We start from the raw sequence: 60,948 nt of genomic DNA on the forward strand, positions 1-60,948 counted from the left end.
TATAAACGACAGGCCTGTCTCTCTTCTCCCTTCCTGTCTAAAACACTGGAACGTGCTGTCTTTAAACAACTCTCCTGTTATCTCCATCAGAACAACCTTCTGGATCCGCCCCAGTATGATTTCAAGGCACTACGCGGCTCCTCCGCTCCCTCCACTGGCTTCCGGTAACTGCTAGAATCCACTTCAAGACACTGGTGCTTGCGTACCATGCTGCGAATGGATCTGGCCCTTCCTACATCCAGGACATGGTTAAACCGTACACCCCAGCACGTGCACTACGCTCTGCATCAGCCAAACGACTCGCTGCACCCTCGCTGCGAGGGGGACCCAAGTTCCCATCAGCAGAAACACGTGGGTTTGCTGTCCTGGCTCCAAGATGGTGGAATGAGCTCCCCATTGACATCAGGACAGCAGAAAGCTCACACACCTTCCGGACTGAAGACTCATCTCTTTCGACTCCACTTCGAGCGATAGAATTACTAACAAAGCACTGCTAACAGAGCACTTATATACTAATAAAGGACTGGCTTATCTAAAGCCAGTTGAGTAGCACTTGAAAATGTTTTTGCTCTATGAAGCCTGATGTACTTTATGATTCTGTTTTCTTCAAGGTTGTGTCTTCCTGGTCGAACGCACTTATTGTAAGTCGCTTTGGATAAAAGCGTCAGCTAAACGTTAGGCAAGGCAAGGCCAGTTTATTTATATAGCACCTTCAACACAAGGCAATTCAAAGTAACATGAAGAAAATGGCATTTAAAATCAGTCATTATAAAGAAAAGCTAATAAAATAAACATTAAAAGAAAAAATACATGGATAAAAGTTACAGTGCAGTTTAAGATGTGAATAGTTCAATTAAAAGCAGCGACACAAAGAAAAGTCTTCAGCCTGGATTTAAAAAGTCAGATTTCCAACGGACCTGCAGGTTTCTGGGAGTTTGTTCCAGATACTTGGAGCATAATACATGAACGCTGCTTCTCCATGTTTAGTTCTGACTCTGGGGACAGAAAGCTGACCATCCCTGAAGACCAGAGAGATCTGGATGGTTCATGTAATGTAATGTAACCTAAGTGAGAACCGGTGGTAAAAACAACGACTAAAAAGACAAACTGTCTATATTTCTTTAGTTTTAACCAACACTGATTGTATTGAGGCCGTAGTGTAGATTGTTGACAGAAATAGAAAAGACCCTCTCATAAATCATGTGTCGTGTTAGCTTGTGGCCCCACCTTAAGTCATTTTATTCACAGCCTATAATGTGAATAACAAATCCAGTGAGTTTCCACATTCCTCCCATTACAAATCTCCTGGTTGGTCATAAGCTTTATACGCCCTGGATGGAAAAACATAGGTGGGATTAAAGCTGCATGTCAGAAGGAACTGCAACATGGCTTTTAGAATAAAACATTACGCAATACCACAACCACTCTTTAGGGTTTCAAAGCTTAACACATAACTCCAATTCATTGAGCAAAAACATCAGCATGCAATGGATACTTATTTATCAAAACAATTAACCCACACATGTTTAATTGAGCATTTGTGAAACAGGTCTAAGTGGGAAACTCTCCATAGGAAAGCATTTCATCAAATTAAAAAGCCGAGGAAAATGAAGTCACAGCTTTAAAACATGAGCAAAATCCAGAGACTGAAGTCTTCCTCAGAAAGCGGGTCGATCGCCCTTTGATTGATCCGTTTGTTATTTAATCGATCTAAGAGGCATTACTGCTCACCACGCTGCTTTGCTAGCACTGTAGCATTGTTAGCATGTTGCTTTTGCCTACCAGCCAGGGGCGGATCTACAGGGGGCAAGGGGGGCAGCTGCCCCCCCACTGTAGAGCCTTGCCCCCCCAGCTGCCCCCCTAACTTTTGTTTCACTAAAACTGTACTAAAACAAACCTACACTATTTCCACAAGCTTCTCAAGCAACGAAACAAGCATTACATTAGTTAAAAGTGAATCATTATAAATATCATTTTAGGCCCGTTAAAAACGCAGCTACGGCCCTGCATTAAACTGCGGAGCGGCGTTCACACAGACCGCGGCTCACAGAGCTGCAGAGAGGGAGCGAGCTGTCCCAGCACCTATCAGCTTCCCCTGGGAGCATTTCCCCTTCCACTAGTTTTGTTTTTACTAAGGACGAGAGCTTGAAACTAAATATTAATAAAACGCTGCCGTTTGAATCGATAGCGTTTGACAGATGGGCGCTGTTTGGGGCGTTACGTTACAAAATACTACGCAGACAGCGTTAGCTGGGAGATCCATCACTTTGCTAAACTACGCGGTATCCTACTGTTAAATCCACGTAAACTACACATCACAGCAATGAGGCCAGATCAATGAAACCAGGATACATCCTTTGCCGTAAAAACTGGATCTAAACACAGAGCCTGTGTGCGCTTGATAAATACTTTCTGATGTTATATTTATGATATGCTACATATTAGCTAGGCTACATGGCCCTAACGTGTAAAGTTATACAAGCATTTGTACCAGTGCTTTTCACAAGTAGACTCTTGCAGGCCAGAGTAGCTGGAGTGATTCAACAACAACAAAAATACATATGAGAAGTGATCAGGACGAACAGAAAGAGGAAAAGGAAAAGAGAGATGAAGAGACCAGGAGGGTCAGAGCAGGAGGAAGAGGAGGAGATGAAGACATTAGTGAAGAAGAAGAAATGTATGTGAGGAATAAAGATGAAGTGTCAGAAAGAGGGCCAGAGGCAGGGATCAGGAGGCAGAGGAGACTCCAGCTGGACCACATGGTATGTTCTTATTCTCCTTACATGTTCCATCACAGCAGCTCAATCTAGCAGCTCTTAGTATTGACAAATATTGATTGAAATGTCTTGCTGCACAGCTCACCTGTAGCTCTCTGAAGAGATGGGTGATGCCATTTGTGTACTTAATTATAACTAAGTACTTACGGTATGCAGAATTAGAGTATTCTCTGAATCGGGTGCCTTTTGGGTCTTTACATCTTTGAAAAATGAAACCAAAATGTTTGGTCATAACATCTGGTAGTGGACTACTTACATGTTTCCACTTCAGGCACAAAATATAAATAATTACTAGGAATTTCCTTGAAAAAATTTAACAGGGTTGAAGTTTTTGACAAAAAGTAGGCATGAGACCTTGTTTAGCTAAGATATGGCACCACATGGAAATCAAGGACATTACAAAATTGTAATATTTTGCAAAATTATTGTTTATTTTGTAATAAACAATTATTTACTATTATTAATTCATATAACAGAGTTTAAATGTTGAGTTTGTCAATCTTAATCTGACAATACAAAAACTGAAATATAGGTAAGAGAAGAAACTGACTCTTGTGTGATGTAATGCCCTCCCTGCAGATCACACACGGACTGATTCACTATTTTAATAGGAGGGTAAATGGTATGGCGTGACGGGGCTGAAACAAACTGGGGGACAATATTGCAATTTCATAGATAATTCAAGTATTTTTTCAGAATTGATTTTTGATCAGTTAAAGTTGACAAGCATATGATTATATTAGCAGCAACATTTTGGATAATTGGCCATTTTGATTTGTTTAATATTAAATTAATATGTAATAATGCTTAGTGAGGACATGCAAATATGTCTGTCTAATACTAAGACAACCACTTTTTTTAAAACAACATATATATATTTAGTTTTACATTGTAATGCAAAACAACCTGTTCCATTAATTCATTGCTTTCAAATACATTTTGTAGTTTTCTTTCATTTAAAATTATTGAGGTAAGCTTGGGGAACTCACAGGGCACCCGATCGTTTGTCCGAACACCTTGTTTCTCTTGTGCATTAAGAACACTTGTGTTAGGGCATGAATTAACAATAAATAGTTTATATACAGTATAAAATACCACGTACTGTCCGCCATCCCATGCCACCCTGGCATGACCTCTTGCCCCCCCTTTGCCCCCCCATGTAAAATGTCTAGAACCGCCACTGCTACCAGCAAGCTGAGGTTATTCATATTGAGTATTACAATACATGTTGTGTTGAGACAGTTGATTTATTTCTTGTAAACTATATATTTTTTTAGTTCTGTTGGTCGACAAAGTAAGGCATTTGAAGACTTGGGTTCTGGTTTATAAATCCCAATATTCATCAGTTTTCCAGCCCGTATCTCCTGGACATTTCAGTTAAGTATTCATTAAAAATAATCATGTGAAAAATGTAAAAAATATGAATTCATAGGGTATTGAAACATCTTCTAAATCAGCTGAGCGTGAACCAGTGGGAAAACAACGCGAGGCGGCTAAAAAGACAAAATAAACACTTCTAGATTTTTTTTTTACTTTAAATTTGAAATCAACAAGAGGAGTCCATCCTCACTCACCAATTGCTGATAGAACTACAAAAGACCCTTTCTATCAGAATAAACTGTGTTTCGTGAAAAAAAAAACTTGGTCTTGGCATTTCTGAAACAGTGGAAGTGGGAAACTATCCAGAGCAACCATTTCATATCACAGGAAAATCAAGTCACAGCTTTGTAGTCACATTTAAATCACAAATAAATCAAGAGAGCGAGTCGACCACCATTTGTTTGTATCAGTTTTGTTTAAATCACTCTGTGAGGCACTACAGTATATGTGGTATCCCAATATTCATCCATGTCGAGCCCTAATCTCCTCCACATGTCAGTTACATAATAAAACACATATGGACTCACAGTGATCCATTGGGAAAAACATGTTTATGTATTCAAACAATTAACCATGCATGCATAATTTGGCAGGTCTGAAGGCAAGCGGGAAACTCTCCAAAGCAACCATGTCATATCAAATTAAAAAGCTGCTTGAGGGGAAATACACTGACTGCACATCACAACCCTGCATGGCACGGTCTCCAGAGATCTATTTACCTCAGCAACAAACAGCACCAAATAACCTTGTTTTCTTACACACTATTTCCTGTTTATTCAAAACAAAGTCCCACCCACTTTTAATCATGGTCTGAAGCCACAACATCATTCCGGTACAGAGCTCCTAAAGGGATCCACATTACGCAATACGCGTGTCAAGCGTGCGCAGCGCGTGTGTGTGTGTGTGAGAGTGACATATAATCCCTGACAATGTGGAAATGACATGGATGATTACAAAACGCATCCGTGACAAAGTGGCAAAGTAGTGCGCGTTTGGTTGGGTTGTTCCACCTCCACCTGACGCAGATGGCACACACACAGATCTGGGAATGTGGGATCAAATGCCCAAGAACAACTTACTTTTCCTGCATGGTGGCATTCTCCTTGATGGCTCCCAGGCTGGAAGAGTTGTTCCCCGGCTGTATTCTGCAGGTGGCCAGGTGCCTCTGGTGCTGCTCCTTCAGACTCACGTTCTCCGTACACAGATCCGTCATATGGAGCTCCAGCTCGTCAATCCGGACCCTCTGCTTCTCCAAAAGCCCCTGCTGCGTCTCGATGATTTTATTCAGCTCCTGTAGATACTCCGCCGCCTTGCTGGGGTTCTCCGTCGGGTTCTCCATCTCGTAAAAGCCGTCCATGGAGGCGATATCCAATACGCAACTAAAAAAGAAGGAAAAGCAAGCCCCTCACAGCTCAGTAGGAGTAAGAAATCCAGAGGTCCCCATCTTCAGCTCCGACGTGGCTGCTGTGTTGTGGTGGAAGTTGTCCGGGTTTTGGTGCGCGTCCACGGGCTCTCTGCGCCGCAACTCACCTCCTGCCAGCCGGGGAGAAACAGCGTTTAACTCTTTCAGGGCTGGAGCTTCTGCTATGCGCGCTACGTTTGTGTTTTATATAATAATCCAGAGAGAGACACCGTGCATCCACTCAACAGGTATTCCGTGTCGCCAGATCACACATCATGCACCCGTACCTCGACGCACGACGGCCATTAGTGTGTATCTGCTGTCAGCTGTGGGGTAGTAGGCTACTACACCCTCCCTCCACCAGCATGGAAACAGCAGGTCGATCTGCTGCTAGCCTGGGAGAAAGAGATGGGTGGATTTTTACATAGTTCTAAATAATCCACGTTGTCACTTCAAGAACCATAGTCATATATGTTTGTTTTTTCTATTTAAGTGGCTATATAGGGAGAAATGTCAATTATTTTTGGTATTTTTCTAAATAAGAAACCACTATACTATTACTTGGAAAAACACACAAATCATAATAAAATAATCCTTATTTATTAATTAGGGTAGCAATTCTTAAACAGGTTAAAAAAAAAAAACTTGACGAATTCAGAGAATCTGGAAAATTAAATATATGGAATAGAAAAAATTGACCATGAGAAAAAGGAATCAGTTCATAATTTAGATATAAGGATGGGACTATAGATGGAAAAGTGGGTGATTTAAAGAACACAACACATTACTAATGACCCTATATTTGACAGTTAATGATTAATGAGTGTTACTGATGTATCCGTTTTTAAGACATTAATCTTTTTTGTTCTCTTTTTCTGATTTGTGGATTGTTAATTAGTTGTTTAATGTATTTTAGTTTGAACTGTATCTAATTTCTCTAACTGTCCACGTCTATCCACATTATTTACCATGAACCAGTTTTAAAAACACTGCCAGTCCCTTTGTCGTTAATGCAACAGTCTGCTTTCCTTAGCAACGGTTAGTTCTCCTTAGCAACGGTCTGCTAGCAAAACATAGCAGACTTCTGGAATGTCTGAATTGACCAATCAGAATTGAGTATTCAATTAAGCCGTGTAACAGAGCATGATTTTAATATCCCGGGTACACTCACGAAAATGCGGGTTTCTTAACATTTGCTTCATTATGGAATCAATTACATAAAATATAAATAAAAATATCATTAAAATAGCAACACTTTTATGGGAAGTTAACGTAAGGATGTGCATGAACTTTTTTTATTAAAATACAATTAATATATTTACCTTAACAAAGTGAAATGTCTGATCAAAGATAAAATAAAATACAAACATTCATAAAAACAGGAGAAATTAAAGTAAGTGTTAAGTCAAATAAAATAGAATACAAATATTTATTTCAACATAAACGTTATGGTGCCCATTATCCTACAAATAAATGACATTTACTTATATTACAATGTCTGCAGTAGTGTATTTGTCATTAATACCGTAAAATGCTGAAAGTGCACAGTTTAAAAGGCTGCTGATGGTGACGTTCGTTCCACAATATCGAGACAAATCACAAAAGCTTAGGAGCAAGATAACACTTCAGTTTCAGAGACAGGGGGGGGGGGGGTTCTGTCCTCCTCACTGTTTGAGTTGCTCTTAATGCTTTCAAACTAAACCCAGGTTCCTCTGCTCTCGTTTCCAACACTGAAATTAACTCAGATATTTAACAAAGCCAGCTGAAAGAAAGACCACATGCTACCTGTCACTATCCCTCACACTACATGCTGTCTGTGGCTGCTTCCTTTTTACACAGTGATCGCCCTCTAGTGGTTTTCTGTGTTCAGGACACAGCCAGCAGTGATGGGGCCGGTGACATTTGACTCATTTTAGATTACAGTTACATTTCTAAACATTGGGGATAGCAGGATTAAAGTGTTGTAAAGGGATCAGCTGTTATCTCTTCTCTGTGAGCTGTTCTGTGCTGTAGGAAAATACTTTAAGTGTGAATCTATACTTCTACTGCCTGAATCTGCTTCATGGTTTCCACTTTCTTTGCTTCATTTGTTCTGTTTCTAATTCAGCAGGTGAACCTGTATGTTCATAAAATAGTGTGTGTGAGCTTAACTGTGTGTATTAAACTAAAACGGCTCAGATTTTATTTCTGCTTTTTTAAACTTCAGTATGTGCTCATGTGTGTCATCGTTGGTGTCTGGGCTACTGACTGAATATGCTTCATGAAAGGCAGAATTTCGCATCAATAAAATCTCCAAGCAGAGCAGAGTTTTCCTCTCTTTGATGAAGTTATTCTTAGACGCTTTTTGTTTGTACCTCCAGATGGATAGCACGGCCAGAACAGAGTGCACGTGTAGTTTTCAGGTGTTCAGCTGACTTCAAAGCACCTGAGCAAGGGCGAGAATAAAGCAGGCACAAACTGTTTTGTAAGCACATCATCAGCATTGACCTCTCGCTCTGATTCTGTCAGCTCCGCCAACTATGCAAAGTTTTCGCTTGTCAACAACATCATTAGTGAAATTGTCACCATAATGAAAACCTAAGGAAGAAAAAGTGTTTTTGCGAAAGTGAAATCCTGCATTTTTGTTAATATGTGATTTCACTGATTTAAGAATGGTTGTATGTCCGCTTAGATAAAACTAGTCTATTTCTCTGAAGTCCAGCTCTCCGTCTTTTAACCTTGTTCTTTCTCTTTCGCCCTTTTTTATTTCTTCACTGGGAACAGTTAAGCCATCATGAATCCAAAGTTTCCTGCTTTCCTCAAATATCATACAAATATATTCACAAAGTACTCCATTTTGATTTCTGATGGATGAAAACTCTTGTTTGTTTTCCACAGCTGACGTTACATTGACCGGACTTCTTTCTGTGGATTGATATGACTGCATAGTCCCTTGATCTTCCTTAGCAACGGTATGTTCTCCTTAGCAACGGTCTGTTAGCAAAAAATACTAGAACTCTGTATTGTCCAAATGGACCAATCAGAATTGAGAATGAATCTAAGCCGTGTAATAAACTGGTTTATGTTTGGGTTTCCTGTTCTATATGTTCTTTCACTTCTGAACATAGCCACTGAGGACACTTTTTGTGTCACAAATAAACATGTTCACCTGGTTTATCCATTTCCAGCTGAACCAGGAAGTATTTTCTACAGCTTTGGCTCATATTACATCTCTATCTGAGAATTCAGGTTTCATCTCACAAAAGGCCAAGGTCCCATGTGTCCCCTAAGATGACTGCTCTGAAATGGCTGAAGTGTTTACCTCGTACACTACAACAGATGTCGATAAATCAAAAATCCAAGCTGAGTGGAGAACTGAAAACCGTCCTGGGAGTGTGTTATTCTTCAGCTCACAGCTTGTGATTCAATTTGACTTTACACAAAATCTCAGCTCATCCCTCACTACGAACACGAGTTGCTGCCGAAGAGGAGGCCTTTTTTTTTTTTTAAATGTACTTAAAAAATGTGAAGTACACCATACCCCCCCCCCCCCCCCAGAGGCTAGTTAACATTTCATATCCAGCCCATCTGCTGTTGTTTGAAGCAGTGTACAACATGGAGTTATATACCTTGTTTTAGAAGATGTCTCTAAATAAAATATATGGGAGAACATATTTCTCGTGACATAAAGTACTATTATCATGTTCCTGCCTGTAGTGAGTGAAGATGTACTGTAACACCACATACAACTATACACAGCTTTGTCCATTGTGTAGATATATATTCATATATTAGGTGAAAGCAGCCTAATTTGGACTACATTAGTATTGAAAGCGTTAGAGAGGACTTGGGCATATATTCAGGTTCACATTTGCATTTAGTTCCTCCACTGCAGGGATATTCAACTTCATTAGCAAGTGGGCCAAATAGGAAAATCACAGGGGGTTTGTGGGCCACACAATACTTTGTCAAGGAATCACTACAAATAACTCTTGCTTCCAGTAGTGTTAATAGATACTACTACATTAAATGAACTAGTCAAGTGCATCCCTTTTTTTTTTACTTTAATTGTATCAACATAAATCATACAGAAAGCAACCAGTCCATAAAAAAGTAGGAAAGCTTTGGTTACAAGAGTGCAAAATGTTGCATCTTTAAAACTAAGGAGACATGAGGTGTTTCCCCCAAGAGTTCCATGTCCACTGATGTACAAAACAAGATGGATATAATAAAACAGTATTCATCACATTAACAGTAAGTAGCCCTGTGAATAATATCCTCAACACTTCCAAGCATACATAAGGTGCTTTGAAGACAACACAAGTCCATAAAAATGTAATACTAAATGCAAATAGAACATAGTAAAACAATAGCCATCAGACTCACAATAACATTCATATCTTGGAAACATTTTTACAATTTTCGAAACAGTAAGTCGGCTTGTTTGAATGACCATAAAAACAGATCCTTTCCCCGCTCAGAGACCCAGGTCGTCGCACGCATCTCTGCTTGTCTAGCTGACATCTCTCAGTGGATGTCCGCTCATCACCTCAAGCTCAACCTTGACAAAACTGAACTGCTTTTCCTTCCGGGAAAAGATTGTCCCTCTCTTGACCTGACTATCAACATCGGCACCTCTGTTGTTTCCCCGACCCAGACTGCAAGGAATCTGGGTGTGACCCTAGATAACAACCTGTCCTTCACTGCAAACATCGCTGCTACAACCCGCTGCTGCAGATACACGCTCTACAACATCAGGAGGACGCGTCCCCAGCTGACCCAGAGAGCCACGCAGGTTCTGGTCCAGGCTCTCGTCACCTCACGCCTAGACTACTGCAACTCCCTCCTGGCTGGTCTACCTGCATGTGCCATCCGACCTCTGCAGCTCATCCAGAATGCAGCGGCTCGTCTGGTCTTCAACCTTCCTGAATGTTCCCACACCACGCCGCTCCTCCGCTCCCTCCACTGGCTTCCGGTAACTGCTAGAATCCACTTCAAGACCCTGGTGCTTGCGTACCATGCTGCGAATGGATCTGGCCCTTCCTACATCCAGGACATGGTTAAACCGTACACCCCAGCACGTGCTCTACGCTCTGCATCAGCCAAACGACTCACTGCACCCTCGCTGCGAGGGGGACCCAAGTTCCCATCAGCAAAAACACGTGGGTTTGCTATCCTGGCTCCAAGATGGTGGAATGAGCTCCCATTGACATCAGGACAGCAGAAAGCTTACACACCTTCCGGCGCAGACTGAAAACTCATCTCTTTCGACTCCACTTCGAGCGATATAACTATTAACAAAGCACTTATATACTAATAAAGGACTTGCGTATCTACAGTATAGCCAGTTGAGTAGCACTTGAAATGCTTGGCTCTATGAAACCTGATGTCCTTATATGATTCTGTTTTCTTCAAGGTTGTGTCTTCCTGGTCGAATGTACTTATTGTAAGTCGCTTTGGATAAAAGCGTCAGCTAAATGTAATGTAATGTAATGTAATGTAATCTGCATACATACCATGAATCAGACTTCTGTCATGTTTAGCCTGTTTGAGTCAGTGAGAGAAATTACACTGCCTTGATTTAGCTATTTCTGCATAGTTTGGCTCATAAGTGGTCAGAGCAATCCTGAGACACTCATGCAACTTCTCATTGGTCATGGTCATTGATGTGTTATATCAGTCTATGCTGTCATTTGTTTTTTTATTGATCAAGTATGATCAAAAGGGGAGAATGTAGTGGAAATGTTTATTATATCCTTATAATTATATTCTCAAACCATTGTAAAACACCTATATCATTTCCTGAGATGTGCTGTTTTCTTCTCATACTCTACTGTGGGTTTATTCCCAAGCGCTTCAAGGCCACAGAGCTGCTTTGGCTACTGGGGTGAGACTCACACACAGTCACACAAGAACTTCCCTACTCTGGGAACCGTTATGCTATCTACCGCTCAAGGACAGGTGTCTAATAACAATGTGACCGTGTGAAGACAGATGTCTAACCTTCTCACTCTTTCCTGTATATAAGCTTTGCTACCATATTGTACTGCGCACACTCACGCAGACTGTTCTATGCTCTGTGAGACCTGTGTCTATTTTTATTGTATCTTATGTATTTGAAGCTTCAAATAAATAACCAGAAAAACAACTCTGTCTGATTCACCATTTATTCGTTTTGATCACTTTGACTTGTACTCTCCACAGAGTTGGGTCTCAGATTTCCATAACACAACGTGCCCTTGTTTGGATGGCATTCATATGAGAAAAGCTAGACTCACAAGTATAGATAGATCCAAACATTGTCAGTAGAAGCAAGGCCACTGTGAGGAAGCGCACACACTCCCTCACTAACATGTTGATCTTAACTATTCGTTTGTTAAGAAAGGTAGTACATGTTTTTTCTGAGTTGCCTTTATTTCAGTTAAAGTTATAAAAACAGTTTACATAGACAAACTAATAAAATGCATCTAAATTCGTTTGTCAGTCTGTAAAACACACAAGCACCAAGTAATCACCATTTCCTTTGTGCAGACCTGGAGGCCATCTTGTCCCAGTGCTCAAAGAGGGAGCACGCCTCCAAAGTACTTATATGTGCCGTATGAGTAGGCGGAGTCTTGGACGCGATTGGTCAGGAAATGTGTGATTTTATGAGTGTCAATTAAGTTAAAAACTATCCGTTTTAAGCAGACCTTGTTGTTCTTGAAGATATCATATTTATGGCGATGCAATAATGAATTTACTTAAGCCTTTAGGGTTTTATTAAAGGTAGACAACAGTGTTTAATTTTGTATTTAAGCCTTCACTCTGCTTTCAGAACCATGACCTGATTGGCCAGGTTGGAGTGGGAAGGCGGGCCGTCTCCTATGAATGTGGTTGGGAAGAGAGGGAAGGGGATTCGTTTTTGTTCCTTGCTGGTGAATGCAGCACCAGGCATGCAGTTTGTGTTTCTGTGGAATAATGTGGAAGGCTAAGAATAAAACGCCTGTTTATTTTTGCAAGAAAACCCTCTCTCCACGTATCGTTCTTTCACCTGCACCTCACATCGTAACAGCCACCTTCCGCATTGTTGGCCACTTGACTCCGTTCAAATGATGCGAGCAGTCCCCGTACTTCCCTTCTCCGTTCCTCTGAGCCCACGGGAACACTGGCAGAAAACGAGCCGTGATTTCAGTTGTAGTGTCGCTTTACGTTGTATTCTTTCATCACGGATATACTTTCGTTGCACAATAAACACACAGGTTTATTACTTGTTGCGGCTGGCAAAGTAAATACAAATAAAAACTTTGTGATTTTAGCCTTTGCAGACCATTTACATGCACTAAAACCTATAGAACACACTACATGTTGTAAACCCCAACAGCATAATAGGGCTTCTTTAATACAGTTGACTAAATGAAACTCGAGAAGATTGATAAACATATTCCAAATTATTGAAAGTAACTGCTAGAAGTTTGACACTTTAGCGAGTAATCTAGTATCTGCAATCAGAAGTAAGGACAATATATTTAACACTTATGTTCACGTACTGGACAAACTGTTACAATCAGCAGAGGGAGGCGAGTAAAAACCGCAGCATTACTGATGTTTTTGGTCATATCTTTTTGACATTTGAACTTGCTATAAAACATGCAGCCCCCTCTTGCTCTGCCTTAGTTAGAGTCAACGCAGTGAGTTGTTCTTTTGGACAGTAACACGTTGTTCTTTATGGTCGTTTAAACAGATATAATGTTAGCCTTCCCTCTTCTCAGCCTCATCCTGCTGCATATGGTGCTGCTCTCTTTGTGCTCTGTTTAAATGCAGCTTTTAACAGAAGAGGAGGGAGCTGATGCAAAGTGTTTCATCAGTCAGGCTTTGTCAGAGCTCTTTGAAGTCAGCCCGATGCAGAGGCCCTTATGTGTTTTTAAAAGCAGCTCCACATGCACGGCAGTACACACGCACGTAACTTGGTCTATAAAATGTTGTCTACTGCACATTATAACCAACAAAATATCATTCAAAATCAGAGATAGCAAAAGTACACACATATCCTTTCCTCAAGTAGAAGTACACACACCCTTTACTCAAGTAGAAGTACAGATACTCGTGTTTAAAAATACTCTTGTAAAAGTAGAAGTACTGACTAAACTTCTTGACTCTAGTCAAAGTAAAGAGGCTTTGAAATGTACTTCAGTAGAAAGTACCCATAGCTACCAGCTGTTTTAAAGAGTACCTGACCTCCCTTTATATCAATAGAACAATAAAGTCATTGTTAGCTAATGAATGTTTCCATGCTGAACAACGGCAACATGACAACGTTTCCATTGGTCCCTCTTCTTTAGAGAAGACCAGGAAGTGATGGATACACGGATCGTGTTCCAAACAATAGGCACGCAGTGACTCTAAAGACTAATGATCACGCCCCAAACACACATTCAGACTAAAGGAACCAGCTGTTTGGGAAATGAGAGAAGTAGAAAGTACAGGTATTTGAGTTAAACATGAGAGAAGTAGAAAGTACAGGTATTTGTGTTCAACATGTAAGAAGTAGAAAGTACAGGTATTTGTGTTCAAAATGTAAGAAGTAGAAAGTACAGGTATTTGTGTTCAACATGTGAGAAGTAGAAAGTACAGGTATTTGGGTTCAACATGTAAGAAGTAGAAAGTACAGGTATTTGAGTTCAACATGTGAGAAGTAGAAAGTACAGGTATTTGAGTTCAACATGTAAGAAGTAGAAAGTACAGGTATTTGTGTTCAACATGTAAGAAGTAGAAAGTACAGGTATTTGAGTTCAACATGTGAGAAGTAGAAAGTACAGGTATTTGTGTTCAACATGTAAGAAGTAGAAAGTACAGGTATTTGAGTTCAACATGTAAGAAGTAGAAAGTACAGGTATTTGTGTTCAACATGTAAGAAGTAGAAAGTACAGGTATTTGTGTTCAAAATGTAAGAAGTAGAAAGTACAGGTATTTGAGTTCAACATGTAAGAAGTAGAAAGTACAGGTATTTGAGTTCAACATGTAAGAAGTAGAAAGTACAGGTATTTGGGTTCAACATGTGAGAAGTAGAAAGTACAGGTATTTGGGTTCAACATGTGAGAAGTAGAAAGTACAGGTATTTGAGTTCAACATGTAAGAAGTAGAAAGTACAGGTATTTGTGTTCAACATGTAAGAAGTCAAAGTAAAAGGTCGTCAGAAAAATAAGTAGTGGAGTAAAGTACTGATACCAGAAAAATGTACTTAAGTACAGTAACGAAGTATTTGTACTCCACCACTTCCCACATCTGTCTAAATACATGAATGTTCACTTTTAAGCATGTTGCAATTACCACATTATCGCCTGATCCTGATCATGAGAGGAAACTGCAATCATTGTTGTTGGATTCTAAAATCACGAGAACTTCAAGCCGATGTTACAAACCATATTTGTTACTTTTTTGTACAGAGAGGAGTCAACAGGTCAACCATGTGAGTGCAGCAGTGTGTTTGACAGCTCTGGGGAACGTTTTGCGGGAGCTTTTCAAAGAAGATCCTTCACACAGAAACATTTGGGTGAAAACATGGTGTGACACAGTGTGGACCAAGGAGCACTGCAATTTTCAGGGGTGCACTCCCTTGTAAATTATATGTTTACATGGGTGGTTTGTAAACTAGTGGTTTGTTAGTGCTGTTAACTGCTGGTTGCCGGCACCCTCCATTGCGAGGACCATCTTAATGTGGAAGACTTTGGCTTTTTTATTAACACGTGAAAAAAGGTGAGAAAAGACCCGCCATGCAGCAAAAGAGGTCAATCTAAACTCTGCCTGCTACAACAAGGAGCCAGGATCCCCAAGTATCGAGACATATATTTGTTATTGGTGGGAAAATACTGAATGTACTCTTCCAATATCAGACTACAGATGATAACAAAGGTATCCCAACTGTAGCTGTGAACATGACAGGATGTCTGATTACCTAGAAGAGCATCAGGACTGTTTGAGGCAGATGATAGCTATGTGATTAACATGATGACTCAGCCTCTATGGAGAGAGACATCAAGCATGCTCATTTCTGACGTGGAGCTAATCTGAAGTAAACATTGAATACTGCTTTCTATTCCTCCATCTTGTGACTGTGTGACTCCCTCTCTTGATATCAGCATGTGAAGGACACTGCTCAGGAACTACTTGATGCTCTGTATGTGATGACTCCTTCCATTCTGGAGAGGATCACAGACACATGGATACATGGAGTTATTATCAATTAACTGGTCCATATACGTACCTACTCTCACCATGGTCAAGGGGTTAAAGTAGGAAGGGCCGGTCATGACCGACATTGCGGATACAAGCGACAACATTTTTTTTTCTTCCGGAAGGTGGCTGGCATCTGTCTAAAGCCCCTGTCACACTGTCCCGAAATTGACACCCGATGGACACACGAATATGTAATTGTGAATTTCGCACGAAGATGGCCCCGAACCACACACGAAGGCAACATTTACATTACATTTAAGATACAACTGCAATGAAAGTACCAAAAACAATTATGTTACAGTACTATCATACTGTACTGATATCTTCAGACTTTGTTCTTTACTTTCTCCGTCTTTATATGTAGAAAATATTACGTTTTCTCCGTAATGTTGTTTCCATAACAACAACAATTTCCTGTCAACTGTCCTTCAAAATAATATATTATATCCTTTTTAGTTTCACAGAACACAAATTGGGTTATTTACATAATATATTTACATGATTTTGTTGTGCAATAAAACAACCCGATGGACACACGATAAAGGAAATGTTCAAATTCGGCTGTGATCGTAGCAACATCGGGCCGTTCGTGAGGGCATCTTAAGCCATCGTATGACCGCTGGTGGAGTTTCTCAGGCTCCGGCAGCAACTTCGTGAGCGGTGGCAAAATCTTTGGCATGCCAAAAAATTGCCGAAGGACCTTGCGAAGGTTCATTTTCGTGTTGAATTCGTGTGTCAATTTTGCCCGTCGTAAGGCCATCGTGAGGGCATCTTGTTATCATCGGTGCCATCGGGCATTCGCCCCGATCAGAGTGAGGGCGAATGCACCGATGATAACACGAAGATGACACGATTTGACAAGATGCCCTCGCGAGTGCCTTACGAAGTTGCCGCTCACGAAGTTGCTGCCGGAGCCTGAGAAACTCCACCAGCGGTCATACGATGGCTTAGATGCCCTCACGAACGGCCCGATGTTGCTACGATCACAGCCGAATTTGAACATTTCCTTTATCGTGTGTCCATCGGGTGTCAATTTCGGGACAGTGTGACAGGGCCTTTAGGGATAAGGTGAGGAGTTCAGTCATCAGAGGAAAGGCAAATAAACAAGGGCAGCAGATGACTAGACCTAGGTGGATAGGATCAGGGCGGGGAAAACAGTCACAAAAAAGCGGTGATTTCTATAGGTAACTCTTCTCTTCAGATTACATGGGAGAATCTTTTCTTTTGTGTTCGAAACAGCAACTGAAAGTGCTCGAACAGGAATGTATCCTATTTGTTATATGATGTACACAACATACTGTATAACATTCTTCAAAGCAGGAAACACTTTGGAACACATACCCATTGCATACCTACATGACTGCTGTAATTATGAGACATAATCCATAACAGTAATGCATGCAGTCAGGAAATATTGGGCATCTTTAGATATACAATGGATAACAGGCTTGAAAAATACAACTCCTATTGGAAATGCATGCCATGTCTTGGTCTTTGTCCGCCTCACAAAGCTCTCTGTCCTCAGCTGGATGCTCTGAATCTCAACAGCCTGCCTGGGTGCTCGATACTGACATCCATCAGTGGGTTTCAAATGGTGTGTTTTCTTTTTCTTTGTCCAATATGATATCAGCACTCCCAGAAGTGGGAAGTGGTGGAGTATAAATACTTCGTTACTGTACTTAAGTATATGTTTCTGGTATCAGTACTTTACTCCACTATTTATTCTTCTGACGACTTTTTACTTCTACTTCTTACATTTTGAACCCAAATACCTGTACTTTCTACTTCTAACATGTTGAACTCAAATACCTGTACTTTCTACTTCTTACATGTTGAACTCAAATACCTGTACTTTCTACTTCTTACATGTTGAACTCAAATACCTGTACTTTCTACTTCTTACATGTTGAACTCAAATACCTGTACTTTCTACTTCTTACATGTTGAACACAAATACCTGTACTTTCTACTTCTCACATGTTGAACTCAAATACCTGTACTTTCTACTTCTTACTGTACATGTTGAACTCAAATACCTGTACTTTCTACTTCTTACATGTTGAACTCAAATACCTGTACTTTCTACTTCTTACATGTTGAACTCAAATACCTGTACTTTCTACTTCTTACATGTTGAACACAAATACCTGTACTTTCTACTTCTTACATGTTGAACACAAATACCTGTACTTTCTACTTCTCACATGTTGAACACAAATACCTGTACTTTCTACTTCTTACATGTTGAACTCAAATACCTGTACTTTCTACTTCTTACATGTTGAACACAAATACCTGTACTTTCTACTTCTTACATGTTGAACACAAATACCTGTACTTTCTACTTCTCACATGTTGAACACAAATACCTGTACTTTCTACTTCTTACATGTTGAACTCAAATACCTGTACTTTCTACTTCTTACATGTTGAACACAAATACCTGTACTTTCTACTTCTTACATGTTGAACACAAATACCTGTACTTTCTACTTCTTACATGTTGAACACAAATACCTGTACTTTCTACTTCTTACATGTTGGACCCAAATACCTGTACTTTCTACTTCTTACATGTTGGACCCAAATACCTGAACTTTCTACTTCTCTAAAGAAGAGGGACCAATGGAAACGTTGTCATGTTGCTGTTGTTCAGCATGGAAATATTCATTAGCTAACAATGACTTTATTGTTCTATTAATATAAAGGGAGGTCAGGTACTCTTTAAAGCAGCTGCTAGTTATGGGTACTTTCTACTGAAGTACATTTCAAAGCCTCTTTACTTTCACTTGAGTAAAGAAGTTTAGTCAGTACTTCTACTTTTACCAGAGTATTTTTTATTTTTTTTATTTGGATCACATTTCAACTTCAGTGTTCATATACATATGTAGTTAAATAGTTGTACAGAGTGTTCCGTCTTTCTTTCTTTTTCTTGACAAGACAACAACAATACGCACACAAGAACATGGGGTGTTTTCTTTACAATATAAAACATTAACAGTATAGATCCTTAAATAAAATATTCAAACAGTTAGACAAAAGAAGGGGTATCGGGGTAATATACACTTTCCATTTCTCCCAAATGTTCTCAAATCTATGTTCCTGGAGCCTCAAAGAGAAGGTTATTTTTTCCATTACAAAGATTTCGTAAATGATATCGTACCAATCATCTATAGATGGGCTGTTTGGTTTGAGCCATTTCTTTGTGATTGCTTTCCTGGCAGCTACACTCAACATCCCAAACAAGTATACTAGCTTACTCGGGGTAAAGTCGAGATCATGGGAGCACCATTTCAGGATCTTTATCTCTTCAAGCAAGCCACTCTTTGTTATAACCTTTAACCATGTGTTCAGAGTCAGATTGATCCACTTATTACCCGTTTCCATTAGGTTTTTAATTAGTCTTTTATCCGCTAATCGTGCCTGTATTGGAACTGCCCCAGACACCCCTCTTCAATGTCTTTCCATCTTGCTTGGTAATCTGATTTACACCAACAGAACAAAATCCTCAGTTGGGCCGATGTATAATAGTCTCTTAAACAGGGCAGTGCAACCTTGCCTTGTTCTTCGCCAATTGAAGAGTTTGAAATCGTATTCTCGGTTTTTTTCCCTGCCAAATGTAGCGCAAACTTAATTTGTCCCATTCGTTGAATTGTTTATCTGTTATTTCTATTGGAAGAGTTTGAAACAATATAATATCCTAGGCAAGACATTCATTTGAACTGATTCAATTCGTGATTCAAAACTTAATATTGGAATTAAATTCCATCTCTGTATGTCTTCCTTAATTTTTTTAATCAACAGATTAAAATTCAAGTCATACAATTTTGTAAGGTATTTTGGGAAGTTAACTCCTAAGTATTTGATGTGATCCAGATCCCAGTTTAATTGGATATTCGACTTTAGGATCTGGCTAGGCCTATAATTAAAACTTAATATTTGGGTCTTTTAAATATTCAATTTATAACCTGAGACGGAGCTAAAGTCATCTAGGAATGCTAATCATTTCAAAATTGAGCTCTCTGGGTTTGACAAGTGAATTAAAACGTCATCCGCAAATAATGACATTTCATGTTCTTGGCCTTGTATTTTTATGCAAGCAACATTATTTTCCTGACCCCCTGTCTTAAAGCCTCAATAAATATTGCAAATAATAATGGACTTTATTTTTGCCCTTGGGTCATTATAAAGTGCTTGAATGGTTCTAATAAACGAAATTGACTCGATCGAAAGCCTTTTCCGCATCAAGACTCAATAATACTACTTCAATTTTATTTTTAGTTATATGTTCAATCACATGTAAGGTTCGCCGGATGTTATCTTGGGTCTGCCTCTGCTGAATAAAACCTGTCTGGTCTAGACTTATTATCCGGGGGAGGATCTTATCAAGTCTCTTTGCTAAAATATGGGTACAAATCTTATAGTCTTGATTCAATACACTTATCGGACGATAATTCCCACATTCAAGTTTATCTTTCCCGCTTTTGGATTCAGGGAAATCACCGCTTCAAGGGGGGGGTTACTGCCGTTTTAAGCACATGGTTAAATGAGGCCTTCATCATAGGAAGCTGTAGGTCTTTCATCTCCTTGTACCACTCAGAGGGAAAACCATCAGGTCCTGCTGCCTTATTAGGTTTTAAGTGTGATATTGCCCTCTTGATCTCTTCATCCGTAATTTGGCTAGTTATGAGCTTATTCTGTTCTTCCCCGACTTTAGGCAAGTTTATCCTTTCAAAAAAGGACTCAAATGATTGTTGTATATCCTTTATTTTGCAATGGATAGAGTTGGTAATAGGGACCTTTATTTTATAAATTGTGTTTTCTGCTTGTCGTTTCTTCAATTTGTAAGCAAGTAATTTAGCAGATCTTCCCCCAGCTTCGTAATATCTTTGTTTTAGAAAAATCATCTTTTTTTAATGTCGTTTGAATAGATTTAATTCAACTCATTCTTTTGCCTTGCTATCTCCATTTTTGTTCCTTGATTCTGTGTCTTTTTATGTTCGTTCTCTAATTTCTCCAATTCTGTTTGTAACCTATCAAATTTTTATTTTCTCTGCTTCTTTAGATGAGAACAATAGCCTATCATTTTCCCCCTAAGAACAGCTTTGCTTGCGTCCCATAGAATCTGCGGTGACACTTCGCCGTTATCATTTTCATCTAGATCCATTGTAATGTCCGCCCTTATTTGCTGCCTCATTTGATTTAACATCCCTGTGTTTAGCCTCCAGATTGTGTTTTTCTTGTCAGACCCTAATAATACATTTATATATACCGGAGTGTGGTCAGATAGATCCATGGTCCCAATACTGCAATGTTTCACTCTATGTAGGTCTCTTTGAAACATAAAGAAATAGTCAAGTCTAGAAAAGAAGGTATAGTCTCTCTTTGTCGGGCTCAACTCCCTCCATATGTCTGAGAGTCCCAGCTCTTCCATCATTCATTTTATATTTCTTGTGGTTTTTTTCTCTCTTGAGTGGTACGCTTTTGATGTGTCCAGGGTTGGGTGGAGTCTAACATTAAGGTCACCCCCACAAATGAGGATGCCCCGGGCCTCAGCGATTAATAACACAAACATTTCTTTATAGAATTTCTATTGGGAGCCAGGAGGGGCATACACATTCAAAAAAGTAACTGGAACTCCCTCCAGATTCCCCCTAACCAGAACATATCTCCCCCTCTTTCTTTTCATATGTACACTCAAAGTTTAGTTTACCAGTGATCAAAATTGCAACCCCTCTCCTAGAACCCTGGCTGCAGGAAGATGAGTACTGATTATATCTCCATTTCTTAAGTTTTTCATGCTCTATCTGTGTTAGGTGAGTCTCTTGGAGGAGAGCCACCTCTATTCCCTCCCTCTTCAATTTCGTCATAACTTTGCTCCTTTTGATTGGGTTTCCTACGCCATTTACATTATACGTAGATACTTTAACTGACTTGGTATTTTGTTTGTCTTTAGGTATATCTCAAGCCCCTTCACGCTTCTATATATCACATATATCGCACCCCTGATGCTACAAGGAACAGTAGCAAGAACATAATCGTTCACCAATAACAAGTTAACAAAAAAAGAAAATCACAATCAAAGATAACAACATTGACTTCCAAGATGACGGCCTCTTTAACGGCCTTGTGACTCTGATGTGTGTAGGGGGGAAATCGCTTCCTCCCAGTAGTGAAAGAGGGCCCCCTTCAGCCTTTACGCTGATACGTAGGTCCATAGTGTCCAATCGCAGGCGTCCCGACCTCAAATCTATCATTTAATTGCCATTAACATTACCCTTCTGAGAAGTTTAATTTTGGAAAATAGGATCGAGAATTGAGTCTCTCACAACATTACACAGCATAAACTCTCTGTGGTTTCTCGAAGTAACATTATAATTGTAACTGAATGTTTCTAGTAGAGCAGCAGTACTTATCAGGTGTCCTGACGGTGGTATGCACGGAGCCATTCCTTAAAGCCCTGGTTGGTGCGTGTAGTGCCCCGGTTTCCTCGCTTTTCACTGGATCGCCAAGTCATCCGGCTGATCTGGTCCAAAAGGGAGGTTGTCTTTTTCACCGGTCACCGGAATTCCCCTCTTTGCCATGTCCAGCGTTGCTTCCTCCACCGAGCCGTAGACCACCGTACCTTCCTCGTAACTCACTCTTAATCGGGCGGGGAATGGCGTTTGGAATCGTATATTTCTTCCCTTGAGCGCAGCTTTTGCTTCTGCATATTCCCTCCGCTTCCTCAATACCTCCGGTGCATAGTCATGGTCCAGTTGGATCCTTTTCCCTTGGAAGTCAAATCCTTTTTTCTGCCAAGCTCTTTTCAGGACATCTTCCTTCACCGTGTAGCTTGAACACTTACCCACGATTGATCTCGGAGGGGCTTCATTCGGGGGTTTCGGTGCCAGCGCCCGGTGCGCCCTCTCGATATTTAGAGCGGTGGAGGAGGGAAGCTCCAAGCATTTTGTCAGCAAATCTTCCACGAAAGCGATTACTGATGCCGTGCCTTCTTCGGCTCCTTCTTTTACCCCGTGTATTCTGACATTTTCACGCCCCTCCAAATCAGTCAGCTTTGCCTCCGTTTGCATCTGAAGCTTTACCAGCTCCGTCAGAATGTCCTCAGATGACCGGATTCTGGTCTCAGCACCGTTAATTCGCTCCTCCTTCTTCCACTCTTTTGCCGATTTTACTAATGTCCACTTTTATGCCGCTCAGCTGTTGACCGAAGTCTTTTCTAAGTTCTCGTCGCTCCTTCAAGATTAAAGCCAAGTTAGATTCACCGTTCGGCTCTGAGTCAGAGTCCGGCTGTGCGTCGTCCATGTTGCTAATGCTGCTAGCTCGAGACAGTTGACCTTCTTCCTTTTCGACGTTTTCCTTTGTTGAAGCAATACTTTTCTTTCCCCTTTTAGGCATATTACTTCGCCCGCCGTGTATATGCTTGCTGTAAATACTTTCCTGGTTATTCAAGTTAAAACGGGCAACTTTGAGTTCTCACTATCGGGAGCCTGTCACGCTATGCTGCGATCCCCATGCCTGCTAGACCGGAAGTCCTACCAGAGTATTTTTAAACACCAGTATCTGTACTTCTACTTGAGTAAAGGATGTGTGGACTTTTGCCCTCTCTGATCACTCCTGATTGTATGCCTCTGATAGATTGATGGTGAGTTGAAGTCAGCAGTGGTAACACACACGCTATCGAGCATCTAGACAGCTGTGGTGGGTTTATCAACAGGAAAAAGACAGGCACGCTCCGTCGTTTGGTAAAAACAAATAGACAAAGCTGCTTTAATTCTTTGTGCCACAGGATCTATTTGTTTTCTTGAGATTACTGCTTTTATATTACACGGCTTAGTTGAATACTGAATTCTGATCGGTCAATGTGTACTTTCCGGAGGTCTGCTAATTTTTCTTAACAGACCGTTGCTAAGGAGAACAGACCGTTACTAAGGAGGGTCAAGGGATCATACTGTCATATCAATCCGCAGAAAGAATTCAAGTCAATTTAACGTCAGCTGTGGGCAACAACCATTAGCTTTTTCCATCAGAAAACACCATGGAATACTTTTAAATATTAATTTGTATATTTGTGGAGAGCACAATACGTTGGATTCATGATGGCTCAACTGTCTGTTATGGTTTAGGTGTTTTGCTTTCTCCTCCTCCCCTCTGTCTTCTCTCTCTCTCCTGTGCAGTGTGGTGATCGTTAGAAGGCTCAGCTGGTTCACAATGAGGAGCACCTGTCCTGTACTCATCTAATCAACTCCTCCATAAAACCCTGGTCATGTTCACACTCCAGTGCCAGATCACTCCGTCTGACTCGGTAGAGCTGAACGTCGTAGTATCCTAGCTTAGTGTGATTTTCTCTTGCTGTTGTTGTTGAAGAGTAACCTTGTTTTTTCCAGTGTCTGCTCGAGCCAGCCCGAGTCCTGCCGCCACCACCGGCTTGAACTAGATCCACCTTCATTTTGTGGATTGTTTTTTAGTTGCTCCTTTTTTCCTTTATCAAACTTTGTCAAAAGACTGAATCCATCTGGTGTCTGCCATTGTAAGTCCTGAGCTTTTGACACTGTCTTCAGAAAAGAAAAAGAGCGAAAGAAAGGAAGGTTACGTTGCTCTCCCTGCATAATTTGTGAGTTTCTTCTGGAGTATAAAGGGACTACAAATTGCATTTCGTCCTTTGTTTGAGAATGACGGTAAATTAAACTACGTATATAACCTAAAAAATATCATCAGCATACATTTGAGTGCCAACAGATTATCAAACACTGATGGATCGTGTGTTACTGAATGGGCTGACATTTTTAAATGCTCCATTTTGTGGTGTTCAAACATACATTCTTAAAATCCACACGATGCAAGGAGGAGAAATCATATCAAAGTTGGTCAAACATGTTTCATAAAAATTGCCTTTTTTCTAGTTTTGTAAATATATTGACTTACTTACTATATGAAAATGAACACAGGTGCATCTCTTATTAAGATGACACTCTAAATGTGAATTGAGGGTCATGATTGGTAGAGCCAGAGGTTTATTGCATACTGGGAGTTGCAATAACACTCTTGTCTTGTAAAGGAAATGATAATTCAGCGATCTAGTTTCACCATCAATACCTGGGTGTTCTGTTGTTTCTGGAGACGGTTCATTGCTTGATGTTCAGCCACCAGCTTATCTGAAGACATGACAATGATTGAGCACAGTTCACCCAGCACTCATGCATTCTCATTATAAGGAGCACTAGTTTAAAAAAGCATCACCGTCCTGAAACTCTCTCAGTGGTGGAATAAGAAATATACACTGTGTGAGCTATAAGTCAGTTCTGTCCCTCGACTGACAGCATTGATGGCAAAAGTACACACATCCTTTACTCAAGTAGAAGTACAGATACTAATGTTTAAAAATACTCTGGTGAAAGTAGAAGTACTGACTAAACTTCTTTACTCAAGTGAAAGTAAAGAGGGCTTTGAAATGTTCTTCAGTAAAAAGTACCCATAGCTAGAACAATAAAGTCATTGTTAGCTAATGAATGTTTCCATGCTGAACAACGGCAACATGACAACGTTTCCATTGGTCCCTCTTCTTTAGAGAAGACCAGGAAGTGATGGATACACGGATCGTGTTCCAATCAATAGGCACGCAGTGACTCTAAAGAATAATGATCACGCACCAACACACATTCAAACTAAAGGAACCAGCTGTTTGGGAAATGAGAGAAGTAGAAAGTACAGGTATTTGTGTTCAACATGTAAGAAGTAGAAAGTACAGGTATTTGTGTTCAACATGTAAGAAGTAGAAAATACAGGTATTTGTGTTAGAAATGTAAGAAGTAGAAAGTACAGGTATTTGTGTTAGAAATGTAAGAAGTAGAAAGTACAGGTATTTGAGTTCAACATGTAAGAAGTAGAAAGTACAGGTATTTGTGTTCAACATGTGAGAAGTAGAAAGTACAGGTATTTGAGTTCAACATGTGAGAAGTAGAAAGTACAGGTATTTGTGTTCAACATGTAAGAAGTAGAAAGTACAGGTATTTGTGTTCAACATGTAAGAAGTAGAAAGTACAGGTATTTGTGTTCAACATGTAAGAAGTAGAAAATACAGGTATTTGTGTTAGAAATGTAAGAAGTAGAAAGTACAGGTATTTGTGTTAGAAATGTAAGAAGTCAAAGTAAAAAGTCTTCAGAAAAACAAGTAGTGGAGTAAAGTACTGATACCAGAAAAATGTACTTAAGTACAGTAACAAAGTATTTGTACTCCACTACTTCCCATCTCTGGCTGACAGTAAGTAAAGGACTGTAAGTAGAGGCTAATATGAGCCATTTATGTGAAAACACCAGGGGAATATAGAAAGAAAGACTCTGCCCGGGCCTTTTTTACATACACTCCACATTTCACAACATAGACCATTTCTAAGCGCCCCAGGGTATAATATCTTGCTCAGTCATACTTCTCCCCCTTGTGGTCCCTTTTCCAATGGGCTTCTCTAATGTTAAAGAAATGTTACTGTCTGGAATGGAAGCAGAACAATTCAATTATTCTTGCTTCTATAGTTGCGTTAGCCAAAGGCTGTTCAATTCCTGACATCCTTGGACATTATTGGACAATGTCTTTGAAGTGGTTTTCCAGTCTTTCAAGTGCACCGCTGACAGGGAAAAGATGTGAAATCTTGCCTATTGGAGAAGAAAAATAAATGACGATTCAAATTTGAGCAAGTGTCCTTAATATAGCCACCAGCATATCAATCAAAAAGGCGTATTATCCATGTCCGGAAAGAAAAGGAGAGAAGGCACAGACCAAAAGGTTGCATATTGTAACCCAGTTCTTTAAGGCAGTTTTACAGGCTCCGCCCTCTGCTGGATTCTATGGTTAATAATCTTCTCCAAAAACGTTTATTTATATTTTCCACCGCCTTTTTGGAATAAACAAGAATATTTTACTTTTCAATCTCATCTGGACATTCCTTTTATTCTTCTCTCAACAACAAGCACACTCCCAGACAAACAGACTCAAATTCAGTTTTTTGTGCACTAAACGCTGCTAATATATAAATTATATAAGCCTTCCGTGCAATACGAGGGGAATCGTGCAATTTAATTTATTATTTATTGATGTACATATTCCCTATCATGTCTATTTAAGTCCCATTTCTTGTTTTTATAGTGTCTTGTTGTTTTTATATTGTCTTGTTGTTGCGTGTTGGCACCTTGAGTTCATTGTCATTTCGTTGAACCTGTACAATGACAAATTAAAGATCTATCGAAGCGTCTATTCATCTGTCAGCCCATGAGTGTATAACAGATGAAATAATAACAACAAATGGATATTGTGGTGGTCACTACACCTTCATTCACTGAAATTAGCATGAACATAGCCAGCCAATCAGGACCAGCCTATCAGGACCAGCCAATCAAGACCAGCCAATCAGGACCAGCCAATCACCACGCAGCCAATCCGACAGCGTTACCCTAACCCTAACTCAGGCACTCCTCTACTGGACTCCACTTTGTACGACCTTTTGCACAAAATCATCAGTGAGAACTATCAAAGTCCATTGGCGTTTTTCAAAGATAATGTTCAATCAATCGTATTTTATCGTATACTTAATTATAGGACATTGTTAGACCTAAATGCAATTATTGAGTATGTCAAACTTGCTTGGTAGTACACCAATGGGAGCCATTTAGCAGAAGTTTGCATTATAGGCAAGGCAAGGCAAGTTTATTTATATAGCACCTTTCAACACAAGGCAATTCAAGGTACTTTACAAAAATGAACGAAATTCAGACAAAGCATTTAAAAACAGTAAAAGATAATAAAAGAAACATTAAAATAAAAAATACATGAATAAAAAGTTACAGTGCAGTTTAAGATATGAATAGTTCACACAGAAGTTCCACTTTACTGATGAACACAACGGCTCAGTTTCAATTAAAAGCAGCGACAAAAAGAGAAGTCTTCTTGCTGGATTTGAAAGTAGTCAGAGTCGCAGCGGACCTGCAGGTTTCTGGGAGTTTGTTCCAGATATTTGGAGCATAATAACTGAACGCTGCTTCTCCATGTTTAGTTCTGACTCTGGGGACAGAAAGCTGACCAGTCCCTGAAGACCTGAGAGATCTGGATGCTTCATCATTTAGCAGGAGGTCAGAAATGTATTTTGGGCTGAACCATTCAGTGCTTTATAAACCAGCAGCAGTATTTATAGTATTATACAATTATATATATTATATTGAGGTTGATCACATTCCTTCAACAAACAATCATGACCATTGCTATGAAGGATTATTTTGTCTGCTTCTTAGTACATTTTATTTTTCATATTTCCCCAGGTGAGTTCTACTAAGAGGGCAACCAACCATATTTAGATGAAATCAGACCCAACAATGCAGATTAAAAATCAACATTCTTCAACTACAAATCGTACATCGTCTCTTATTTGAGCTCTGTTAAGTGCCTCGATAAACATTCATCCGTTTGTCATCTTCAAATCTAGTTATTTATCTAAATTGTTATCACCGCAATAAACCGTATTTAATTCTGTTTTCATGTACAATATTTAACTTCCCAATCTGTTCTTGAATATTTCAAATTCTGTTTACATGTAGATAGACTTCTTGCACTATTTTTTATTTGCATTTTTGTATTTATCCTAAATGTTGCATCGCTGGAGGAGCCCAGGTCAGAAGATGTGCATTGCCATTTCTACACTGTAGCTTACAAAACCTTTGAGTCTTTGAATTTGCTCCACCATCTGGACAAAATGTCATGAAACAAGTTCTGATTGCTTGGTTTATTGAGGGAATGGGAGAACCCCTGGTGTAATGGCTGTTCTTCTGTTAACTGCCTCATAAACACTCCAATGAATGAAATGGCACCCATTCAGGGAGATTGACTAAAGGCTGTAATTCACTGCAATCAAGGTAAAACGCCTCTTCTAGTTGATTGTGGTCTTCAATAATGTCACTGATTCCGCCTCTTGTAGTCGTACACACTCATGCTGATCTACCAAGATAATAATGCATGTGTTGCTGCTATTCTGTCTCCTTGTGTTGCTTCATACCACCACATATAATGATAATACTATCAAATGGGAATACAAGGCAAATTGTCTTGTATGTGGAGCAAGCATCATCTGGTTGGATCTTATATAGTAAAATAAACCATTTCCAACAGATTTAAAGTAGCACAACATATAATAAAATCCCAAATAAATCCTGGAGCTAGTTTGTATACGACAGTAATTCAAATTCAATTGAAATGTAAAGGTTGTATTGTCATGTACACAAAGCTACAGTGTAGAAATGAAACCTGAGCTCCTCCAACAATGCAACACATATAATAAAATACAAAATACAAAATAAAAAGTAGTGCAAAAGGTCTATATACATGTCAATAGAATACATGAACAGAATATGAAATTAAATAATGTAATTTAAGACAAAGTTAAATATGGTTTATTGCGGTGATAACTATTTATATAAATTAGTATATTGCAAGATGACAACAGGAAGTGATGATACATTAAATCATGTCTGGGAGTGTTAGTTAATGAAACACACTACAATGTTTCTAACAGAAAAGCATGCATGCGGTTCCAAATATTAATTCAGATCTGGATGCTTCCAATTCAACAAAGAGAAAGTCCAAATCCACCGTTACATCTGGGACCCAGGAGATGGCACCATTGGAGGAGACGACCTACCGCGCCGGCAGTGGACCACTCTGAACCGTCTACGAACTGGGGTCGGTCGCTTTAAAACCTCGATGAAGACGTGGGGCTTGGCGGACAGTGCGGCATGCGAGTGCGGTGACCCTGAGCAGACCGCTGTCCATATAATCACCATCTGCCCCTTATATAGACCACCCTCGGAAGCCAGCCTCTTCGACCTAGGACCAGAGATGCGGGCATGGCTACACGACACCGAGTTGGACCTCTAACGTTACACGAAAGAAGAAGAAGAAGAAGAAGAAGAAGAAGAAGAAGAAGAAGAAGAAGAAGAAGAAGAAGAAGAAGAAGAAGAAAGTGTAGCAATTAGTTTCATACAATACTATTAAAGCTTCCTGTTACGATCTCACTAGGGATGAGGAAGGCAACACACACCAGAATATAATTGGTAATAATTATAATAGGGTTTAATGAATAACAAAAAGGTGTACAACAAAATAAGAACAAAAGTAGCCTAAGCCAAACAAAGGAGCCAAAAGGGCGCAGGCTACTGCTAGATAACAGAAGGAGGACTCTAAAGGTGAGCCGAATAACACGCTGTGATTCCTAACAATCACCACTAACTGAAGGAAGCTGCGGGGAATGCAGCTAACAAAGGGGAAACTACACACACTACTCTAAACACATATCAACACGCTACTCTGAGCACATATATCATCACGCTAACACACAACACTAAACACGGATCACAAAAGTTCTAACAAGTCTAACGTGTCCACGACACAGGAGCAACATGGGTGAAGCATCTGATCGCAGCAGAGCCTCCAGAGTGATTGCTGTCCCCAGGCTGTGTAGTGTCATCTCCGGCAGGTGTGCGCTGGGATGGCTCGGGGATTGGAGCTCGTCGGGCCCGGCGTGCTCCAATCAGTGTCCTCGGAGGCGGACCAGGAGTTGGCAGCCAATGACGTTGGGGCAACTACACAGCTCATTTACATACATAAACACCAACACAGAATTACAAGGACCGTCACACTTCCTAAGACAAGAGTAAGTGCTAGAATCAGAGCTAATGGGCAAGCCCGCCTTAACCTGCATCAGGCCCTGGGGCGGTTTTGTAGGCCCCCTATTTAAACAACAAATCAAAGTCATTTATAGCCTCGGCAGGCTCTGTGATCGCACTTCTCCACTCTGCTCTGCGCGCGCCTGGTCCTCTCCTCCAGATGAGTGACGTATCGGGCCTCCCTCATGTATCTGTCCGGTTGCCGTTGGCTCCCCTCCACGTAGCAAGTCCTCGTCGTCCTCTCATCTCCTCCAACAGATAATGTCCCTCCTGTCTGTTTTTCCTCTCTCGCTACTCCATCGCTATCAGAACCAGACGGCCTACTTGGCTCCGAGGCCCCGCTGCCGCTCGGTACAGAACTCATCTGTCCTTCCTCCTCATCCCGGCCTACAGGTTTAAAATAACCTGGAAGCTTCGGCATGTTTTGTAATAGCTGCTTGTCTCCAAACTCCTTTTCCCTCAACAATTTCCTTTCCCGAGCGCCACTCTCAAACTTTTTCTTCTCAAACTTTTTCTCCTAAACAACCTTCATCTGTCCATCAATCATTCGCAACTTGAATAAGTCACATGTGAAGCATATTCTCATTCTGATTGGCTGTTAAGTGGTGCCCACTGACTGTTTCGGAGTCATCTCTGGAATCCATCGATCTGATTGATTAGCGGAGCAAATGATCAAAATAGTACGGAGGGAAGATATTTTCGTTTGGATTAGTGGTCTGGGGGAAGCTCGCGAGTGTGTGTGTGTGTGTGTGTGTGTGTGTGTGTGTGTGTGTGTGTGTGTGTGTGTGTGTGTGTGTGTGTGTGTGTGTGTGTGTGTGTGTGTGTGTGTGTGTGTGTGTGTGTGTGTGTGTGTGTGTGTGTGTGTGTGTGTGTGTGTGTGTGTGTATACGTGTGGTGTGTTTGTGTATTTTTGCGTTTGTGTGTATTGTTTTTGTTTCCCGGGGAAAACACTCACGAGAAACACCGGCTGTTGTTGTGCCTGCTGTGACGTCAAGTTACTCCGTTCTCCGCTTGTAATTATGCCGAAGCTTCAACGTTGTATTTTTCATCTGAATTTGCCGAAACAAGTTTAATATTCTGAAAGCCAAAACTTTGTTTATTTGAAATCAGATGAAAACAAACTGTAACGGACCCTGCCTGCCGTGATATCTATGATTACTATACGCCTTACATTCATAATGTCAGCCAGAGGGAGGGGAACAGCAGAACAGCAGAGTGCGAGGGAGAGCTGTCTTCTTCCCTTTACATGCTTCAAAAATGTATTTATCGTGGGATTTTGGAAATAAAAGTTTCATATTCTGAAAGCCAAGACTTTGTTTATTTAAAAATGTTTTAAAACATCTGGAAAAAAAAATTGAATCTTTTTTTGTTATTGGTTCATGATAGGCCCCCAATCTCCGTATGCCCCTGGGCTTCAGCCCAGGTCAGCCCGTGCATTAAGGCGGCCCTGCATGGGTACCGTGGGCAAGATATTCTTAACGCCTTGTCAGGCATTAGATTCATTGCTGAAATCACACTGCTCAAACCAACACTGAATCATACAGTCAGGCAGCTGAAGAAAGATACCAAACCAAGAGAAATATGGTTTCTACTGTATATTTATCATCATTTCTGGATTCAGTTATCTTTAGTGTGAGGTTGTGTTCACAAAGAAGCTCCATTACTCCACTGATTCTTAAAAAAAGAGCCTTCTGTTTTGATATCTAAAACAACAGACGATGTGTGAATCACAGCCTGAGGAAATGGACACATTACCATATGGAGCCGTCAGCAGAACAGCTTGTTTGAATGCAGCCTGTGCTGCTGAGTGCTTTCCTTCTTTCAGATACTACACAGATACAGCCACACATAATTCCCCTTCCCTTTTTCGCTGGTGTGTTGGCAGGTTCCTGATGGATCCAGGAGGTTGTTGACAGGTTTCCGTCTGAAAGGAAATCCCCCATAATTGTGTCGGAAAGATACGGCCAAATCGTAAAACCACTTTATGTGAAAATCCAGTCCAATGGTTGAGCTATTTCTCAGGTGGAGCAGAGGAGTGTGCTGATAACGTTGTTTTGATAGTTAGCATCACAAGGTCTCCATTGGATTTCAGTAAAGTGAGAATTGTAAATTAATTTTAAATGTAATGAATACAAGAATACCTAAATATGCTGTAACATACACAGAATAAAAAAGTGAGAGTGGAGGAAATGAAAATATATGGTTAAAGTCAATGAGAAGTTAAATTCTTCTTCTGTGGTGTTCCCTCTCCTTCTATAGTGCATGCAAATGGACTGAAAAGGCTAAAAGAGGGTTTATATGTTTGCTTTTCACACGTTGGGTGAATTGGACATCAAACGGACTTAGGGCTTTAGTGTTTTCACATAAACCTTCTCTGGATAAATGAATATCTGGAGTGCAAAGCCCGTGTGAAAGAGGCTTGATTGTTAGCTCGTCACTGAGGACCAAATATCCTGTCGAGTTAATCAGCTGGATCTAATGTGTTTCAATAAAACGGGAGTTATGTTTCCTGTTGTGTGTTTAGTTGAACAGACTCTTTCCAAACTCAGCCACAGAATGGTACACACACATTTCTCTCCATCAGTCACACAGCGGGCTCAGAACATAAACACCATCAGTCACCTCACGGGCCCACACACAATGGGCACTGAGTGATGGATACAGGAGGAGCAGTGGATCATATTGAACAACTGCAACGCTTACAGTCTGGAAGGCTTGCTGATCATTGTTGCCGTGATAGATGTTTACAGTGAGACGTCCCTCAGGGCTAGGACACACTGACGCCTCGCAGTGAGCAAAGCACATTCCCGATACACACAACCCAACATCGATGCTCCCTTTTCCTGCTCGGATCAAAATCACACCGTATCAAACACACAATATCGTTTCTCACAAACACTTCCCAATGCGGTAAATTGAGAATTGAGCTCAAAGGAAGCAGGGCCCTTTTTACGCTCCTGCCGTGTGTGCAATAGGTTTGTGTGCATGTAAATGGTGTCAGGGTTTAGTGCTAGTATCCTGTTAGCTGTTGTGTTTTAGTGTTTTGTCTATGATAATTATACTCTCTCTCTCTCCAGGTGTCGGCACTTCCTGTCCGTGTGGCACCTGCTAGACGGATTGTTGTTTCCGCCCCTGATTGTGTCCACCTGTGCCCCATTACCTATGTGTATATTTAGGCCTTCTCTCCCTTGGTCTGGTGTTGGTTCGTCTTGTGTTATCGTTAGATCCATGCCTGTTTGCCAGAGATCTATATTACAGTACCTAGTAGATCCTAGTGATTCCATGGAGAGTCCTAGTAGATCCTAGTGATTCTATGGAGAGTCCTAGAACCTAGAAGTCATTGATAGCTTTGGTTTCTTTACAATAAAGAGTATTACCAAGCAACATAATCGAGCATCTGAGTTCTTACGAGCCCATCGTATCAAATGGTCTGCAGAGGCTAACATCCCCTCCATTGGACTCCTTTGTTCACTTCCTGAACATAGTGACATCACTACGTTATACACTCCTATTGGCTAGCGCTCCAACACATGTACATCTAAACATGTACTTTAAACTAAATATGAAACATAGGATAAGCTAACAAACAAACACAAAATGACAAGAGAAAAGAAAACTAAACATGGCAAACTGTCCGGGATGTCTTCGACAGTTTTCATCTCAATGAGCTTTGAAAGCATTCGAGTGGATTTATAATACTTAGCTTCAGGATAAATCTCTCTGCCGCAGATTCAACTAAAGTACTGCTCTAGGACTTTTGATCTGAGCCAATGAAGACACTTAAACTTAAATCTTAATATTTTTAATTTATCTCAAATCGAAGGAACAGGTGCTGTTGTAGATATCGACATCCTACAGGCCTTTTAAATATTAGAAAGCAGAGCACACGCATACTCTACTGAACATTACAAAGTAATGGCTTTTATCTTTTCTGTTAAGAATCAGAAAGAAGTTAAGTTAAGACAAATAATACATCTTCCTCCAGTCTCTACTTTGAAGTTACTGAATTAAATTAAATCAACCAAATTAGTTTTAAACCCAAGTTTTGGCAATGACCGATTAAATGTAACAGGATACAAAAATAAGTAACCGTATTCCCTCGTGGATACATAAATAGAAGACCTAATCAGATTGCAGTTTCAATGAATCAGTTTCAATTAGAGCCGGGACTCGATTAAAAAAAATTAATCTAATTAATTAGAGGCTTTGTAATTAATTAATCGAAATTAATCGCATTTTTAATCAAATATACATATTTGACCTGAGAACAGTGAGAAGCAATTTCCACATGGATGTGACTCCAGGTGGTCTGCAGTCGAGTGCAATCTAGTGAGCCAGGGAGCTGGTTACTTTCTCAGACGTGGACTTACTCATCCTGGCCCTGAAACCAGTCATCTGGGTGAGTGTGGTTCCTTGCACTGGGAGTCGGGCTAACGTCCACGCTAGCTGCTACACGCTAGCTGCTACACGCTAGCTGCTACACGCTAGCTGCTACACGCTAGCTGCTACATGCTAGTTGCTACACGCTAGCTGCTACACGCTAGCTGCTACATGCTAGCTGCTACACGCTAGCTGCTACACGCTAGCTGCTACACGCTAGCTGCTACATGCTAGCTGCTACATGCTTTGCATTTAGGTGAGACTTTAGGCTTGATGTGCTGCGGTGATATGCAAATTCTTTTTTGCATAATTTGCACACAACCGTGCTCTTGTCGACGCTTCCATCCGTCCATTTTTTAAAACAAAATGTCCCATCCACGGGGCCGACCAAAGCGGTCTCATCAGCTTGTTCGTTCATGTTTGACTATTGTTCACCGTGGGTTGTTGTTGTTTGAAGTGCCATGCTGAAGTCATGAACGTTAGTTGGTGCTCCAGTATAATCGGTACGCCTGAAACTCATCCAGTGAGAAACGTTCCGCTGTGCAAAAATAAGTGCGATTAAAGTGCGATTAAAATGCGTTAATTTGTTTAACGCATTCATTTTTGTGTAATTAATTAATCTTAATTAACGCGTTAAAGTCCCGGCCCTAGTTTCAATTGAATGTGCTGAATGAAAGGCAGGTTTTCCTATCAATTCAATCATTGTTGATCCTAAATATCTTCCTCTTTTCTAGGGTCACATTGTTCTGTCGTCTTACGTCATAAAAAACATCTTATTGATATATATTTTCTTTTGTATTTATTAGCATTATATTTGATATTGAGGTAATCCAAAAGTAACGGATTACTTTTATATTGTGATACTCAGATCACATCTAATTGTAACAGAGTACATTTTTAAAGTAACCCAACCAACCCTGGTCATATCTTAAAGAGACAAGTTATAACAAGAAAACATTGTTTCAATATTAGCTACGCAAAGTATTATTTAGTCATCCAAAAGTTATCGATATTACCCAAACATTTTCCATGTTATGTTGAGTATGTGAATATGAATGAAAGCTTGAAGTGAATATGTTTAACGAAAAGGAGAGTTTTCTTCTTCCTCTTTTCTTATTTTGCATTTTCATAATATATCCAAATAAAATCCTGCAAACCAGCTATGTGTGTGTGTGTGTGTGTGTGTGTGTGTGTGTGTGTGTGTGTGTGTTGTGTGTGTGTGTGTGTGTGTGTGTGTGTGTGTGTGTGTGTGTGTGTGTGGTGTGTGTGGTGTGTGTGTGTGTGTGTGTGTGGCTAGCATACTTGTGGGGACCTAAATCTGTTTACATAGTCACGTGTGGGGACTCGCCTCCCTTATGGGGACACATTGGAGGTCCCCATAAGGGGGATCATTAATTTTAGGGTGAAGACTTGGTTAGGGTTAGGCATGTGTTGGTTATAGTTAAGGTTAGGATAAGTCTCCAGGAAATGAATGTAAGTCAATGTAATGTCCCCTGAAGTGATGTATACATGGTATGTTGTGTGTGTGTGTGTGTGTGTGGTGTGTGTGTGTGTGTGTGTGTGTGTGTGTGTGTGTGTGTGTGTGTGTGTGTGTGTGTGTGTGTGTGTGTGTGTGTGTGTGTGTGTGTGTGTGTGTGCGTGTGTGTGTTCATATATACACTTTTACCTGGAAAAAGAAGCAGTAAAACGTCCTCTATATCTCCTATGTTTCAAAGCATAATGCCTTGCAGTCCTCCTTCACATAAAAGGCTGCAGAGTGGTGTCTCATTCTGTTGTGTTGCACTTCCCCTCTCCCATCAAGTGGTGTGAGTGTTGTGGAGACTTGGGAGTAGCTGTCAGATGTGTGTGTGTGTGTGGATCAGAGGAGTGTGTTGACGGCACATTGATGTCCACGCTGGAGGCCTTCCTCCATCAGGACCTCCATTGTGCTGTCAGTGGCTGTGGTGGAGCTCCCAATGGAGGCAGAGAGGCATGCTGGGAACACAACCCCAGGAGTTTCTCGATGTGCCACTGAACAGCATGGCGTCGCTGTGTAAAAATCATGACTCTTTTATTCACTTTTTAAATTCAAAGTCAGCTGTTTTTATACATTGATTTATCAACTTTTAATACTTTTTAAGACCCCGCGGACACCCTGAATAATTATACTAAACATAATAAAAATGATAGCAACTGAGACATGAGGCATGTTAGATTTGAAAGGGATAGGTGTAGAAGTGATCTTTAAACTGATGAAATAATCAACATTTGGGAGACTTATCGTAGCATTGCTTTCTGCTGAGCAATGCTAAAAAACAACATGTGATTATTGATGGTTCAAATATCCACCTGAAAGGGACTATAAAACCTTTGAGGTTCTCTTATGCACGATTGGGGCATAATGGATTACATGTGATTAATTAATGAAGGGTGTACTTATCTTGTTTCAAGTTAGTTTTGCAGAAGTGGTTACAAATGTAAGTTACTATTTAATTGCATAATTCTGATACTTGTAAACATAAGATCCTATTAGGGAATTAAAAACCAGGGAAATTGGCTATTTTAAGGGATAGCCAAGGCTTTGTACCGATCCACTTATGCAAGGACAAAATAAAGAGTAGGCTTAAAAAGGAAAGTACGCTTTAATAAACAATAATATTAAACAAAAAATAAGTAGAAAAATACATACACCATTGTAAATTAAAACAAATTGCAATTTTTTTCCGGGAAAATGTGAACATATAAAAGTATTGAAGTCACCGATATAAAAAAATAAATACAATCAGGTGTAAATTGCACAAGAGCAGTATTGTTGCAGGAGGCGTGTGGCGTAGTGGTCTAGTGCTTTGTTGTTCGTGTCAGGGGGAGCACAGGTTCAAACCCCACTGCAGTCAGCATGTCGTTGTGTCCCTGGGCAAGACACTTCACCCCAAATTGCTCCTGTGGGGATTGCCCACAGTATTGAGTATGTAAATCGCTTTGGATAAAAGCGTCTGACAAGTGACATGTGATGTAATCTAATGTTGCACAATGTTATTATATTTACAGGCAGAGTTATTGAAACTATAGGGTATATTTTGCAGCATCAAAATTAAGCCTTAAGTCCAGCCTGGAGCATTAGAAACACTGGAAGTATTCTTTAGTAATAACAGTGAAATACATCTGAAAGTGAAATCTGTCTGGACTTCGTGTTTCTTCTGCTTTAAATCTGCGTGTGTTTTTACGTGAGCGCTTTCTACGTATGTTACGTAATGAGCGTAGCAGCGCGACGGATACTGTGAAGAAATACTGTCAATAAAACCCGATTTCCTTTCTGTCAGCAGGCTCCGGAGGAATAAACAGAGTCAAAGCATGTCGGGAAGGAAATATATTGACAGTGTGCAGTAACTTCTTATTTCCAGAGGCTGTTTCCTCCACAGTCTGACAGGTGAGTGACAGCGGCTGGTTTCTGTCCTCTGAAACACTTCCGGTCTGTTTCAGGCAGTAACCGTGATAACGTTGTGTCCTTCAAATTTAAAATGACCTGGAACACATCATTAGAGACCTGCTCATCCATGTTTTGAGGCGGTGTGTGTGTGTGTCGTTTCCTTGTGCCGTTCATGGTGCTTTTGCGTCTCTGAAAATGTACACATGTCACTGCGCATGCGCGATGTTTTATGTATTCCAGGGGAGATTTGGGTTTTACTGACAGTTGCTTGTTTTATTTTTGTTTCTATAAAATACAATAAAATAATAAAATAAAACTAAATGCAATAAAATAAAACATATTTTAAATAAACATAAGAACTTAAAGGTACAAAAAAAATGGCACATTGTTCTTCAATTATAATAGGGGTGTATTAGCATTAGTAAAACATATATATTATTGCTTGCTTTCCCTTTACAACAGTGATAATCCTAAGGGATATTGCGCAGTTGAATAGTTGCAAAGGTTTTAAAGTTTTGTAATTAGTTGTATTACTTATCTTTGTATTGTCTATAATGCATCGGGTCCTAGTTCATTGTCCATGGATGTATTTGGAGACATTCCCCCCACTTATATTAAGTTCTTTGTACAAAGTAAATTGCTAAATAAACAGTTAATTACTTAATGAATTTAAACTAAATACAACTACATTTTTAAAGAATAACAAATCAAATATAAAATATAATAAATAAGAAAATAAGTATAATTCATAATACATACAAATAGAATATGCTATGCATATTATCAAATGTATTTGATTAAAAAACATTTAAATAGAGTTACTGTCTACTGTTGTGGAAGTTACACGTAAATGCATTTCATGTTTCCCTTTTTCCCAAGGTGAAAGTAGCAATGCCTGAAAGACATGTCTCACAAAGAAGATAATAAAGGGAAAGGAAGGTGAGCACAAACTAACACTATGACACTTCCAAGAAAGCTCATTTAGTCACTGGGTTAAATGAGCCCTTTATTCTGCTGATGTTCAGGTGTATATCAGTATGTAGTGTCTCTACTTTAAAGAGTCCTCTCCTGCTGATGTTCAGGTGTATATCAGTATGTAGTGTCTCTACTTTAAAGAGTGCACTCCTGCTGATGTTCAGGTGTATATCAGTATGTAGTGTCTCTACTTTAAAGAGTCCTCTCCTGCTGATGTTCAGGTGTATATCAGTATGTAGTGTCTCTACTTTAAAGAGTCCTCTCCTGCTGATGTTCAGGTGTATATCAGTATGTAGTGTCTCTACTTTAAAGAGTCCTCTCCTGCTGATGTTCAGGTGTATATCAGTATGTGGTGTATCTACTTTAAAGAGTCCTCTCCTGCTGGTGTTCAGGTGTATATCAGTATGTAGTGCCTCTACTTTAAAGAGTCCTCTCCTGCTGATGTTCAGGTGTATATCAGTATGTAGTGACTCTACTTTAAAGAGTCCTCTCCTGCTGGTGTTCAGGTGTATATCAGTATGTAGTGTCTCTACTTTAAAGAGTCCTCTCCTGCTGATGTTCAGGTGTATATCAGTATGTAGTGTCTCTACTTTAAAGAGTCCTCTCCTGCTGATGTTCAGGTGTATATCAGTATGTAGTGTCTCGACTTTAAAGAGTCCTCTCCTGCTGATGTTCAGGTGTATATCAGTATGTGGTGTATCTACTTTAAAGAGTCCTCTCCTGCTGGTGTTCAGGTGTATATCAGTATGTAGTGCCTCTACTTTAAAGAGTCCTCTCCTGCTGATGTTCGGGTGTATATCAGTATGTAGTGTCTCTACTTTAAAGAGTCCTCTCCTGCTGGTGTTCGGGTGTATATCAGTATGTAGTGTCTCTCTACTTTAAAGAGTCCTCTCCTGCTGATGTTCGGGTGTATATCAGTATGTAGTGTCTCTACTTTAAAGAGTCCTCTCCTGCTGATGTTCAGGTGTATATCAGTATGTAGTGTCTCTACTTTAAAGAGTCCTCTCCTGCTGATGTTCAGGTGTATATCAGTATGTAGTGTCTCTACTTTAAAGAGTCCTCTCCTGCTGATGTTCAGGTGTATATCAGTATGTGGTGTATCTACTTTAAAGAGTCCTCTCCTGCTGGTGTTCAGGTGTATATCAGTATGTAGTGCCTCTACTTTAAAGAGTCCTCTCCTGCTGATGTTCAGGTGTATATCAGTATGTAGTGTCTCTACTTTAAAGAGTCCTCTCCTGCTGGTGTCCAGGTGTATATCAGTATGTAGTGTCTCTACTTTAAAGAGTCCTCTCCTGCTGATGTTCAGGTGTATATCAGTATGTAGTGTCTCTACTTTAAAGAGTCCTCTCCTGCTGATGTTCAGGTGTATATCAGTATGTAGTGTCTCTATGTTAAAGAGTCCTCTCCTGCTGATGTTCAGGTGTATATCATGTAGTTTCTCTACTTTAAAGAGTCCTCTCCTGCTGATGTTCAGGTGTATATCAGTATGTAGTGTCTCTACTTTAAAGAGTCCTCTCCTGCTGATGTTCAGGTGTATATCAGTATGTAGTGTCTCTACTTTAAAGAGTGCTCTCCTGCTGATGTTCAGGTGTATATCAGTATGTAGTGTCTCTATTTTAAAGAGTCCTCTCCTGCTGATGTTCAGGTGTGTATCAGTATGTAGTGTCTCTACTTTAAAGAGTCCTCTCCTGCTGATGTTCAGGTGTATATCAGTATGTAGTGTCTCTACTTTAAAGAGTCCTCTCCTGCTGGTGTTCAGGTGTATATCAGTATGTAGTGTTTCTACTTTAAAGAGTCCTCTCCTGCTGATGTTCAGGTGTATATCAGTATGTAGTGTCTCTACTTTAAAGAGTCCTCTCCTGCTGATGTTCAGGTGTATATCAGTATGTAGTGTCTCTACTTTAAAGAGTCCTCTCCTGCTGATGTTCAGGTGTATATCAGTATGTAGTGTCTCTACTTTAAAGAGTCCTCTCCTGCTGATGTTCAGGTGTATATCAGTATGTAGTGCCTCTACTTTAAAGAGTCCTCTCCTGCTGATGTTCAGGTGTATATCAGTATGTAGTGTCTCTACTTTAAAGAGTCCTCTCCTGCTGATGTTCAGGTGTATATCAGTATGTAGTGTCTCTACTTTAAAGAGTCCTCTCCTGCTGGTGTCCAGGTGTATATCAGTATGTAGTGTCTCTACTTTAAAGAGTCCTCTCCTGCTGATGTTCAGTTGTATATCAGTATGTAGTGTCTCTACTTTAAAGAGTCCTCTCCTGCTGATGTTCAGGTGTATATCAGTATGTAGTGTCTCTACTTTAAAGAGTCCTCTCCTGCTGATGTTCAGGTGTATATCAGTATGTAGTGTCTCTACTTTAAAGAGTCCTCTCCTGCTGATGTTCAGGTGTATATCAGTATGTAGCGTCTCTACTTTAAAGAGTCCTCTCCTGCTGATGTTCAGGTGTATATCAGTATGTAGCGTCTCTACTTTAAAGAGTCCTCTCCTGCTGATGTTCAGGTGTATATCAGTATGTGGCATCTCTACTTTAAAGAGTCCTCTCCTGCTGATGTTCAGGTGTATATCAGTATGTGGTGTCTCTACTTTAAAGAGTCCTCTCCTGCTGATGTTCAGGTGTATATCAGTATGTAGTGTCTCTACTTTAAAGAGTCCTCTCCTGCTGATGTTCAGGTGTATATCAGTATGTGGTGTCTCTACTTTAAAGAGTCCTCTCCTGCTGATGTCCAGGTGTATATCAGTATGTAGTGTCTCTACTTTAAAGAGTCCTCTCCAGCTGATGTGCAGGTGTATATCAGCATGTAGTGTCTCTACTTTAAAGAGTCCTCTCCTGCTGATATTCAGGTGTATATCAGTATGTAGTGTCTCTACTTTAAAGAGTCCTCTCCTGCTGATGTTCAGGTGTATATCAGTATGTAGTGTCTCTACGTTAAAGAGTCCTCTCCTGCTGATGTTCAGGTGTGTATCAGTATGTAGTGTCTCTACTTTAAAGAGTCCTCTCCAGCTGATGTTCAGGAGTGTATCAGTATGTAGTGTCTCTACTTTAAAGAGTCCTCTCCTGCTGATGTTCAGGAGTGTATCAGTATGTAGTGTCTCCATGATTTAATGTTCAAAAAGCTCTTTATTTCTCTTATACTGTCTGTGCTGCAGCACCTCTTCTCACCCTCTGTCTGATACCAGAGCCTAGTCTGCTCTTATTGGTTAGCTGGCCGGCTCTGTTGTGATTAGTCAACCGCTTAGAGATGTCCCGCCCCTTAGCCAATCACGTACAATGTGTTGGAGTGCTAGCCAATAGAAGCGCAAGTCTTACATTGTGATGTCACGATGTCCAGGAAGTAAACAAAGGAGTCCAATGGAGGCGTTTCTGGAGGGGATTTTAGTCTCTGTAGACCATTTACATGCACAAAAAACACATTATAGGAAAGGGAAAATCCCCAAAAAGCATAATAGGGCCTCTTAAATAAATCCATGTATAAGTGGCCCTTGTGCAACTTTTTTTACTTTCCCTTTTCCAGCTCTCACCACACAGATCTGTACGCCCACATCCCGCTGACATGTCTGCCCATCGTGTACCACCCAGACTACAACATCACCTTCATGGGCCTCGAGAAGCTGCATCCGTTTGATGCAGGGAAGTGGGGGAAAGTCATTCACTTCTTGAAAGGTGAGCGGAAAAGGAGACACAGAGTGAAAGATGGGGAGAGCGAATCCCTGAGGAGACATTCAGAATCAGAATACCTTTTATTAGTCCCTCAGAGGGGACATTTACATGGTTACAGCAGCAAAGAGCCACAGACAGCTTCATGTTAAGAGGTGGGAAGTAGTGGAGTACAAACACTTTGTTACTGTACTTAAAGGGGAGCTCTCATGCAAAATGCACTTTTGTACGTCTTTTATACATGAATATGTGTCCCCGGTGTGTCAGGGAACTCACCGTGTCAGAAAACACAACCCTCTCCCTTTCCACTATCCCCAAATCTCTAAAAACGGGGCTGCAATGGATCTGAGACAGACTGATACAGAATTGAAAATAGTGTGACGTCAGTGACGAGGAGCTCCGCCTATATGGCCAACTCGCCACCAATCAGGGGAATGAGAGGTTGCCGTGGCATGGTAACAGCATGGTAACAGCATGGTAACAGCATGATAACAGCATGGTAACAGCATGATAACAGCATGGTAACAGCATGATAACAGCATGGTAACAGCATGGTAACAGCATGGTAACAGCATGGTAACAGCATGGTAACAGCATGATAACAGCATGGTAACAGCATGGTAACAGCATGGTAACAGCATGGTAACAGCATGGTAACATGACGCTTGTAACTCGGCCCCCTCCTTTGCAGGGGGCCGTGGTCAGCTGCAGCGCATGCAAAGACAGGGTGGAGGAGAGGAAAATAGAGCAAAATGAGGCATGGCTAAAATGCAGGATCTGTTTGGTATTTTGAAAAAGAAAACATATAAATATACCTTATATAGGTATGGCCCTACAATATATTATTCAAATATAGCATGATAGGTCTCCTTTAAGTACATTTTTCTGGTATCAGTACTTTAGTCCAATACTTATTTTTCTGACGACTTTCTACTTCTTACATGTTGAACTCAAATACCTGTACTTTCTACTTCTTACATGTTGAACTCAAATACCTGTACTTTCTACTTCTTACATGTTGAACTCAAATACCTGTACTTTCTACTTCTTACATGTTGAACACAAATACCTGTACTTTCTACTTCTTACATTTTGAACACAAATACCTGAACTTTCTACTTCTCACATGTTGAACACAAATACCTGTACTTTCTACTTCTTACATGTTGAACTCAAATACCTGTACTTTCTACTTCTTACATGTTGAACTCAAATACCTGTACTTTCTACTTCTCACATGTTGAACACAAATACCTGTACTTTCTACTTCTTACATGTTGAACTCAAATACCTGTACTTTCTACTTCTCAATCAAATCAATCAATGTTTATTTATATAGCCCAATATCACAAATGTTACATTTGTCTCAGTGGTCTTCACAGTGTGTACAGAATATCAGTATGACAATACGACACCCTCTGTCCTTAGACCCTCACATCGTACAAGGAAAAACTTCTAGAGAAACCCAGTTTAAAGGGAAAAATGGGAGAAACCTCAGGGAGAGCAACAGAGGAGGGATCCCTCTCCCAGGACGGACAGACGTGCAATAGATGCCGTGTGTAAATTGAAAAGATAATACATTTGCAACATAGGTAGTCCAAATGTTTGGAATGCATGTGTGTATAATAGGAAGATGAATCCACGAGGATATCCATCCAGGACCGATGATCCAGGACCGCAGCCACGACTCAAGATCCAGCGCTCGCGATCCAGGACACAGGACCGCAGGATCATCCATGACTCCGGATCCCAGCGTATATAGACACCAAAAAGAAAGAGATTTGGGGAAGCTGGGTTAATGGGAACATGGGAGGACACAGGTATAGACAGAGAGAAGGAAGAAGTAAGATGTCCCCCGACAAACTAAGCCTATATCAGCAAAACTAGGGGCTGAATCTAATCAGCCCTAACTATAAGCTTTATCAAAAACTTCTCACATGTTGAACTCAAATACCTGTGCTTTCTATTTCTTACATTTCCAAACAGGCTGGTTCCTTTAGTTTGAATGTGTGTTTGGTGGCGTGATCATTATTATTTAGAATCATTGCGTGCCTATTTACATAATACACATCCTTTAACACTTGTGAAGATTTAGCAGCCAGGTATATATTGCACAGATATTAACGTCATATATATATATATATATTGCACATATTGCACATAGTTGGTATTTAACAACGAGGTGTTCATTCAATTCAATTCATTCAAAGGGTGTATTGTCATTGCACAAAGCTACAGTGTAGAAATGGCAATGAAAATCTTCTGACCTGAGCTGCTCCAACGATGCAACACATATAATAGAATACAAAAATACAGAGTAAAAAGTAGTTATTTGTGGTCAACCAGGGACCATGATGATACATGGAATCACTCAGAGGGAGAAAAAAGAGAGGGAGATGGAGGAGGAAACACTCGCTGAGGGGGGCTGTGCAGGTTTCAAATATTCAAAGGTTGTATTGTCTTATGCACAGAGCTACAGTAGAGATGGCAATGAAAGCTTCTGAGAGAGTCAGGCAAAAACTGCTTGCTGGCACACCTTCATGCAAAAGTGAGAAAGTGTCGTCCACAGCTTAATTCAAACACATTGAGAAGCTAAAAGTGCACATAAAACTCTGACTCTGCTGACGGAGGAAAGCCTTGATTCTTTTATGTTTACCTTGGCAATATGTGGTCAAAGTGGTTATGTTGAAGGTTAGATGTACTTTGTTCATACCAAGTGGGGAAATGTTTTCGACACAGCAGCAGAAAGTATTACACATGATTTATATATATAATACAAATACATAGAAATAGATAAAAATGTACATATCAACTGTAGGAAAGATACAGTATATAATTTGAGTATCTGAAGAATATACAATATAACAAATATTGAATAAATTAGAATACTCTATAATAGACAAAACTATAAATATAAATAAACCTGCTTTTAATGACTTACAAGGCTTTAAATAACCTTGCCCCTACTGTTAGTCATTTTACAAACTTAAAGGGGACCTATCATGAAAAATGTACTTTGTGATGTCTTTTATACATAAACATGTGTCCCCGGTGTGTCGGGGAAGTCACGCAGCGTCAGAAAATAAAACCCTCTCTCTTCTCCTCCGTACCCAAATCTCTAAAAACGGGGGAACAACGGAGCTGATCCAGATTTGCGTCCGATATGACGTAATATCTGAAATGTGGACCCACGGGCCAATCAGAAACGTTGCTATCAGAAACAATGCCCGACTGTTTTGGACGTAATATGGTCGGTGTTTACATTAGCATCGCTAACACTCAGAGCTAACCTGTACTGGAGAGCATGTGTGTGAAGAAGCAGGAAGTAGAAAGGAACTCACCTTGTGGTGTAACCGGCAAGAGAGAAAGCCTTTGAGCTCCAGACTGTTTCAGATCCTTGATAATCCATGATATGGAGTTTCATCACGGCAGCATTTAGTTTAGACGGTAGCTGCCGGGTCCCGCATGAGCTCAGACCCCTCCTAAAGCTTTATACCCAAATCAGCGCTTTTGAAACAGGAAGTGAAATAGAGGGATGTGAGGCGTGGCTAGAATGGGTGATCTGTTTGGTATTTTGAGCAAAACACTTCAGAAACATGTTTTTATATATTTCGATATATCTGAGACCTATGCTATTGCCTACAAATATCCTGATAGGTGACCTTTAAAGAACACTCAGTTCCTCCAATGCATTTCTTTTTTATCTTTTTTTGATGGATTTAGAAAACAAATGTGTATTCATATTGTTATTTATTATTATTAATATTTGTTTTATGGTGTGCAAACCTGCTCGTTTTTTTAAGACTGGTACAACATTTTTTGTAAAGCGTCTTTGAGCATTTGTTATATGGAGTGTTTTTTCATTTGTATTAATATTGTTAATTATGTAATATCATCATTTTTAAGTAATATGCAAGCCTGCTAGTGTTGTCACCACAACGATCAACTTTTTGGGAATTCTTTGGGATTTGCAGAATTATGGTGAATATCGACTCCTGCTTTAGTACATAGGTTTATTGTTTAGTATTGATGTTGAAGTCCAGCTTAGCCAGTTTTCAATCTGGAGATAGTCTGAGTCTAACTGATGCTGTTTCTGTCTCAGAGGAGCAGTTTCTTACTGATGAGAACATGGTGGAGGCGCGAGAAGCTTCTGAAGAAGATCTGTTGGTGGTTCACACCAAGCGCTACCTCAACAAACTGAAGGTCACTCAGATTACCCACAACACACCTCTCAGTATGACACTTAATAATGGCACTGACGCACAGGTTTAGGGTTACATATTGTCTTGTTTCTGTGCCGTTTTGTTTTTAGTTTTGTGTACCTTGAAAGGCGCCTTCATAATTAAAATGTATTATTATTATTATGATTATTATTACATGTAACAGGATCCAATCAAATGTAACTGTATTGCCTTACAGTTACATACAGAAAGAAGTTATCATACTGTTAAATGTCTAAGACTTGGATTACTAGCAGGATGTTAAAATACATCTAAAATAAAGATCAAGATATTATAGTTGACGTACTGCCTGCATTTTCATTTTGGTTTCTTTCATTCTTCCTATTTTAAAAATGTGTTTTACGTCAACGCCTAATTTATTAAATTTAAATACTGTGTTTGCTTTTAATTAATATATGCTCAAGACTAGTCTCATTATTACTGAAAAACTAACACATATCAAACAAATAAATAAAAAAACTCAAAAGTAATATTACTAGTAGAGTAAAAACAATATGGTAAATATGAACAAAATTAATTAAACAAAGATTAGAAATATCAATTTATTTTTAAATAATAATAATTTAAAATAATAACACTACAGACAAAAAGGATGAACAAACAATACAGTCCCAGGTTTTTATAGAAAAACTAGTGTAACAGGCCGGGGCAGATACTGTAAAGGGAAAAGTGGTAGTGAAGCAGTCACGACAGAGGCAGTGTTCAAATAAAAAAAGAGGCTTTATTGCTGTTCAACTAAAAAATACCTTTTACGATAGAAAGGCTAACGTAGCCGGGCCGCTAACCGACTTGCCAGCTTACAAACTGTTTCCTCAGTCTGGGAGTCTCCTGCTCCCTCCATGTGCCACACACAACTGAGAAACTCTAGGTGCTTTTGTCTCCCTTGAGGGAGTGATTAGCACCAGGTGTGAGGTCTCCCCACCTGCTCCCAATACTGTTAATTGGCAGCAGGTGGAGCCACCTATTGGGAATGTAGGTGTCTCCCACTACTCTGCCTCTCAGTCCCTTACACTAGATTTAAATTAGTTTTAAATTAGAATGAGTTACACCAGTGTAAACAGTTTGGCGTCTTCATATACAGTGTGTTAGATTTACCTGAGGAACCGCCCAAAGTACACTTTATCTTTTCCATTTGTAGAAACATCACATTCTCCTGTTTGGGTGTATTTACGTTTCAGTCCGTCCGTGGTTTTGTTTGCCTTTTAGGGGATAAGTCACAGTTACATTCTTTTAACCGTCACTAACTGTGTTTTTCATTTATCTCAGTGGTCTGTGGTGGTGGCAAACATCACAGAAATCCCACCTCTCATCTTCCTGCCTAATTTCCTGGTTCAGCGGAGAGTGTTGAGGCCTTTGAGGACGCAGACCGGAGGAACCATAATGGTAGCTATTTGAGATTGACAATTTGTTTCATTTCTTCAGTAGACACAAATGCAATTCAAACGCCACTTAGAGGTCACCTATTATTCAAAATCCACTTCTTCATGTCTCTTCTACATCAACATGTGTCCCCTCTGTGGAAAGAGACTCTGAAAGTTTCAGGAACAAAGATTCTCTCTCTTTTTGATCCATTTCTATAAAAACCTGTCTGAAAATGAGCTGATCAGATTTTGGCCACTTTATGATGTCATAACGATGTGTTGTCTTGTGTAACCATTAGCCAATCAGTAACCAAGGTAACCCCCCCCCCCCCCCCTTATCACCTGAATCTCCTCTAGAGCTCCATTGAGTTCTTGTAACCAAATGTCTCTCAGAGGGGAGTGGGGAGGGGCTCCTTATTTTCATCTAAAGTAACAGACAGAGAATCAGCACTTTGGAAACAGGGCTGAAACAGAGGGGATTATGGGTAATGCTGCAATGATCTGTTTGGTGTTTCAGCCAATCAGAGACAGGTTCTGGATGAGACCTGTGATATATTGATGAAAAACAGTATAATAAGAGACCTTTAATGATTATTCGCTTCATGTAAGTTGGAAAAGTTTTATTTTGTCAATTGGTATTCTGATGAACTCGGAAGGGGACACTTTATGTATTTGTCTATGTTGATTTCAAAAAAGTATTTGAAGTTTGTTTTCTTTCTACCACAGGCCGGAAAACTGGCTATAGACCGAGGGTGGGCTGTGAACGTGGGTGAGTGAGTTTCTTGTTCAGTAACCAAAAGAGATAATTAGATAGATGTATAGATATACAGTATACCACCGATACAGACCAGACTGTGTTCCATTTACTTCCTGTCTGTCTTCTTCTGTTGATTTCTCTGATGTCCAGCGCTCTGCCTTTTAACCTCGTTCCTTCTCTTGTCCTCTTTTTATTTGTATATATTGGACATCGTTAAGCCATCATGAATCCAAAGTGTCTCTCCCTCCACAAATATAAAAATAAATATTCCCAAAGTATCCCACTGTGTTTTCTAACAGATGGAAACTAATGCTTGTTGTCCACAGCTGATTATACATTGATCGGACTTCTTGCAGCGGATTGATATAACTGCACACAGTCTCTTGATCCTCTTAGCAACGGTCTGTTCTCCTTAACAATGGTCTGCTAGGAAAAAAGAGCAGACCTCTGGAAGGTCCAAACTGACCAATCAGAATCAAGTATTCGACTAAATCGTGTAATAACCTGATTGAATGGTTATCATCCCATGTCCTCCTTGTGCTGTACATTACTGCTCTTCAAGCATTTCAGCATCAACTCGTTGTGACACAGGGGACACAGCAGCTGTTATTATAAGCTGCTACAAACTCCTATAAAACCAATTGCTGCTGTTGAGATAAATATGTTTCTCATGTTTGCACTGACATGCTCATAGATGTCCTGACACTGATGCAGTTTTTCTGTTTCCCAGGAGGAGGGTTTCACCACTGCTCCAGCGACAGAGGGGGGGGCTTCTGTGCCTACGCTGACATCACTCTGGCCATCAAGGTAACTGTTGGATATTTATTGAAAGGCATCAAAAGTTTGCCAAAAAAATAAAACACACACCCTTTTGGTTCAACAACATTGTTAAAAGTGTTAAATGAAATGCCACTACATATATTCAGATTATAAGGATTTGTTTAACCCAAATGTACAGTCTGAAACCTTTACTGGTGCATGATGAAAAAGAGAGACGAGCAACTTGCTAAGAAACGCTGGTGTTAAGTACATTGTTAGCTCATTGGAAACACTCACCTAATGTTTGGAGAAGCCATTTTTTGTACGTGATTTGATTATGTGGAGCATGTTTTGGATTTCACCGTGCTGATGTTTATTATCGTTTTGATCGATGTTGCTATTACTCTCATTCTCCTTGATAAATAGTAACCTCTAGGTGGCTTTTTTGCCCCTTAACTTAGGAATAGGTGTTGACAATAGGCGCTTTCACACCAAGTACTTTGCCGTACTTAATTAATCAGAACTCTATAGTTCTCATGAACTAAGTACAGATCGCGTTCACACCGGAATAAATCCCTGGGAGAGGATTAGGCAAATGAAGCCGCTGACGTCACTTCTTCTTCTTCTGCTTTGGGTTTACTGGCGTTTAACTTCACGGCGTATATTGACGCCCAAAGTCCCCGGCCGGAAGTCCCCTGAGTTGGGGACTTCCGAGTAAATCGCCAGAACGCCGACACCTCCTCATCTCCACCGCTCCCATGTTTTCTGTTTTTCACTTTTTGTGTTGCCATAAGTTAGTCTCTCTGCGTTTGTGCGCTGGGCTAATGCTAATGCTAATAATGCTAATGCGAGGATAATAAAATGACGTCTTCACAAAACGTTTTGGGAGTTTTACGGGGCGTGGTTTGCAATCCGCCCAGCCAATCAGACACAGGAACCTTTTTCTCCCACAAAAGTACCTGCTCTCTAGCAGGGCCTGAAAAGGGGGTGTAAAGGTTCTCATGAACTCAGTTCTAGTTCAGGCTCTTTTTGGTGTGAACGCAAATTGTCGGAACTGTATCGGAACTATACTGGGAAAAGTACTCCGGTGTGAAAGTGCCTTATGAGTGGAAGAGCAAACAATTTGATATGCAAGCTACCCATGTTACACCGTATGGCTATGAATCTTCAGTGTAAAGTTAAACATGTTGATATACTACTCACTCTGCTTTCCTTCAAATAAAAGGATGACTAAATGGATGATTAGTTTTATTAGTAGGGGAAGCGCGTTGATTTTCTAACCGTTCATAGCTGGCATTGCCTTACCTGGTCTAGTATGACTTTTAGCTTTTGATGGCTAGTTACAGCTAATGAAAACCATCTTTACAGTAATAAGCGTAACGTTCACAAACCACTCTTTGGTTGACATGTCATTGACATTTCAAAACACATAAGCAGTTTGGCCAGATATGGCATAAGATGGAAGAAAGTCACTCCAATGCATTAACAAATACTGAACTGTGAACGTGTTTTCTTCGGAGAGAAAGCAAACATTTCCTCATCTGTTTCTCAGTTTCTGTTTGAGAGAGTGGAAGGCATCTCCAGGGCGACCATTATTGATCTGGATGCTCATCAGGTGAGCCGATACCATTACCTCTTTCTGTGTCAATGCTCAGGAGCCCACATAGATTACCCCTCTTTCACCACTTCAGCCAATCAATACGGCTCCCTGCAGACCAAATTGGCCCTCACTGTCACCATCAGTGAAATGTAACAAACATAATCTCCTCTGGAAAACAGTTGAGTGCATACCAGCGTCAGATAATAACAGACCAGCACTGGGTTATCTGCAGTAATTCCAGCGCCTTGTGTGTTTCGGCTTGTTTTCACTGAGATGTGTCTGAAGTGCAAAATAGTGCCTTAAAGTGGCTACAGTTCTATGCTTGCTATATAATACAAGTTTGATTTGATTCAGGGGCGAAATAACAAAAGCATTTTGATATATGTTACTTTATTTCCATTAACCAGTCTTTAAACACTGCTAGAGACCATATAGTGTTGCCTTTAGTGTGTACTTCCTGTCTGTCTTCTTCTTCTGCTGTTCCCATTCGTGTTTACTTCCTGTCTGTCTTCTTCTGCTGTCCCCATTCCTGTTTACTTCTTGTCTGTCTTCTTCTGCTGTTCCCTTTAGTGTTTGCTTCCTGTTTGTCTTCTTCTGCTTTTCTAGTCCGTGGCTGCAGTCGGATAGTTTAAAAATCAGCTCCTAGGTTCTAACCCTATCGTCTATTCCTTGACCTCTGAGTGAAACGTCACGGGGTTAAGGGATAGTGGATAGGAGAATTCAAAAGGACTTAGGAGAAGAGACTGCGGTGCTTTAGAGAATCCAAATGCACTTTCACTATCCGACGTCATGTGTTTAGGATGTGCCAGCGGACGTCCTGAATATGCGTCTGCTGCTGTGGGGTAACTATGGAAACTACAGTTTTCTATACAGCGGACTACAACATGGATGCTCAATAAGAACGAGGGACTACTGTAAACTCATCTAGAGATTCTGCACCGTGCTCTGATGCTGCTGCTTTGCTTTATGAACGTGGACAGAGAAACATATTCTTCATGACCAAAGTTGGAATTGAAATAAAAAAGGAAAGTGAAACTTCTGCTCGTCCCCCTCTCCCTCCGGTCCACATTAGTACCAATGATCCCAATACGTATGATTGTATGAACTAAAGATCTTAAAATCAATACAGATGTATTTATTATAAACGTTAGTCCTTAACATCTATCACTGTGTATATCACCATTCAAACATCTTTTAAAAGTTGAACAAACTCCACACAGCTCAGTAAAGACTGAAATGTTGACTTTATTTGATGATTTCAGTAAAAACTAACGTTCATATTTCTCTCTTTGATTATAATACTGATCAACGTTCAGAACAAAGCACTTTGGCAACTTACTACATATGTTTTAAAATGCTTGATAAGCACCGTAACTTTCATGATATCATTTCTCGGTCATAATCGGTTGTTTCCGTGAACGGCCGACTGTTGAGTGACGGCAAATGCTGCGGCTGCAAGGCATTGTGGGGCAGCATTTTCGCTTCTCCTGTCGGTTAGGGAGGTCCAGTGGTTCCTAAGCTAAAGGAGGTTATAAAGGAAGTTTGAAACCTCCTTTCCTATCATTCTCATCATTCTAGAGAATTCGAACGGCACTTATCATGGCTGCCACTGAGGGACTTCCGGGTCATTTCACTCCTTTAGGAAGGTTCCTAAGCTAAATGGACTATTCGACTTCAGCCCGTTTTTACTTCCTCTCTGTCTTCTTCTGCTGTTCCTTTTAGTGTTTACTTCCTGTCTGTCTTCTTCTGCTGTTCCCTTTAGTGTTTACTTCCTGTCTTCTTCTTCTGCTGTTCACATTCGTGTTTACTTCATGTCCGTCTTCTTCTGCTGTTCCCTTTAGTGTTTACTTCCTGTCTTCTTCTTCTTCTGCTGTTCCCTTTAGTGTTCACTTCCTGTCTGTCTTCTTCTGCTGTTCCCTTTAGTGTTTACTTCCTGTCTTCTTCTTCTTCTGCTGTTCCCTTTAGTGTTCACTTCCTGTCTGTCTTCTTCTGCTGTTACCTTTAGTGTTTACTTCCCGTCTGGTTTCTTCTGCTGAATTCTCTGATGTCTTTTAACCTCTCGTCTGCTCTTGCTCTCTTTCTTTCCTGGGGACAGTTTAGCCATCATGAATCTAACGTTTTGTTTTCTCCACAAATATAAAAATAAATGTAAAAAAGTTATTTCACAGTGTTTTCTGATGGATGAAACTAATGTGTTTTGTTCACTCACTACTTTCTGCGTATTGATATGACTGCACATAGTCCTTTGATCCTCCTTTACAACGGTCTGTTTTCCTTAGCGACGGTCTGCTCTCCCTAGCAACGGTCTGCTTGTAAAAAATCTGGAATGTCCAAATTGAGTATTCAACTAATCTGTGTAATCATGTCGCTTAAAGTCTTCCTGAGGGATTATCATGATCTACTACACAAGTTAACAGGTGAAATACTGCAAAAGGTCCCAGCTAATAAGCTATACTGCTTATATATTTAAGTTTGAGTCTATGGCTGAACATCCTAGTCAAGTTAATTTCATTTAACTTTGTAATTTATACTATTGGGCTACTGTCTATACACCCTGTGTTGCAGAAAGACAATAACTGATGCTTGAATCCTTGTAGAACCTGGTGCATGTAAACAAAAGCATGTCTCAATGTTCCCAAGGTTAATAGCTATTTTCCAGGAATACAATACAGCACTTTTTTCTTGAGCTATAGCTTATAGGAAATGATGAGCCTTTACCTATTGACACATGCAGAGGATCAATAAAGATGCTGAGTAAATTAATGGAGAACAAAGAGCAAAATCTGCATCCAGGTGGGTCTGAAGTACCCCTCTCAGCAGATAATGAGACGCAGGGAAATATTGAGGATATGCAGTAACATCCTAATTACAACCCTGAACATGACAAAGTGCTCTCGTTTGCACATCAATTGAAATGACAACTAAACAATAACGATCCATTCATGTAGAAATAAATAACAAGCTTTCCTTTTATTAAATGTTATTCTATCTTGTGTTTCCGCTCTGTTGTAGGGGAATGGACACGAGCGTGATTTCTTGGACGATAAACGAGTTTTCATCATGGACGTGTACAATCGCTACATATATCCCGAAGATACTTTTGCCAAAAGTGAGAGAAAGCACCACTCATTTTCTCATTCTTGCTTATTAATCTTTGATTGTATAGACATTTGATAACCTTAATATATAGAACGTGTCACATTGTACATAAGTGCAGGAGGGGCTTTACCATGTGTGTTATCTGGAGTATCAAAGAACGGCTTTCTATATAAAATATTCAGATTATTTCCTTTAATTTAACATAATTTTAAAATGTACTCGCCAAGTAAAGATGTGATATGACTGCATATAGTCTCTCGATCCTCCTCTACAATGGTTTGTTCTCCCTAGCAACACTCTGCTCTCCCTAGCAACACTCTGCTCTCCCTAGCGACGGTCTGTTCTCCCTAGCAACGGTCTATTCTCCCTAGCAACGGTCTGTTCGTGAAAAAAAACAGACCTCTGTGATGTCAGATTTGATTAATCAGAATTGAATATTTAACTAAGCAATGTAATAATATTGCTTATATGCTTATAGTGGGAGGCGACAGTGCAACTTTTAGATCTTACTCGCCAAGTAAATACGATAAAGGCATTGTGACACTGCTTCTTCGGGCTCTTGCGTTCCCACAGTAGTGCTGGATGAAACTCAGGATTTTGTTTTACGGAGGAAAAGTATATATTTGCAGTTCAAAAAGGGGCTTAACTCAAACCAAGTCTACTGTTGTCAATGTGCATGCACCTATTGGCACTATGGCTGTGTACAGAGGGAACATTTACTTTGCTCAAGTCTGTTAGAAGTGTATGATTACTCCTTCTTCAATAATACAGCATATAAAGTAATAACCAAGCATGTGATGTGTGTAGAGTTCAGTGTGTCTGTAGCAGCTGTAATTTTTGGCAGTTGTAATACTAAGTTAAAACAGTGGTAGGCTGTATGTAAATGTTTAAATGAGGCTGCAGGTAATCATTCTGTCTGCCTTCAAATGCTGCAAATGGTACTTCCCCTCTGCATGGCACCCATTTGTGTGGCTGGGTCAAAGTTCAGGGTCTACATCTCTCCTGATGTCTGGTTAGAAGTTGATGTTTGAGTGGAGAGTGCTGCCTCCTCCAGCTCAAATCTTACATTACACTCTGGGCTATTTAAATTCTGCTATGACTTCCCTCTGAAGGACCACCATTATAACTCAGCAGGAAAGCTGACACGCAGTAGTCTGTGCGACATTACAATCATTGCTTTTTACACTAATCTGTCAATGCATTGAAGCTGATCTGACAACCACATGCTGCCATTTGGTCCCAATTCCAACAAAACTCTGGGGACCAAACGTCACAATACTGCCTTTAAATTAGTTCCCCTCCTTCGGCTATCTCCTTCTCAACACGTAATTTAATTTTATAATTAATTTAAGAAAGTGAAATGAATGTACTTTCTGGTTGTTTAAGATAAAACCCGCAGTTCCTTCTGCTTCATATGACACATTTCCTTCTCTCTACCTTCAAAGACCAACGCTTACCATTTTTTGACATGATTTGGACTACCAAGAAATCTGTTTTATATTATTCCATTTTGCAACTTAATTATGTTTGAAATTTGGAACATGTTTTTCTCCTTATTAACTTGTTTCATTGTTTGCGTTAATTATTTAAAATGTACTACTAATTAATAATAAAAGTGCTGCAGATTTGAGTATTCTTGATGGAAAAAACACAATTTCTTACCTGTGGGATCAAAGGAATACAGTTAGCAAGCCTTTACTCTGTGTTGAAAGACATCATCTGCAGCAATTATAAGCCTTCATGTAGTGTTCCCATGTTGTGTGTTAAACTCTGATTGGTACACTAAGTTAAACCACAGCCAATGAAGACAGAGTGGTAGTAGATCGACCATGTACTCTCACACTTCCTCATTAACATGTTGGTGAAGACTGTAAATTAAGACAATATAAAAATACTCAGTGCGTTCCTGTATTGTAAACAATTAGTGTGAAGGGCTTTCTTGCACTGCAGGTAGTAGTTAACATGGCTACGAGCATTGTTGCAATGTATATGCAATTGTCAGAGGTGGGAAGTAGTGGAGTACAAATACTTTGTTACAAGTACATTTTTCTGGTATCAGTACTTTACTCCACTACTTATTTTCCTGACGACTTTTTACTTTGACTTCTTCCATTTTTAACCCAAATACCTGTACTTTCTACTTCTTACATGTTGAACACAAATACCTGTACTTTCTACTTCTCACATGTTGAACACAAATACCTGTACTTTCTACTTCTCACATGTTGAACTCAAATACCTGTACTTTCTACTTCTTACATGTTGAACACAAATACCTGTACTTTTTACTTCTTACATGTTGAACACAAATACCTGTACTTTCTACTTCTTACATGTTGAACACAAATACCTGTACTTTCTACTTTACATTTACCAATACCTTCTACTTACATGTTGAACTCAAATACCTGTACTTTCTACTTCTTACATGTTGAACACAAATACCTGTACTTTCTACTTCTTACATGTTGAACACAAATACCTGTACTTTCTACTTCTTACATGTTGAACTCAAATACCTGTACTTTCTACTTCTTACATGTTGAACACAAATACCTGTACTTTCTACTTCTTACATGTTGAACACAAATACCTGTACTTTCTACTTCTCACATGTTGAACACAAATACCTGTACTTTCTACTTCTCACATGTTGAACTCAAATACCTGTACTTTCTACTTCTTACATGTTGAACACAAATACCTGTACTTTCTAATTCTTACATGTTAAACACAAATACCACAAATACCTATAAAGAAGAGGGACCAATGGAAACGTTGTCATGTTGCCGTTGTTCAGCATGGAAACATTCATTAGCTAACAATGACATTATTGTTCTATTAATATAAAGGGAGGTCAGGTACTCTTTAAAACAGCTGCTAGTTATAGGTAGTTTTTACTGAAGTACATTTCAAAGCCCATACTTCTTTACTTTTACTTTAGTAAAGAAGTTTAGTCAGTACTTCTACTTTTACCAGAGTATTTTTTAACACGAGTATCTGTACTTCTACTTGAATAAAGGATGTGTGTACTTTTGCCTTCTCTGACAATTGTAGGTAATTAGATTTTAAACAAACCTCAAACCTTCTTTGGCTACAAATCTGTTACAAGGCAAGGCATTCAAGGGCTTCAAGGGCAGCACACTTCTTATGGACATCCCAGGAGTATTTTGTTTAGGTTGGCTAACTGATGGCAGTAATTGTGGATATTGATTATGTCCCTGTTACTCCAGAAGCCATAAAGAGGAAGGTTGAGCTGGACTGGGGAACTGAAGACTCGGAGTATCTTCAGAAGGTGGAGCTCCACACAGAAGGATCTCTGAACGAGGTCAGACCCGATATCATCGTCTACAACGCGGGGACAGACGTCCTGGATGGAGACCCTCTGGGAGGACTCTCCATTTCTCCTCAGGTACTGAACCTGCTCCATCAGACAAGGATTTGGACAGAAAATTGGGAATACAAAAATCTGTTTTCTGACATTTTCAAATACTTTAAAATAAATGTTCAGAAATATTCAGAAGTATGACTTTTTCCATCAGAATTTTCATTAATTTCCTCCGAATTTGTATATTTGTACTGTGGATTCAAAAATAACTTTAAAAAGGGGATTAATAAAGTGGATTTTTCTTCTTCTTTGATTTCTGACTTTTTTCTCAGAAAATTTCAGAATTTTGACTTTTTTCGTCAGAATTTTGACTTTTTTCGTCAGAATTTTGACTTCTTTCGTCAGAATTTTGACTTCTTTCGTCAGAATTTTTACTTTTTTCTCAGAATTGTGTCTTTTCTTTTTCTCAGACATTTTCCATTCCTGACTTTTTTCTTAGAAATGTTCATAATTTTCTTCACAAATTTGTATATTTGTAGAGTGTATATAAAAATACCTTAAAAATGGGGATTAAAAAAGTGGATTCTCCTTCTCCTTCAGGGCATCGTTAAGAGAGATGAGATTGTGTTCAGGGCTGCGAGGCGTCGAGGCATCCCGATCCTCATGGTGACATCGGGGGGGTACCAGAAGAGAACCGCCCGCATCATCGCCGACTCCATCCTCAACCTGCATCGGGAGGCCCTGATTGGTCCAGAGGCTCTGGAGGGGGAGGGGTCATCGTCTATGGTGACCAGCATGATGAGCAGCTATGGATCTACTGGGTCAACATCCACTGCTGTCTGAGATGCACTAATTCTGCCACTAACATGTGTTTCCTGTGAAGGTGTAACATGTGAAGGCACGGAAGTCACTTTGTAATTCTTTCTTGGTTTTTTTCAGAAATGTTCTGAATGTTGACTTTTTTCCTCAGTATTTTGACTTTTTCTCAGAATTCTGTCTTTTTTTCCTCAGACATTTTCAGAATTTTTACTTTTTTCTTCAGAATTTTTACTTTTTCTTTAGAACTCTTTCTTTTCTCTTTCTGAAATGTTCAGAACTCTGACTTTTTTCTCAGTCTTTTTTTTCTGTCTCACTAATTCTGCCTCTAACACTAACATGTGTTTCCTCTGTTTCCTCTACTACTACTAGGTGTAACATGTGAAGGCAACGCAGTAACTTTATATTGTGCAGTAATTATGGTGTCAGGTTGTTGCTGCACACACGAAGGTGTTTAATTTAACTCAATACCAGATGGGGTTACCCAGTGCTTGATTGCACATGTAATCTAACAAGATTTGGATTTCTTTTTTACATTTTTACTCTATCGGTTGGCCATGAATCAAAGGGAATCATTCTGGAAATAGAATAATTTTACTGCAATAACAGCACTATTCTGACTGCAGTCAATTTCATTAATAGCCATTTTAAAGTCGGAGAATGAAGGGTTTTATGTTTAATGTATGTTCGGGAAGCTTTTAGGAAGAGTCTTCTTTCATCTCAGGAAATGGAATAATGTCATATGTGAAATATATAAAATTCTATGGTATTGTAAACAGGTTTGAGGTTCTTTTAAATACGTGGACATTTTATGAATTTTCCTCTTAATAGTTGTAGAGGTGAAACACAAGAAAAAAAGCACCTTAAAACTGTAGCTATCGAACTAATGTAATGATTTTTTGTATTATTAATTGTATATACAGAAGAGGATAAACGCCACATGTTGAAAATGTTTGAGATCTGAACAAAAGTTACAAGAAGAGTAAGAAGACTGGGATAAAAGTCAGAATTCTCAACATTTCGGAGAAAAAGTCAGAAATCTGAAAATGTCTGAGAAAAAAAGCTAGAATTTTGAGAAATTAGTAAAGATTCTGATCAAAAAACTTGGAAAAAATTTGGCATTCTGAGAAAAAAGTCAGAATTTTGAGCAGTAAAAAAAATGCACGTGGCCCTTATTCTCATCCCTAACAGTGTAAACATGTTTTGACCTCTAGATATTTGTTGTGATCATTAAATAGTTTATTCTTCATTATCCAGTGTTTCATTCATCAAAGTTAGTCATTACTTTTTCTACCTATAATCTGTGCCGTTCATGTTTAACAGGGAGTTGCCAATGATTTTACTGAAGGTTGTACTGTACCTCATACAGTACTGTTCTCCTAATTAAGAAAATATGTTAATGTGGCTGTGAATGTTTTAATAATGACACTTTGTCTGTGTTGAAGCAGTTTGGACACATTCATAATGAAAGTGTGTAAGCAGTGTCAGTGCTAATTAGCTGAAGCCTTTGATCCGATGTGGTGCTTTTGAATGTGTCTACCTTTAAATAGAACATCTCACTTTATTGTAAGCCGTCCTTAATACGAGATGAGATCACAGATTCCAGATCAGCAGCTCCTTCCTGTCAGACGATGTTGCCAAAAATAACACTGTGTTCAAAGCTGTACTGTATTTTTTTAAGGGCGTGTTTGTGGTTTGTGCTGAAATTAAAAACGACTTCTATGCATTCACACTGATATTAAAAACATCTGTGACAACTAATGTATCTTTTTTGGGCGTTTTCTTTTTTTAAATCTTTGAATTTCTTGTATAACGCCAATGCTAAAAGTACAGTATGTTTGGAAAACCAAGATAATAAAACTGTTTTAATGTAGTTCAATGGAAAGGTTGAAGCAACATATGACACAGAGCGCTGTCAGAGTAAATGAACCAAACCTGAGGAAAGGCGAAGAAAACAAGATGGAAATTGTTAGAAAAATATCACTCGTCCCCGGCTTGAGCTTCAACCTCAGAATCCACGTATCTGTGATCCTCTCCAGAATGGAAGTAGTCATCACATACAGAGCATCAACTAGTCCCTGAGCAGTGTCCTTCACATGCTGATATCCAAGAGAGGG

At 39.8% G+C, this 60,948-nt stretch overlaps 2 protein-coding genes across 2 annotated transcripts in view; one reads left to right on the top strand and one right to left on the bottom strand.

The window, feature by feature from the left end:
- Positions 1 to 5,847, bottom strand: part of LOC117447396 (IQ motif and SEC7 domain-containing protein 2-like) — an 11,961-nt gene extending 6,114 nt beyond the window's left edge. Inside the window, exon 1 of the mRNA XM_034084104.2 lies at positions 5,237 to 5,847. Coding sequence (XP_033939995.1) covers positions 5,237 to 5,514 — 278 coding nt within the window. The 5' untranslated portion in view covers positions 5,515 to 5,847. The remainder of the gene's footprint in view (positions 1 to 5,236) is intronic.
- Positions 5,848 to 38,077: 32,230 nt separating this feature from the next.
- Positions 38,078 to 60,592, top strand: hdac11 (histone deacetylase 11). Its single transcript, XM_034084142.2, has 11 exons — positions 38,078 to 38,239; positions 39,119 to 39,178; positions 42,728 to 42,876; positions 46,973 to 47,073; positions 48,378 to 48,494; positions 49,199 to 49,241; positions 49,960 to 50,036; positions 51,541 to 51,603; positions 54,601 to 54,697; positions 57,921 to 58,099; positions 58,616 to 60,592. Exons 2-11 carry the CDS (start codon positions 39,144 to 39,146, stop codon positions 58,856 to 58,858), a joined length of 1,104 nt encoding a protein of 367 aa, XP_033940033.1. The 5' UTR covers positions 38,078 to 38,239; positions 39,119 to 39,143; the 3' UTR covers positions 58,859 to 60,592.
- Positions 60,593 to 60,948: the final 356 nt, after the last annotated feature.

Source organism: Pseudochaenichthys georgianus, chromosome 5, assembly GCF_902827115.2.
Source record: "Pseudochaenichthys georgianus chromosome 5, fPseGeo1.2, whole genome shotgun sequence".
NCBI lineage: Eukaryota > Metazoa > Chordata > Actinopteri > Perciformes > Channichthyidae > Pseudochaenichthys > Pseudochaenichthys georgianus.

Excerpts from the sequence above, each read along its gene's own strand:
- hdac11 (XM_034084142.2), top strand. The coding sequence starts at position 39,144 with ATGTCTCACAAAGAAGATAATAAAGGGAAAGGAAG. Across the intron at positions 42,877-46,972 it reads AGTCATTCACTTCTTGAAAG|AGGAGCAGTTTCTTACTGAT; the intron begins GTGAGCGGAAAA and ends TTTCTGTCTCAG. Across the intron at positions 50,037-51,540 it reads ACATCACTCTGGCCATCAAG|TTTCTGTTTGAGAGAGTGGA; the intron begins GTAACTGTTGGA and ends TCTGTTTCTCAG.